Source organism: Bubalus bubalis, chromosome 22 (assembly GCF_019923935.1).
Source record: "Bubalus bubalis isolate 160015118507 breed Murrah chromosome 22, NDDB_SH_1, whole genome shotgun sequence".
NCBI lineage: Eukaryota > Metazoa > Chordata > Mammalia > Artiodactyla > Bovidae > Bubalus > Bubalus bubalis.
Window position 1 is genome coordinate 26,515,301 of NC_059178.1, and position 72,089 is coordinate 26,587,389.

Sequence of the window (72,089 nt, forward strand, 5' to 3'; positions counted from 1 at the left end):
GAATGGACTGGTTGGATCTCCTTGCAGTCCAAGGGACTCTCAAGAGCCTTCTCCAACACCACAGTTCAAAAGCATCAATTCTTTGGCACTCAGCCTTCTTCACAGTCCAACTCTCACATCCATACATGACCACTGGAAAAACCATAGCCTTGACTAGACAGACCTTTGTTGTCAAAGTAATGTCTCTGCTTTTGAATATGCTATCTAGTTTGGTCATAACTTTCCTTCCAAGGAGTAAGCGTCTTTTAATTCATGGCTGCAGTCACCATCTGCAGTGATTTTGGAGCCCAAAAAAATAAAATCTGACACTGTTTCCCCATCTATTTCCCATGAAGTGATGGGACCGGATGCCATGATCTTCATTTTCTGAATGTTGAGCTTTAAGCCAACTTTTTCACTCTCCACTTTCACTTTCATCAAGAGGCTTTTGAGTTCCTCTTCACTTTCTGCCATAAGGATGGTGTCATCTGCATATCTGAGGTTATTGATATTTCTCCTGGCTCTTGATTCCAGCTTGTGTTTCTTCCAGTCCAGCGTTTCTCATGATGTACTCTGCATATAAGTTAAATAAGCAGGGTGGCAATAAGCTGTATATTTTCACCCTCAGATCTGCCTAATCTGCTCAGCAAAAACAATGTTGCACTTTTTTTTTTTTCCCCTTTGATCTGTGCCTCTGGCTTGAGATCTCAGTTCCTCAACCAGGGTAGGAAGCTGCCATAGCAGTAAAAGCCTGGAATCCTAACCACTAGGCCACTAGGGAACTCCCAGCATTTGTGTCTTTACAGGGAACAAAACCTTTATAAAATAAATCTAATCCTGAAGACAGTTTACAAAATAGCTGGCCATTTGGGTTAATCAGAGGGAAAAACAAGCACTAAGATTAGACTAAGGGAGTGTTTCAGGGAACATTGCAGGAGCCTCAAAGTTGGAATATTCTTGCTTGTTTGGTTGTATGTTTGTTCACAAAGGGTAAACTGTAATGCACAGGGAGCAGCTGTTTTAAATAATTAAATCTATTAAATCTATTTAATCCATCACCTGCTAGGATGGCTTTTCCTCCATTAACCAGAGTCATTCTTCCCCTCCCCTCAGCGCCTTCCCCATCCCACCCTGCCACACCCATACCAGAGTATTAAAGTCATAGTAACCATAGTATTAAAGTCACCTGTAACTGCTTTGGGGCTGATGGTCCTGGGTTGTGCTGTTTGGATGGGGTGGATGTGGTTGTGCTGTCTCCAGATGTAGTGAGCTTTCTTTCTGATGGTCATTTGGGAAGAGAAGGCTCTGTTGAAAACTTGATCTCAGAAAACAGGCTTCAGACAGGGATGGGGACTCATGTTGTCTGCCTTAGCTTGAAAGCACCCCTGGTGTTAGAAGCTAAGATGAGGTGCAAAGGCACAGTTTTCCAGCAAGGGATGGTCCTTCATGTCAATTACTGCAGGACTGTTGATACTGGCCGGGGGCCAACTAAATGTAGGCATTCTCTCCACCCTACACTGACCCAAAATGTCTCCACACATTTCCAACCATGTGTAGGATCCCAGACAGGAAATCTCCCACATTGTCTGGTTGCAGTTACTCTTATGTGTTTACTTTCCTTTGTTATTTTGAGCTGTTTAGTTGCTCCTTGGAGAAGGGAATGGCAACCCACTCCAGTATTCTTGCCTGAAGAATCCCATGGACAGAGGAGCCTGGTATGGGGTCGCAAAGAGTTAAACACGACTGAGGGACTAACACTTTAGTTGCTAGACTGGAATATCATTTATACCACAGGGTGAATCTCAGGATACAAGCTTAGACTCCCAGGCCCGCAAGGAGGTTCCTCTTCCATTGTGTTGCTTGGAGGATCTTGGTTTGATGATAGAGAACCTGGTTTCTTTACTGGTGGCTGCTCCGTAAATGAGTGATCCTTTCATATAAGTGCATCATTCATTCATCCAACAGCATTTATAGCACAGTGCCTCCCAGGCATTACCAAGACAGACAAGGTTCCTGGCACAAGAACTGACACTCTAGCCCAGAGGAGCAATGGGAAGTCCCTGAACAAGACACCTGAAGAGAGTGACAGGTGCGATGAGGTTGTATAACCCGGTTCAGAAGGATTACTTTTGATCTCACCATTAGGAGAGGTCTCCTTGAGGAGGGTCACATTTTAGCTGAGACCTGAAAAGTGAAACGAAACCAGCAGGGGAAGATCTGGGGAGAGAAGAGTCCAACTTTGAATGCGTTATACCCTCAGTTTTACTCAGCACTTGCATCTATAAAAACACAAAACAAAGATGATAGGGATGCTGAATCCTATCTCATTCTTGGAAGAAATCGGTATCAGTTCAGTCGCTCAGTCGTGTCCAACTCTGCGACCCCATGAATTGGAAGAAATAATCATTATCAATAGATCCATTAACTTACTGGGAGGAAAAAAAGCTCTTTCTTCTCATTAAGAGATCTATTTCTGTTAAAATTTTCACTGTGTTTAATAGTCGTAGAAATGTGTAATGTTTATTTTGATCAATTATGTACATTATAAATTATATGTACATATAACCCAATCCAGAATGAATATATGATACCTAGATTTTTGTGTCTCAGGACTACCCAAAAAGCAAAAACTTTACGGTTATCATTTTATAGATAAAAACCACTGAGGTTTAGAGAGATTAAGGGTCTTGCCTAGTCAAACCCCTAGAAAATCTGGCAGCCAGGATTAAAATCCAGGTCAGCCTGCATGCAAAGGCTTTCTCTGACAGCTGCAGTGAGTCCAGTATTTCCCTTTCCTTTCTTCACTCTACAAATTGTTGATAAACATTGGCTATAAAATAGTCAGATTCCTTTTGTAACTTGCTTTTTTGGCACCTTTTTTGACAAATATGTCAAATATATGGTGGAATAGACTATTTGAGATTTAATGTGCATTAAGTTATCCAGAATTCTATCAATAGTATACTTTTTTTCTATAGCCTTCAGATATAAGAGCTTTACCTTCATTTGAAATTGACTATGTTTAATGGACTGCCTTTGAACTTTAAGTCTGCCTGACTAGCCTTCCTACCAAATAGCTCAAGACTGGGTGAAAAAAAATGTTTCAAAAGTTTTGTCCTCTCTTTAAATATATTGCTCTCTATAATTTGAAAGACTGACTATACATAATGTATAGAGTGACTGACTTTATATATCCCCAGTGTAATCCCTGGTGACACATACTGACAAATGAATTTCTTCTCATATTGCACCAAGGTCCAGATTCTGAGGTTAAGTAAGTGTCAGCCAAAAACATCTTGTGTTTTACATACAGTGTATGTATGGCCTCGTTAAAAGTCAGCACTGTTCTGTTAATTTTTAAAAGAATCTAAACAGTACACCCATATGCATGGCAGCACTCTTCACAATGGCCAAGAGATGGAAGCCACCCAAGAGTCCATCTCCGGATGAATGGATAAACAAAATGTGATACATGTGTACAACAGAGTAGTATTCAGCCTTAAAGAGGAAAGAAATTCCAGCACATGCTACCACATAGGTTGAACCTTGGAGACATTAACGCTAAGTGAAATCAGCTGGTTGCAAAGGGACACCTATTCTACTTCATGGAATCAAACCTAAAGTAGTCAGATTCATAGAGACAGAATGGCGGTTGTCAGGGTCTGGGAAATGGGAGTTAGTGTTTGATGGGGACAGAGTTTCAGTGTGGGAAGATGAAAAAGTCCAGGAAATACCTTTCCATCCTCAAATCCTATGACTGGGATCAGTCTACAACACTGTGATGTATTATTTTCAATGAGGTGCCTTTCTTAACTGTCCAAATGCTGCCTTGTTTGGCCCCTAAATAAAGTGTGTTAAAAGTTTGTAAAAAAAAAAGTTCAGGAAATGGATGATGGTGATGGCTGCACAACAGTATGAATTTCCTTAATGCCATTGAACCGTGCACTTAAAAACGATTCAAATAGTAAATTTTGTTATGCATATTTTACCATAAAAACCATAGAGAAGCTATAGATCTTTACTAAACAAAGGAATAAATTACAGATTTTTTTTCAATAAGTCAAATATTATATATTGTAAACTCAAAAGCAAATTGAAAGAAAAATTCTCTGTTAATTAGAAAGTGACATATTTGTAGTAGAAGTGATAGAACACAGACACCCTGGTGATTTAATATTTAATATACAAACTGTGAATATATCATAAAATACAGTGATATTTACATTTGATTTTCTAAAAAAGGAATGTTCACTTTTAATTCACTTTGAATAGCTATTAAGCTGCCATTCAACATAAGAAAATTAACAGGACTGTATAATATGTACGGGCTTCCCTGGTGGCTCAGATGGTAAAGAATCTGCATAAGTGACATATTTTCCTGCAACTACGTTTACTTAATTATCTTATGTATTTTGAGATTTTCAGGTCTCAGCTGAAGAGGTAATTCTGTTTGCTGTGTATAGGATGTATCAGTTTTTACCTTTACAAAAAGCATCAATAATCAAAATATTAATAAATTACTTACAGACAGAGGGCATTTTTTTCCTTTGAAATAAAGTCTAGGATGAGTAACAGAATAAATACTCTTGGCTTTTGAAAAAGTTAACACATAGCAAAATAACAGAAAACTCATCTGAATGGATGTTTTTAATAATCCTACTCAAAGGGATCTTCTCAGTTGCCCTGACTCATGAAACCTCTACAAAGGCCCTTGTCTCTGATGTGAAGATAAAGCACTCCTTCTGGAGTGCATTCTGCATGCACATAGTATTTGTTCAGTAAACTTCTACTGCTTATGGCACACTACTTTATTCAATGCGTTTCCTATGAGTGCCTTTCATTCTGATAATTACGGTAAGAACCAGTTCCCAAACGCTTATTAGATACTTGGGGCAACAAGGCATTCTGTTACAGCCTGTTACTGTGGATTCTGGCCACGGCCAGCGGCCGCGAAAGTTTGGAATAGAGAGATAAACACATCGCAAACCAATCAATAAAGTGAGGCACTTAGGATACTAGATGAGTAGATGAGAATTCCAGGAGAGGGTTTTTAATATATGTTCTAACCTATAAAATCGGTATTCATGTTTTAATGAGCTACATTCTTGGACTAAGGACCTCACAAGTATTCATAGATTTGAAAGGAAATGACAAGGGTGTTTCTTTTCCTCCATCTTTAGGGTTACTTTCCTTAGTATGTTGCTCTTTCAACTGATGGCAGGTTTGAGAACTTGATGTGTTGATCTAATCAGAACACTGACAAAAATCTACCCGCTGCCTTGACTAGGATGCACAAAAGAAATTCAACTAGTAAGCAAATTTTGAAAGATGTCTGTTCTCACAAATAATCTAAAACATAAATTTGTAATAGTAAAAAATTTCATTTATTAGTGAAGGTTTTACATCAAAACACTAGTTAGGATATGAGAAAGTATTAATAGGACTTTAGATATTGCTGCTATCAAATTTGGCAATATGTCTCAATCAAATGTGAACCTTTAAGCAAATAATTCTGTTTCCTGGAATCTATCTAAGAAGATAAGTAGTAAATGTGAATTAAAAATAAGCAAGCAGTTTTGTGAAGACTGGGGATTGTGGATATATTTTGTCTTTTAAACATTTGGAATTTGTGATTGTTACTTTTAGAATTAAAAAACTATTAAAAAAATAATACTGCCTTTGCAAAAGATCACTCCGTGAGCCTTATTAATAAATAATTTGTCCACTATCTCGATTTTTCAATGTATTTCCAGTTATCATTGTAGCCTCTTCATTCCAAAATCTGGGAAAAGAATTTTATTGGAAATATTTTTATTATTCAGTCAGAAATAAGTTGTCAATTCCATTCGAGCACAAACACGTTGTTTCGTTCCTCAAAATCCTGCAGTGTCACTGTGCCCTACAGGGTTGAAGCCCCAGGCATGGCTGCCCAGCCTCTCCACTCATTTTGTGAGACACCGGTATCCTTGCGGTCTTTTAATTGAGCTGGTCTTGGTTGCTTACAACTGAAGAAAGAACTCAAACTCATAAGGGGGAGGTTTCTGGACAGAGGGAGGTGGCAAAGAGCCCTCGTGGGAGACCAGTTTAATAGGACTTCTCAAGGTCCCCAGTATCTAGGCACTTTAGTCTTTCTGTCTCCATTTGCTCACATTTTTCCCTAATTAAGGAATCTTTAGGGGAATATTTTCACCTTTATGTATATTTTTTGTTTATTTATTTAATTTTTTGGCTGCACCACACCATAGCCAACCAGGGATCAAACTCGCACCTCTTGCACTGGAAGAGTGGTGTCTCAACCATTGGACCACCAGGATGTCTTTCATCTTTATATTATGATCACATGATCATATATATATCATATATTTGGGGGAGGGGAGGGAGAGAGAGAAACAGGAAAGAAGAGGAAAGGATGAGGGAGATAGAAGACAGACAGGAAAAGAAGAGAAAACAAGGAAATATGTCACCTGAGAAGTTTCTCCCCCATGGAAAGTAAAGACACTTTCCACTCCCAGAGGGCCCCTTTGGGCACTCACTAAATGCCACCTCGAATTACTGTTTTGTGCATCTTTTCTCTCCCAAACTCATTGTTTTCTTCTCCACAGTACCTGGGTCTTGTGCCTTCACTTAAAGTGAAAGTGAAAGTGTTAGCTGCTCAGTTGTGTCTGATTCCTTGTGACCCTATGGACTGTAGCCCACGAGGCTCCTCTGTCCATGGAAATCTCCAGGCAAGAATACTGGAGTGGGTAGCCATTCCCTTCTCCAGGGGATCTTCCCAACCCAGGGATCAAAACCGGGTCTCTTGCATTGCTGGCAGATTCTTTACCGTCTGAGCCACTAGTGAAGTCCCGTGCCTTCACTTAGAAGATGCTAAAAAGATATTGGTTGATTGATGTAACAACAACTTCTCCAACATTCAGAGATAAAGGGAGAGGCAGCGAATCTAGTAATACACAGCTTAATTATATATTGATAGGGACCTACTAACAAGGTCCCTTATGAGTAATAACTTAGAATTAACATTTAATGCTTCTTTAAGATTGACCATTTTACCAAAGGAGAATACTGTGTACAGTTCTAATTGTGCCATTAATTCAGAAGATTATCCTAACAGAGACGGTGACTAATGTATGTCTGAAAGGTCATTTAGTTGTTTTTCCTGTAGAACGAACAGATTTACATTTTGTCTTACTGTAGGATTACCATGGAATAGAAGTACTTATACTATATATAGAAAATTTTAAAAATATCAAAAGATGAAAAGGTTAAAAAAAAAAAAATCATCCATTTCCGATCGTAATTCCTGCCAACCCTTTTTATTTTTAATGCAGATTGTAGATTTTTTTTTGTTTTGATCATTACATTTATAGAGTTTTGTACTCATTTTTCACTTTTTTTTTTCAACCAAGTGTCCCAACAGGAACCAGTTTAATGTGGCAATTATGATTCAGAGAAAACTAAGTTAAAATTTGCCTCTACCCCCTACTGACTTGAGTAATTCATTTGGTTATTCAGATAGTAAAGCATCTACTTGCAATGCAGGAGACCTGGGTTCCATCCCTGGGTCGGGAAGATTTCCTGGAGAAGGAAATAGCAACCTGCTCCAGTATTCTTGTCTGAAGAATCCCATGGACAGAGGAGCCTGGTGGGCAACAGTCCAAGGGGTCTCAAAGAGTCAGACATGACTGAGCAACTAACACTGGGACCCTGAGTCTCAAGTTTCTTTTCTGGAAGATGGTAATAATAATATTTGCCTTATAGATAGGCTTAGAATAAACTCTTGTTCCAGCAGATGTCATGTCATGATTTAAATTTTATAAATATTTTTAATGGTTTTATAAGATATTTGGAGCATATTTAGCCACAACTTTTAACCATTTTCTGGTTTTTAGACATTCAGATGACATTCAGTTTTTAACAGTTTACTATTTTAAATAATTTGCAAATATTGATCTTGGGGTGGGAACTTCAATTCAATTTTAGATTTACTCCTTTGGATTGATTCCAGAAGTGGAATTATTATATTAAAAAGAAATTTGATGACTCTTGATATGTATAATTGAATAACTTTTCAAAAAGACAAAACCAGTTTATGTTTCTGGCAATCACATATGAGAATTCTCATTTCATTGCATTCTATCAGGATTTTTTTTTTTTAATTTGAGAATTCAGTAGGTAAAAACTGCTAACTTGTCTTAGTTTTCATGCCTTTGATTATTAATGAGGTTGAATATGTTTTCAAGGTATTCAAAAGCTAGTTTTGTCATTTTTCCCTTTTAAGAACCATCTATTCCTATCAGCAAACGTCCCTAATCAAATACTCTGCTTACCAAGATTTAAAATGTTCCTTAAAATGCTGTACAGCTTTGGCCAGCATGTAGCTAATGAAGTCAGAATTCTCAGCACTTTCTTCAAGAGGAATGGTGAGTGTGAAATTAGAGGAAGGCAGAATGCTTATGTCTATCATCTTTTCATCTTGTTTGGAGAAATTTCCTTCGTGAACACCTGGAACTACCTAAGAAGCAGGATCATACAATAAAAGGTTATTAACTTTTAGCACACATTCAGGATTAATTTAATACCATGTTAGTCAGGATAGGCTAAGTTGTGCCTGAGGTAACAAATTAGCCCAGCATTCCAGTGGCTTCATACAACATAATTTATCTCTCGCTTATGTTACATGTCCCAGCACAAGGACTCTGAACCACCAAGATGCTCAAGACCCTGGTTAAGAGAGGAAGATCATGTCAGTCTGTGGTAGCACGTGTAACAACATATGGCTTTCTTTGTACCCTCAGTAGGGAAAGAGAATGCATAACCACACACAGGCTCCTCTCTATCTCAGTCTACAAACGACTCTTCATTTTTGTTCGTCTCATTGGCCAGATCTTAACACATGGTATCACTTAACTGCAAGAGAAGCTAGACGGTCTGAGTGAGTGGATGGAGTATTTGGTGAGTGCTCCTTCCCAGGAGGCGCTAGTGGTAAGGAATCTGCCTGCCAATGCAGGAGATGCAAGAGACGTGGGTCTAATCCCTGGGTCATGAAGATTCCCTGGAGGAAGGCATGGCAACCAACTCCAATATTCTTGCCTGGAGAATCCCATGGACAGAGGAGGCTACAGCACATAGGATCACAAAGAGTTGGACACAACAGAAGTGACTTAGCACACACACACTGGCTGTGCCACAAATGGTAATGTGATACACCAAGTTTTGCCCTGAGTTTCTGTAGCAAATTTACACTTTATGGTTTTATGTGTAATTTTTGTAAGAACCAGTCATCCGAAATGCACATCATTTACTCTCTTAATGAGTTCTCAAGTGTATATACTTTGATTTAATTAAATGAAACTGTAATGACATGCAACTTGTAATCTAAAGAGAATTATATTGAAAATATTTTCAAATATACTCCTTATAAAAAAAAGCAAAATATTAAGAAGTCAAATAAAAATTGGTGATTTCTCGACTCTAGTTTACAAAGCTACCATAGCTTTCCTTTTTTTTCTATTGGTAATTAAATAAAACATATTGAATTAGACATAAAGCATCTGTGTCTATCTTAATAAATAATTATAATGCTAACACCCATGTAACTGCAACCTAAAGCACAGAGCTTTTTTCACCTGCTGGAATTTGTGTATTTTTTACAGAAGATTCCTCTTCACTATGTGCTATTTTATAGATTTATACTTTTGATTACATGATGAACTAAGAGTTGTCTTAAGAAAAATAACTTTTACAGGCAGTTCAGCCCAAGGATCCTGAAGAAAAATTGTTTGACCTTGGACCCCAGTTCTACCATTTACTAGCTGTGTGATCTCAGACACGTTGTGTAGCTTCTCTGTACCTTATCTGAAAATTTTGTAAAACAATTATACTTACCTTATAGGAACACTGAGGGTATTCAATTATATAATACATGGGGAAAGTTCTTAGAATATTGCCTGACAAATAGTAAGTGCTTTTTAGTGGTAATTATTATTAGAAAAATGTATCACCAAAAATGATGTGAAATTACTTTATTTGGAGCTTTTTGTACGGAAATGCCTTTGTTATGAATATCAACAAAATTCTGTAAAGAAATTACCTTCAATTAAAAAATAAATACATTTAAAAATATCAAAAATTTTAGTTAAATCAGTTAATGTTACTCAGAGACACTAGAACAGAAGCAAATTGAAGCATAGAATGGAAATCTTGATGATGATAAAAAGAATTAAATACTGCCTCTACTCTTGTAAAGATTGAATACACCATTAAAATTTTTCTTAAAATTTCATTTTTCCCCATTCCTTACAAGAATTTTTATCCTTAAACTAAAAGTCTATATTTGTGAGGATGAACACATATGTCAAAATATGTCAAATTATTTTATGATCTAAGGAATGATCTAGCTAATGAAGTAACAGGATTAGAGAGTCAGCAGGAATTGACAGTGGCTTTCAAAACCTTTTGACTATGGTCTGTGGTTACAAACAAGTTTGTTACCATGACTCAAAAACACATGTCTTAGAAAACAAACTTATGATAACAAAGGGGAAAAGGGGGAGGGATAAATTAGGAATTTATCTATATATAAAATAGATAAACAACAAGGACCTCCTAGAGCACAGGGAACTACGTTCAATACCTTGTAATAACCTATAATGAAAAACAGTCTGAAAAGAATATATTTATAAAACAATAACTTTGCTGTACATCTGAAACTAATGCAACATTGTACATTAACTACACTTCAATAAAAAGAAAAAAAGTCTTATGTATAATGTGTGTGTACGTGTGTGTGTGTTAAGTCGCTTCAGTCCTGTCTGACTCTTTGTGACCCTATGGACTCCTAGTAGCCCGCCAGGCTCCTCTGTCCATGGGATTCTCCAGGCAAGAATACTGGAGTGGGTTGCCATGCCCTCTTCCAGGGGATCTTCCTGACCCAGGGATCGAACCCACGTCTCTTGTGTCTCCTGCATTGGCAGGCAGGTTCTTTACCACTAGCTCCACCTGGGAAGCCCTGTATGATGTATCCACACATATAAATAGACATATGGAAATGAAAGTTTCATGACATACGCGTCTGACTTATTAAATACAATGCACTCTAATGTTTTTTTCTTCTAGTCTGTCCTATTCTGTTTTCTGTTTGTTTGTTTTGTTTTAATGTGCTAGTTGTGACTCTAAACTTCTTTCTCAACCATTGACCTCGTAGTTTGAGAGACAGTGATTCACTAGGATACATGATGTCTTAGGTCAGATTGCCAAGAAGCAGGGCCTCGGCGTCTGACACAGTGATTTACGAAGAGTGCTTCCAGGTAGAGCTTTTAAGGGGATGAGGCAAGCAAGACAGAGAAGAGGGAGAAGCTAATCCAGGAAGTGGCTTCAGGTGAGCTCCAGCCTCAGCCTGATCCTGAGGGATAAGTGGCTCCAAGGACAACCCTTTGGAGAAGGTTCAGGGTTGAGCAGTTAGCATCGGTCTGGGTAGGGCACTAACATTACATGCTGCACAAAATACTGCATCTCCGATAGCTCTGCCCAGTGATTCCTGTAGCCAGGTCTTTTTAGGAGCCCACCAACACCAGCCTCATCAGGAACCACTAGCCTGTGCGTCGTCTATTAACGTCATATGTGTGTGTGTGGAGAGGAGGAGCATTAGGAAAGAAATTCAACCACTGTTTTATGTTATGCAACAGGAGCTATTGATGAGAAGTGGGAGATATGGTACAAGTGCAACTTAAGATGGCAATCTGATTATTTGTGAATGTTAATATAAAAATGTGTTTAATTCTCAAAGTAAGTCAGCAGCTTATTGTGTCAAAAGCTGGTGAGAGCTATAATTTACAGAGCTCTTGTTTCGGATAAGGAATCTATACTCATCACTTTACAGGCACCCATATTAAAGTAGCTATTTTTGTTCCCATTTTCCAGGTGGAATTTTCCCAAACTCACTCAGCTGATAAGTTTCAGAGACAGCTTTTGAACTCAAGTTTCTTTACCTGAAAATCTTCTCTCTTAGAAACAATATTGGCCAGGTTTCTTCAAGGTTACCTGTTTCAGTTATTACACTATAGCTCTCTGTGAATTATAGCTATAATTCACACTATATATAGCTCTTGTTAGAATTAGCCATCACTGGGGGCTTCCCTGGTGGCTCCAGGGTAAAGAATCTGCCTGCCAATGCAGGAGACACAGTTTCGATCCCTGATTTGGGAAGATCCCACGTGCCGCGGGGCAACTCAGCGCATGCGCCACAATGACTGAGGCCACGTGCCCCAGAGCCTGTGCTCCTGAAGAAGAGAAGCCACTGCCATGAAAAGCCTGTACACTGCAACTAGAGAAAACCCCACACAGCAAAAGCCCCTGCATAGCCAAACAAAATAAATAAATAATACTGTAAAAAAAATAATAAAGTGCAGTATGATTAAAACAAAGAATCAGCCATCTCTGGATTAGAAAGTATTTTGTGTTTTAAGTTGGTTTTCTCTATAGAGTGTCTTGTTTTCTAAAGGCCATGCACAAGTCAGCCTGAGTACAATCACAGTGTATGAATATCCTGCTGCAGCTTGTTGTCAAATTCAGATGGAATTAATAAGAAACAGAAAAATCAATGTATGCACATGTAATCTCCATATCTGTTCTTGGCTCTCCATTACCTTTATGAAACTGAAGATGTTCTCGCTTCCTGGGGTCTGGCTGGCCAGCTCTGTTACCCAACCAAACTGCTCTCTCATCTTCTCCATCAGATACGTGGTGTCCTCCAAGTGATGCTGGGTCATCTGGAGTACCTGGGCATACTGCTGATTGGATATGTTGACCAACTCAAGGGCCTCATCCACCTTTGTGTATAGTTCAGGAACAGCAGGACAGTCTAGCAAAGAAGGAAGTAACAGGGTAAAGGAAAAGGTCCATGGGCTTTGGAGTTGGGTAGTGTAAATTTAGGGCCTTCCCAGGAGTTGGTGATGGACAAAGAGGCCTGGCGTGCTGTGATTTATGGGGTCGCAAAGAGTCGGACACGACTGAGCGACTGAACTGAAGTGAACTGGTGGCTCAGTGCTAAAGAACCCGCCTGCAATGCGGGAGACACAGGAGACACAGGGTTGATCCCTGTCTTGGGAAGATCTCCTGGAGGAGGGCATGGTAACCCACTCCAGTATTCTTGCCTGGAGAGTCCCATGGACAGAGGAGCCTAGTGGGCTACAGCCCATGGGATCCCAAAGAGACCTACATGACTGAAGCGGCTGAGCACACATGCATGAATGCTCAGCAGCAAAAAGGAAAAAAAAGATTGGGGATTTAAGTCCCAGTCCTTAAGCTTTCTGTTTTCAGCCTTTTTGACCATGAGTGAGTTTTCACTCGTTTTGTACCTGGTGAGTTTTCAACCAGGTTCAAAGGACATGAATGAAATAACACTGCAAAGTGCCTGATCACAGGGCCAACACACACTGAGGATTTAGCAAATGTGCCTTTTCCTTGTCTTGCTTTCCTTAGCGTCTCTGAAGGTCATTAGGACTGCTCCCTGATACTCAGGTCAGGACACATGGGAGTGTGCACTCCCCTGCCACCTGGACGTTGAGTGTGCCATCTTCAAAGTGATGTGTCTCGCTGTCCGAGGAAGCCTTTAAGAACGGTTTAGGGTTTATCATGCTCTCTCCCCTGACAGTGGAAGTAGTTTTGCTCCGTATGGTGGAGGCTCCATCCTGACACAGAGCTCTCACAAGCTGTAATTGACGAATCATAAATGGTATCACCAATTCAATGGGCATGAATTTGAATCTGAGCAAACCCCAGAAGATAGTGGAGGATGACGAGCTTGGCATGCTGCAGTCCATGGGGTCGCAAAGCATCAGACTCAAACAACTTAGCACGCATGCATGCACATGCATTTGAAAAGTAATTCAAGAAAATATTTTGAAAACAAAGGGAGTCACAGTTAACAAGATATAGTACACATTTGAAAGGAGATCCAGATATTCTTTTAAAATGTCTTCATTTGCAAGTTTAGAGTTGTTAACTTTTAAAATAGTGATGTAAATTTTCTTTAAATTATGCGGGAAGAAGGTGGTGACTTCCCTTATGATTTTAGGCAAGGAGAATTGTACAAGGGATTCTCATTTACTCTTTCAGAGAGTGGGAAAAGATTTCCCTAAAATAAAGGTGAAACTTGCTGTAAAACACAATCACGTGAGAAAGGAAAAAGTAGAACTATCTCTATTCACAGATGACATAGTCTTGTAAACAGAAAAATCTTAAGGAATGTATTTTGTTGTTGTTCAGTTGCTAAGTCATGTCCAACTCTTTGTGACCCCAAGAACTGCAGCACACCAGGCTTCCCTGTCCACTATCTCCTGGAGTTTGCTCCAATTGTGTCCATTGAGTCGGTGATGCTATCTAAACATCTCATCCTCTGCTGCCCTCTTCTCCTTTTGCCCTCAATCTTTCCCAGCATCAAGGTCTTTTCCAATGAGTCAACTCTTCACATCAGGTTGCCAAAGTATTGGAGCTTCAGCTTCAGCCCTTCCAATGAATATTCAGGGTCACACAGAAACTATTAAAAATAATAAATCAGAAAGGTTGTACTTACACATACTGTCAACTGATGACTGCTATAGGTTTAGTTAAAATCCATCATCTCATATGTTAATAGATAAAATGAAAAGAAAATAAAATTCTCCTGTGATGCGAATTCTCACGATTTACTCTTTTAATTTTCCCGTATATCACACAGCAGTGTTAGCTACAGTCGTCATGTTGCACATTACATCCCAGTACTTACTTATCTTGTAACTGGAACTTTGTACCTTTTGACCACCTTGCTCTAATCACCTCCCCAACACCCTCCCCCCATCTTCTCTATTATCTTGTGATAATCAGGGAGAGATTATTCTTCGAGTGTTTCACTAGATGTAAGGAAGTTAGTGATACATCAGTGGGATGTTTGAATTGGACAATTCTTATAAGAGGTCAGTAGAAGGGAATGGCACCCCACTCCAGCATTCTTGCCTGAAGAACTCCATGGACAGAGGAGCCTGGTGGGCTACAGTCCTTGGGGTCGAAAAGAATCGGACACGACTGACCAACTAACACTTCCACATTAGTGTATGCTTTTCTGTTATAAAAATTTCTGTGTCTGTGTGCAACCTTGTAACTCTGACTTGAAGCACAAACACTTGAATGATGAGAATGATAAATACTTCAGACATCTTACTTAATTCTTGAAATACCTGTGTGTAGTAGCTATGTTAATTTCATTTTCCCAATGATGAAACAGAGGTGTGGAGAGTCACCCAGTGAGCAATTCTGAAGAAATTAGACCCCCATCTGCTCTAATAAAAAGCTCGAGTTATATTTGATCTCTTGCTCCAATTCTTAGCCACATTTTTTAGAATTTCCTTCCCTTAAAGAAGCAGAAGTAGAGGAATCAAAAGTTCTTCTTGGCTTTAGTAAGAATATTTGTGTTGAGGCCCTAGTAGATGGGAAGTGACTTCAGCTGGGGAAGGGACTTGAGGGTCAGAGGAAAGTGAGAAGGGTCAGTGGAGATCATTTTTCTCCTGGGGAAAGAATGAAAGGTGGCTATTAGTCAGGTCTAGGATGTGACAGGCTGCTTGGGGCTTGTGAGAAGCCACTCAGTTCAGTTCAGTCACTCAGTCGTGTTGGACTCTGTGGTGACCCCATGGACTGCACACCAGGCTTTCCTGTCCATCACCAACACCTGGGTCTTGTTCAAATTCATGTCCATGGAGTTGGTGATGCCATCCAACCATCTCATCCTCTGTCATCCCCTTCTCCTCCCACCTTCAATCTTTCCCAGAATCAGGATCTTTTCTAATGAGTCAGTTCTTCGCATCAGGGAGCCAAAGTATTGGAGCTTCAGCTTCAGCATCAGTCCTTCTAATGAATATTTGGGACTGATTTCCTTTAGGATTGATCTCCTTGCAGTCCAAGGGACTCTCAGGAGTCTTCTCTAACACCACAGTTCAAAGGCATCAATTCTTTGGTGCTCAGCTTTCTTTATGGTCCAACTCTCACATTCATACATGACTACTGGAAAAACCATAGCTTTGACTAGACAGACCTTTGTTGGCAAAGTAATGTCTCTGCTTTTTAATATGCTGTCTAGGTTTGCCCTAGCTTTTCTTCCAAGTAACAAGCATCTTTTAATTTCATGGCTACAGTCACCATCTGCAGTGGTTTTGCAGCCCAAGAAAATAAAGTCTGTCACCGTTTCCATTGTTTCCACATCTATTTGCCATGAAGTGATGGGACAGGATGCCACAATCTTAGTTTTTTGGATGTTGAGTTTTAAGCCAGCTACCCATATTTAAAAATTAAGTTGGCCAAAAATTTCATTTGGGTCTTTCCATAAGATGTTACTTATGTATGAAATTTTTGGCCAGTCCAATAGTGAATCATTAAATACAGTTAGTAATTAACCCACCAACTGGAAGAAGTTAATGTCACTTAAAAAAACAAACAAAAAACTCACTTGGCCAAAAAGTTGCTTACACAATGTGAAAACTTTTTCCTGGATGTTTTGTTTTTTTTTTTTCTCTTTTCATTAAAAAGAAAATAATTGCCTTAATTTGCCCAGAGATCTCTTTTGCTCACTTGAGTGTTTGGTCCTTAACCATACATGTTTTTCACGGGAACAACAAGGGAGTTTCAAAAAGAGAAAAAAGTGAGTTGACCTACTTTTGAATAATAAAAGAGTCTATAAACCTGCCCTGAGCACCCCCAGATGTCACTGAGCTTGCGAAAAAGTGCTCAAAGGGAAGTAAATGAATCCACGATGCTTGTAAAAGTGAGATTTTGACCTCTGATCAGAAGGCAATCGAAATCCTGAGAAAATAATAATCACTTACCTGCCCATAGGTAATCCTGACATTTCTGACATCTTGCATGAAATTGGAAACATTCGGACGAGTTCTGGCCAGGTTCTCCACACAGCCCTCTGCCCCGCACAGGCCACGTCATGGAACTCGGTCCACCATGGGCAGAATCTGCAAGGAACACAGCAGTTTCACATCAGTGTCATTAGAGTCTGAACTTTAAAGGCATGGGTGCAATGACATTTCTCTTTCTAACCAGCACTTTCAAAATCTTTGTTCATATTCAATTGCAGGAGGGCATACTGGTGCAACCAGTTGCTAAGACAATTTGACATCTATTAAAAGTACACATAACCTTTAATCCAGTAATCACATTACTATTAAAATATAATATTAATATTATTACTCATCATTACTATTATTACGACTTGCCCCAATTCCAACCTCCCACACAGAGGTTCATGCAAATAATTTTATTTTCAGGCAGGAATCTTGAGGAATTATTAATAGTCACTATCTTTTGGAAGAGAGACTTAAAGGGGTGGGAGAAGGCAGCTTTCATTTATTTTGTTCCTTTGAATATTTGAATTCTTTTAAATTTAGTGTGTCTTAGTTTTATCATTATTATTTCTGATGTCACTGGTGTTAACTAAATAGGGAATTATAAGCCACTTTTCTTTTTGGGCTTCTGTTAAAATTTTTTCTAGTAATTATCCTTGGCAGAGGATAAGATGGTTGTATGGCATCACTGACTCAATGGATACGAACTTGAGCAAACTCCGGAAGATAGTGGAGGACAGGGAAGCCTGTTGTGCTGCAATCCATGGGGTGCAAAGGGTCAGACATGACTTGGCAACTGAACAACAACAAGTTTTAACTTTTTCGAGCTATAATTCAAATGTGTACTGGAGTTCCAGAGATATTAGAAATGTCTATTTCTTAAACTAGATGTAGGTATTTATGACTGGTGGTTTTTTTTTTTTTTTGCATTTCACATATATAATGTTATGAACAGTAGTTCAAAGAGTTAGGAAAACATCTAAAGCAGATCTAAACATCTAAAAGAACCTTTTTTTTGTTCTAGAAGAATTAATCGTCCATATAAAAATGATGATAAAAAAGGAGTGCATGCAACAGAAAATTGATAATTCCCAACTGTTTCACACTAGGAAAAACTTATTATTAATTGGTAACCTGATGATATTCTGTTACATTAAATCCTTGATGTTAAACAATGAAACATTCCATTTTGAGATAAGTTGTGAAGTTTATTGTTTAAAAGCCTACCAGGCATTTGCTAGATCTTCTGGCGGGTAAAGCAGCACTCCCTTTGTAGAATACTAGTCATTTTTCCCCACTCCCTATGGATTTAGTGGCATCTCCTCTGGCCCCACAGAACCCCCATGAGTTCTACAGCAGAACATTTCTGCCTAATGTGCTGGTTCATTTTTGTCTTCTCTGTTAGTCTCTGAGTCCCTCGAGAGGAGGAATTCGGTCCTATCATCATAATCTTGTCATTCTTCTATACCTTCTTCTTTCATCTCAGTTACAACAAGGTTGTGTAACTGTCCACTGATCTGTTTTCCTTTCTTTGATGCTTAGTGCTCAGTCATGTCCCGTTCTTTTGTGACCCCATGAACTGTAAGCCCACTAGGCTCCTCTGTACATGGGGATTCTCCAGGTAAGAATACTGGAGTGGGTTGCCAGGCCCTCCTCCAGGGCACCTTCCCAACCCAGGGATTGAACCCAGGTCTCCCACATTGTAGGTGGAGTCTTTATCGTCTGAGTCAGCAGGGAAGCCCTCCTTTCTTTAAACTGAACTCCTAAAAGTTGGGAGCTGTGTCATCTGCATCATAAGCTACCCTTGTCTTTTTTGCAGCATCTAGATTAATACCTGCTATATTCAGGGGTGGCGAATTCTAGGTCTTTATGACAGCCATTCCCCATTCTATTCCCATGGCAGTGACCCATCACCTCCCTTCAGCCATGCCAACACAGAGCCTCAGGACCCCTTCTAGGCAACCCCTTCATCATTTTTATATGGGTGATTAATTCTTCTAGAACAGAAAAAGGTTCTCTTTAGATGTTTAGGTCGGCTTTAGATGTTTTCCTAAATCGTTGAACTACTGTTCATAACATTATATATGTGAAATTCAAAAAAAGAACAGTCATAAAGTAAATACCTACATCTAGTTTAAGAAACAGACATTTCTAATATCTCTGGAACTCTCTGGCTGTGTGGAGAACCTGGCCAGAACTCGTCCAAATGTTTCCAATTTCATGCAACATGCCAGAAATGTCAGGATTACCTATGGGCAGGTAAGTGATTATTATTTTCTCAGGATTTCGATTGCCTTCTGATCAGAGGTCAAAATCTCACTTTTACAAGCATCGTGGATTCATTTACTTCCCTTCGAGCACTTCTAGTAATCATCTGTTCTCCCAGCTTGCCTGTTTCCTCCAGGGGAAAATTAAAGACAGCAACATTCTCCAGGGCAGGATTATAACCCAGATCACCTGGCACCCGGTGCTGTGCGAACCTACTATACTACACCATTTTATCGAATCTTGTTGTATAGTCTCTTAGTCGTGTTTGACTCTTCTGTGACCCCACAGACTGCAGTCTGCAAGGCTCCTCTGTCCATGGGATTCTCCAGGCAAGAATACCGGAGTGGGTTGCTATTTCCTCCTCCAGGGGATCTTCTGGACTCAGGGATCAAACCCACATCTCCTGCTTGTCCGGCAGATTCTTTACCACTGAGCCACTAGGGAAGCTCACTCAGAGAGTAATTATTGATGAGAGACATGTAATAGTTTGCTATTGCTGTTGTAACCGATTCCACACATTTAGTGGCTTGAAACAACATAGATTATTTTACAGTTCTGTAGGTCAGAAGTCTGAAATGGGACTCAGTGGGCTAAATGAGAGTGTTGGCAGGGCTGATCTTTTCTGGAGGCTCTGGGGGAGAATCTATCTCCATGTCTGTCTAGTTTCTGGAAGTCACCACCTTCTTTGGCTCCTAGTTTCCTTCCTCCATTTTCATATCCAGCAAAGTAGGGCCAAGTCCCTCTCACTCTGCCATCCCTATCAATGCTTTTCTGCCTCCTTCTTCTACTATTAAGAACTCTTGTGATCTCACTGGAGCCACCTGGACAACCCCAAATACTCTCTCTGTTTTTGTTTGTTTGTTTAAGTTTAATTTTTATTTATTTACTTGGCTTCACCAGGTCTTAGTTACAGTACACAGAATCTTCGTTGCTGAGTGCAGGATCTTCGTGCTGGCAGGAAGGATCCAGTTCCCTGATCAGAGACCAGGCTCAGGCCCTCTACACTGGGAGTGAGAAGTTTTAGCCACTGGAGCACCAAGGAAGTTGCACTCTCCCTATTTTAAGGTCGACTGATTGGTAGCCACAATTCCATCAGCAGCCTTACTTTCCCTCAGCCATGTAACTTAACATTTTCACAGGTTCTGGGGATTAGTGGAGAAAGCAATGGCAACCCACTCCAGTACTCTTGCCTGGAAAATCCCATGGACGGAGGAGCCTGGTAGGTTGCAGTCCATGGGGTCTCGAAGAGTCAGACACGACTGAGTGACTTCACTTTCACTTTTCACTTTCATGCATTGGAGAAAGAAATGGCAACCCACTCCAGTGTTCTTGCCTGGAGAATCCCAGGGATGGGGGAGCCTGGTGTGCTGCCATCTATGGGGCTGCACAGAGTCAGACACAACTGAAGCGACTTAGCAGCAGCAGCAGCAGCAGCTGGGGATTAGGATGTGAGTATCTTTGGAAAGGGACTTCTCTGGTGGCTCAGATGGTAAAGAATCTGCCTGCAATGCAGGAGACCGAGGTTCCATCCCTGGGTTGGAAAGATCCCCTGGAGAAGGAAAGGGCAACCCATTCCAGTATTCTTACCTGGGAAATCCTATGGACAAACAGCAGGATTTCTGGAAGGAGCTTGTTTTATTTTTCATCAAAGAACATACCTGTCCTTGACCTAATGGTCCACAGAGATAAGTTCAAGGAAACAGATTCTACCTGTGGCCCACATGACATCTCTCATTTCTGAGACACTGGGTCCCACCCACTCCACAGAAGCCCAAAGAAGGGACTTCCTTTTGTGTTACAACATAAAGCAGGGCCTTCCTTGGTGGTCCAGAGGCTAAGACTGCGCTCCCAATGCAGTGGGCCTGGGTTCAATCCCTGCTCAGGGAGCTAGATCCCACATGCTGCAACTAAGACCCAGTGCTGCCAAATTCATTTAAAAATATAAAGCAGGATTGTTTTTCCAATACAGAATATCAGGGGGCATGAGTGGTACTGGTAGAAGGCGATTCTTAAAAGTTACTGAAGTTTCTATTTCTGTAGTTTTGGGTTTGTCTATGAGCACTGAATCTGGTTTTGTGCGCAAATGTTGTGATTTAAGGAATTACAGTAGCAATGTGGAGGAGGCCGTGGAGGGCCCTAAATGTGACCTGGTTTTACAGGGCACTAAAGTGTCTTCCTTAACTGGGAGCTGAGGAGCCTGGACTGATTTTAAAGAAACCTCATGATGTTCAAGCAGAATAGAGCTGAGTGTCTGCCCGAGTTTTAATAAAGAAGGCTACCATCTTTTTAAAGTTCTCACCTTACCAGCATTTTCTTTGTCAGCTTTGAACATTTGCTTTAGAAAGAGAAAACAGCCCCACAAAGCTCTTGACAAAGAGGGCTGGTGTTTGGGAGACCTCAGAGTCTCTTCTAAGAGGCTATGAGACTGATTATCCATTAACCACCTCTCTTGGAAACATTGTATGATGAGTTAGAAACAGTTACCATTTCCAAAGCTAAATAAAACTTAACTTTAGTGTAGATATCTAAGTAAAAATAATCTTTTAATACTTGCCTTTGTCTTGTTTGGGTAAGTCCTCAAGGGCCTTCAGCATCTCTGTAACTGTTGTGCTGACACTTTGATAAACAGAGAGGCTGAAATTACAAAACAGCTGGAAGAAGCTGGGAATGTCCCAACCCTGCATAGGATGTGCTTTTTTTGCTGGCTCTTTGGAAAAAGCTGGAAAAAAGTAAGGCTCCACGGAGTCTGTGTCTGACATAAAGTATGACTGAAAAGCCAGGTCAAATTCTTGTTGCATCTGTTTGAAGACGTGAAAGCTCGTATTATAGAGAAATCCCACATCCACGGTCAGCTGGCTGAACACATTCTCTATCTGCATCAGCTGTACGTCTTCCTCAGTGAACTTCTCACCAACAGGGAGCTCTTTTTCATCGTCTTCATGGAAAGGAAAGAGAAACTGATATATCTTCCGGAAAACCCGTTCAATCTATGGGGTGGGGTGGGGGACAGAAATGAAATAAATGTATTTTCTTCCAGGACTATTTTTTATTGCAAACTTTTAAGTCATTTTACAGAAGTCATTCCAAATCAAGAACAATCCTGGGCAAACTAGGAAGAGGTGATCCACTTCAAAATCACTACTCATGTACCTGGCTTTGGGGCTGCCCCAGTGGCTCAGTGGTAAAGAATCCGTCTCAATCCAGGAGCCACAGGAGATGCGGGTTTGATCCCTGGGTCAGGAAGATCTCCTGGAGGAGGGCATGACAACCCACTCCAGTATTCTTGCCTGAAGAATCCCGAGGACAGGGGAGCCTGGGGGGCTACAGTCCATGGGGTCGCAAAATAAGCATGCGTGTATGCACCTGGCTTTGACTTTGATTATGGAAATAGGGTCTGAAATTCCTCCTGGTTTCTCTGCCTACTGAAAGACCTAAGAAGGCCAAGTTTTCAATACTGTTGACAAGCCACAGCCCTTATGTACTGGTGGTGGTTGGCATGCATGGTTTTAGACCATGTTGATTGTTTGAAAACTGTGAAGGCTCCCGTCTTTCATTTCTGCCTTAGTGTCTTAGGTTTCTTCCCCACCTAAGTGGGATGTTATTAGTGTCCTCCTACTCTCCTTGGGCTCATGTTTTTAAATTAGTCCATGGAAAGAGAATACATTTGCACTGAACTATGAATGCTTTTTGTTGTGGTGGTTGTTCAGTTGCTAAGCCGTGTCTGACTCTTTGCGATTGGCGCTTAATACATCTAAATAGGTTACTTAGGGATGTTACATATTACCAGTGATCAAAACCCTCCTTGGCTGCAGTCAAAGGAATGAAGCTCTAATTATAGAATTTCTTACTCAGAGGGAGATCTTCCAGGAATCACACCATGTTCTCCTTCAACTTTGTGACATGTAAGTCCATGCCAGAGTTGCCTTTGTATGAAAGTGATGTGACCATGTTGTGTGTTTTGGAATATAACAACCATCGACCATCACTGCTGGAACACCACCATCCACTCCCCTACCCTAGTTCTGTTCAAAGAGTTCTCCAGGAATCCTTAGAGGACTCATGCCTTTCTCAAAAAGTAAACTGGGTGGATCATCTGCCTCTCTCTTTGTCAGCTTCTGTTTACCTCAATCCAGACACAGAAACAAAAATTTAAAGGTCCAAGTAATTGTCCTAAGGTTACACAATTATCACAGATAGGAATGGTCCTCAAAGCTCCTGACTTCCACCCAGTGCTCATCCAATGTACTCTGCTGTATCTGAGACTGGCTACAAAAATAGAGCAGATGCAATTAACAGTGGAGGCAAATGAACTTGGCATATGAATTATCCTAGGGGTTTCTCCCTCTGTAATTGGGGATGGCACTGCCAAGCCAAGAACAGACTCTAATTAGTGCATGCTCTGACAGGGAGGAGAATTTCACTGTGTTTCTTACTCAGCCCACTTCTTCAAGGGGGAGGGCCAAAAGCAGAGGAGCCTTTTATGGGTCAGAGCTCATCCTATTCAGGTCACCACCCTCTGTGATTCTCTCTGCCCAGAAGAGAGCCCAAGGGAACAAGAAAAGAAAACATGCCAGTCCTACAGGACATAGATTGAGATAAAGGGGCCATGAATGTGGGCACATGTGTATGTGTGTGTGTGTGTGTGCGCGCGCGCGCACGCATGTGTGTGCTGCCACAAGAAGGCAAGCCCATTGAAGGAGAGATTCAGGAGGCAGAGAATGCCTTCAAAGGTTTGGTCTCCAGAGAAAACAAAATCAAAGCAGGTTGAAATCAGAAACTATAATACTATTACTCAGAATGTAATTTGGCAAACATTTATTGAACACCTACAATGCTTAAATGAAGGCAGATAAGATACGGTTCCTGCCCTCATAGAGCTTACAATCTAGCATGAATAGGTTCACAAATAACAAATAAAAGGCAGAAAGAGGGTATTTCTAAGAGATACAAACAGTGTCATGAGAAGGGGGACAGACACTGGGTGGCTGTTCTAACTCATAAATTACATACCCACCAGTGATTCATACAGAAATATGAATGCTAGATTCCAGGTTGCAAAAGGTCACTATCAGATCAGCCATCTCTATTCTAAATATTAACATAAATTACTTTTAAAAAGTAAGCTGAAGCAGGTACCTTAAGAACTTAGCAATCTTGAGTTCTGCTTTTCCCTTACCGTGGATTTCATAGAGGACCAACTGCTTTGGCAGGTTGTATAAAATCTCATGCAGTCACTTTCCAGGCAAGATTTGCATTCGTCCCAGGAATCCATCAGAGACACCTGGCATAGCCTTTCTTCCTCTTCTAGATGTTCTTGAACTTCATTCATAAGCTTCAGGGCCTCCTAATTAAAAAGTAGAAACACACACCCTATTTTCCATTTCATGACTTTGTGTGCTATATCTTAATTGATTTCTCACTTTACAAAATGTGCGTATTCTAAACTAAACCTCATTTCTGCTACAAATGAGCAGCTGATAGATTTACCCAGAATCTTTCAGTTCAGTTAAGAGAAGGGCACCTCTTGATCCCTACAGACAACTGGACATTTCTTATCCACCTATTTATTTATATATTCAACAGCTGTTTATTGAGAGCTTCTATGGGATGGGCATTCACTGCTCTTGAGTGAACCAGCCACAAAGACACAGCCCTTGCTCTGCAGAATGCCTAATTGATCTGCTTACTAGTCTGTCTTCACTTCTAGTCGTTGGAGGATGTGAAGATGGAATTTTAAGGCTGACAAAGTTGACACATTTATCTCCTTCATTTATGCTGCCTTTAATTTTTATATGCTCTTAAACACTGCCAGAAAGCACAACTCTGGTACATCACATCAAGCCTTCGCAGTGAGTTGCATTCTAATGGCAGAGATGCTGTGTTCTCAGCAGCTTTGTTTCTCGTCCATATTCTGAGCACGCCGCCTGGCGGTGCCTGCTATACTCGACCAGGTCCCACCCAGCAGAGGTGACACCGGTCCAGAAATGTCAACCCCGCCCCCAGAGCTCCCTGCCAGGCCAGCATCCCATAGACCTCCCAGGCCTGCCTGCAAGAGGGGACTTCTGCAAACCAGCTCTCTCAAGGCCTGAGAAGTAGCTCAGGGGAGTTAGGGAAGCTAAAAGACGCGTCCATAAGAGGAGAGCCTTAGAGCTGATGGCGACTCCCTTAAGTGGAAAAACACGAGTGAGCACAGTTTCTAAAACCAATTTAGTGCGTAATTTTACCTACTGGAAAAGAAAAAGATAAGCACCCCTTCCTGGCATATTAAGCCTCAAGAGACAACTGGGCAATGACTATCTCCCACATCACTGCTAAGCTTGGAATTTTCATCTCTTCTAGTGGCAGAATCCTGGGGTTGAGCCAGCTGTCCTTAGCTGCATGCCATATAGGGAAACCGGGCCAGTCCCCAGGCTACCAAACAAACCTTGTGATCTAGACAGGCTTAACCTATCTTTTGGGGCTTTGTGGAACAAATATGGAATCCTGCAACTTCTTAAGAAAGCTTGTTCCACCAGGGGAGGAAACAACACCACCCAAATTTTCTCAGTCTTTTTTAAATATTATGCTCATTGTCACTGTAAACCAAAATCCCAGTATTTCCAATTACAAACTACCCTCACTGTGGACCCTTGGGCAAATTATTTAATCATCTCTGAGCCCATTTCCTTTGTAGCGAACAGGAATACTCGTAGGATCTACTTCTTAAGTTTTCATATTGAGACAAGCAAGCAAGGCACCTAGCCTGTAATCATCTGATTTGCTTTCGCTTACCTCCAAGAGCATAATGAAAACCAATGGCCAAATCACATGGCCCAAGATCTGGTAGTGAACTGTTGCCCCGGAGGAAGTAGGTCTTTGGTTTAGGAATGTCCTGTCGGAGCTCTCTGCTTCGTCCAACTGTCCCACCCAGTGATAGATTTCATATTTAGAGTTGTCTTCCTGCAGTCAGTTTATCAAAGTCCCACCCAAACCTGGACGGGGGTGCGTGGTGTGGAATCACTTGAAGGGCTGCTTTAGGGTTTCCCACTTTAGTAAGAGAAAGCTTTAGATGCTCCCACTGATATAAAATGGGCTTCCCAGGTGGCACTAGTGATAAAGAACCTGCCTGCCAATGCAAGAGGCGTGGGTTCAATCTCTGGATCTGGAAGACCCCCTGAAGAAAGAAATGGCGGCCCACTCCAGTATTTTTGCCTGGAGAATCCCATGGTCAGAAGAGCCTGGTGGGCTATAGCCATAGGGTCACACAGAATCAGACACAACTGAAGCACACACGTATTAAACATAAACAGGGAGAAGCTGAGGAGGGGGACTGAGATCATGCCAGGTTACCTGAGGATGGATGGAATTTTTTTTTTCTGGGAGACTGGGGTTGTCCACCCCATATCTGCAAATTCATAATTTATGTAAAGTATCCTTTACTTTAGGTTTAAAATCATTTTAGGAAGGGAGACTTCGGGTTAAACAGATTTTTCCTTTTTAAAATGAATTTTTGGGACTTCCCTGGCAGTTCAGTGGTTAAGATTCCATGCATCCAATGCAGAGGGTGTGGGTTCTGTCCCTGGTGGGGGAACTAAGATCTCACATGCCATGTGGCATGGCCAAATAATGAGATAAATTTGAAAAAAAAAATAAAATGAATTTTTATGAGTGCCCATGCTTTAAGAGTATAATTCTAGGATTTTAAAAAAATGGAATAAATAAGTCTGAAGAAATAATAAAAATTCCACTAGCTCCTGAGATTCTACAGCATCCGAAATGGAACTAACACTTGCTGACCTCACACTGAGCTTTCTTTTCGTAGTTTGTGCTGCCTCCTTGGCTCACCAGGAGGCCAGGGAAAAGGAGAAAAACAGAAAGTCCCTAGGTCCCGCAGGCACAGCGCCAGCTCACTTTCTCCTGGGTCAGTCATGACAGGGTTGGGTTAACACATTAATTAACATCTCAAAACTCAGTTTCCTTAGCTGTAAAATGAAAACGATGGTTTACCCAGATGCTGGAAGGATGTGATAATGTGTTTTATAAGGGCCTGTAAATGATATCTAGTGTGGTTATTCCTGATGGTCAGACTCACGAGCCCACCAGGGAAGAACCTGGCTTAGAGGAGCTTCCCCATTGCTTCGTAAGGAGCAGGTTTTGATTTCTTCAAGGTCTTTTGCTGGCTGCTGAAAGGAAGGAGGGCTTGCAGCTGCTGCTCAAGCCGTCTCCTCACCAGGGACCCTGTGTGGCTGCACAATCAACCAGCTGGTGACAGGCTGACTCCAGCTCTGAGGTCACAGCCTGTGACATAGCCCTGCTCCAATGGCTCAGGGGACACCCAGTGGCCACAGTGAGTGCCAGGAACTCCCTGGAGCTGGTGTGAAAGTGTTAGTCGCTCAGTCATGTCCAACTCTTTGTGACCCCATGGACTATAGCCCACCAGGCTCCTCTGTCCATGGAATTCTCTCCAGGCAAAAAATACTGGAGTGGGTAGCCATTCCCTTCTCCAGGGGATCTTCACGATCCAGGGATTGAACCAGGGTCTCCTGCATTGAGGGTCGATTCTTTACCATCTGAGCCACCAGGGAAGTCCTGGAGCTTGGTGATTCCCACCTTTATAGATCTAGGTCTAGAGAGGAGATATTAGAACTTCTATTTATTTTTTAATTTAAAAATCAACTATGGGGAATTGTTTAATGGGTACAGAGTTTTGGTTTTGTAGGAGACATGGGTTCAATCCCTGGGTTTGGAATATGCCCTGGAGAAGGAAACAGCAACCTACTCCACTATTCTGGCTTGGGAAATCCCATGAACAGAGGAGCCTGGCGGGCTAGAGTCCAGGGGGTCTCAAAAAGAGTCGACATAACTTCATGACTAACAAACAAAAGAGTTACGGTTTTGCAAAATGGGAAGAATTCTGGAGCTTGGTTGCCCAACAATGTAAATGTATTTAATACTATTGAGCTGTATTCATAAAAGTGGTTAAGACGGCAAATTTTATGATATATATTTTACCACAATTAAACATTTTTTCATGAAAATAAAGTTTAAAAATGTGGAAGATCTGGGTTCAATCCCTTGGTTGGGAGGGATCCCTCCTGGAGGAGGGCATGGCAACTGATTCCAGTATTCTTGCCTGGAGAATCCCCATGGACAGAGGAGCCTGGCAGGCTGCAGTCCATGGGGTCGCAAAGAGTCAGACATGACTGAGCGTCTAAGCACAGTACACACTCCCAATTTTAAAATTTAAAATACTTTGCAAATTATTTTTGTTATAGTTTTGACACCCTCTTTGATTTAAGGGCATGTTGAAAATAAATTTTTAAAAATTTAACTATTCTGAGTGTGATGTTAATGGTTATTGCCATTAAACTATGAGCCACGCAATGTCTATAATTTAGAAATGTATTGACTTTATACTGTAACATATGAACAGTTTTTAATATGGCCCATGGATGTCTGAATATAATGTATATTCTCCATTGATAAGGTATATAGTTTAGACAGAAACTATTAAGTAAAGGTACATGCATTAAATTGATGAAGCTGATAGACTATTTCACAGGCACTGGTGCTCATGCCAGGCCATTGCATGTGGCCAGCTGTGCCTGAGGACCCTGGGGAAGAGGAATTCTGTACATTCCAGAAGCATCAACACTGGTTGCCTCTGTTCACTTGGAGCCAGTTGCAGTGAATTGTCATTTAAGAGGACTCAGGTAAGTGAGGGCTTCCCAGGTGGCACTAAAGGTAAAGAATCTGCCTGCCAATACAGGAGATGCTGCAAGAGATGTGGGTTCGATCCCTGGGTCTGGAAGAGCCCCCGGAGTAGGAAATGGCAACCCACTCCAGTATTCTTGCCTGGAAAATTCCATGGACAGAAGAGCCTGGCGATGTGACTGAACGACTGAGCACAGGTAAATGATGGTTTTTAACTACTTTAAACTAGCCCTCACTAAAAGGGCAGGAGACTTTAAAAGATTCTTGGGGAAAAAAATAACCAGCAGATTAAAAAATATGAATAACTCCTGCTCAGGTAGATAAGAAATAATGGCAGGGCTAACACTGTTTCATTGTGAGCTCTTTGTTGGCCTTGTGTCAGTAAAAATGATGATCTAAACAGATGTGGCAATAAGCTAAAATTTTTTCAAAATATGTAGAAGATTATTTGAAATATGGACTTGGTAGCAATTCATGTATCTAATTTATAAATAAATGAAAATGCATATATTCAGGAGTGGATGGTAACAATAATTACAGTAATAAGGATGGGAAAGAAAAAAATTTTGTAGAAACCACTGATCTGGTCCAAAACTTCCAAACATTTTTGACTTGTCATTCCAACTCAAAAGGCACCATGAAGCAGTTTTAAGAAAGTAGCATTTCCCAACTAGCATTGAATCCTCCAAACACCTGAGTATGGAGTCTTTCAAAGGCATAATCTACAAGAAATATGTTCTTTGAAGAAATTTGAAATTTTCTTCAAAGTCTTCCTCCAATAGGGTAGATTTCCAGAAAAACTATGTTTAGGGTAAATAAATAATTTCTCCACTGCATTCAGATGCACTATTTATGGTCCAGACATATTTCTGAACAGTTATACAGTTGTTGTTGTTGTTGTTTTTCAGGCTGCCCTGTTCAGCATGCAGGATCTTAGTTCCCTGACCAGGGATCGAACCCAAGGCCCCAGCATTGGGACTGAGGCATCTTTACCACCCGACGTCCCAGGACAGGTATGATTTTCAATGACTGTACCTGCTTTTCTTCTCTGCATTTCTTCAGGGTTCTCATTAGTTTGCTATGTTCCTCCTCTCTTCTTTCCATCAGGATTTTCATCTGCTTCATGCCAATCAAAGCCTTCTTCACCTCTTCATCTACGTCTATCTCCCCAGCCTTGGAAAAACCTAAAAGATTATGTTGCAGTTTTTTCCTTTAAGATCTGATCAGATTATAGTGTATCAGAATACAATGAATTCCAGCCATTAAAAAGAATGAAATAATGCCATTTGCAGCTACATGGATGGACCTAGAGAGTGTCACATTGAATGAAGTAAGTCAGACAGAGGAAAAATACCATATGGACATCCCTTACATGTGGAATCCAAAGAGAAATGATACAAGTGAACTTATAAAACAGAAAGAGGCTCACAGACTTAGAAAACGAACTCATGGTTGCCAGCAGAAGGGATAGTTAGGGAGTTTGGGAAGGTCAGGTACACACTGCTATATTTAAAATGGATAACCAACAAGGACCTACTGTACAGCACCCGGAACTCTGCTCAATGTTATGTGGCAGCCTGGATGGGTGGGGGGATTTGGGGGAGAATGGATACATGTATACGTATGGCTGAGTCTCTTTGCTGTTTACCTGAAACTACCACAGCATTGTTAATCAGTTACACCCCAATACAAAATAAAAAGTTGAAAGTTTTGTAATAATAATAATAGAAAGAATACAATGAGTTTACCAGTTTTTTGTGTCCCTCCAGCAGAGGCTTAATTGTTTTTTTATTGCATCAGACTCCAAAAGCAGATCACCATGCTTGGGCTATCAGCTACCACATGGAGGGGGCAACCCCTGCCCCCCCACCCCCACCCCAAGGGAAATACCTTCTGTTCTTCACTTCTGAGCTTCCAGCCAAGTCAGAGTTCATTTAACCCCATCTTATCATTCTCCTCAGAGCCTGTTTTCATTTATCTAATTTTTTCTTTCTTTCCCTTAAAACTCAAGTGTGTTTATATTAGAAGAAAACATTGAATTTTCTTCACAGACAATTTATATTAAATGCCCAACTGGGAACCTCAAACAGAGAGAACAATTTCCCTTTCTTTCAGCTTCAATTACCTTCCCAGGAGGCTTCAAACCTTGAAAGTATCTGGTATAATGCAAGATTCTTTAATAACCTCCTGGATGTCTCTAACACCCCTTTAATAAGCCTTTAGTGAGTATGAAATTCATCGTTTGTCATACTCTTTTCACAATAGCCAACGTGGCCGCCAAAGGAGCTTAACCTGGCCTCCAAATTTATTTACGGATCCCCAAAAGGAACATTTAAACTAATTTATTTTTCTAAGATAGGCACCCAAAGCGTATCTCGGCAAACAAAGACTCCAATTTAATGAGCACAGACCAACCAGATTCGATGTCGCTCTAACCCATCCTTTCACGGTCTCACAAATAACTGCATGGATGACTTTAATTGTTTAAATGTTTCAAATGCTAGCAAAGAATTTCACTGTTCGTTAAAACCGTGCTCAGAGGACACCGAACATCTGGATGAACCCAAGCCGTGCAGCCTAAGACGTTGGCAAGTTTTATCTCTGTGATGGCGAACATCTGGAACTGTGAACCGTTCTCAGAGACACAATTGGAATTTTCTATTTTTAATCCAGATGTTTGGCGTCTTGTCTACTTGGCTGAAGAGCCTGGAGAACGTCTCCCTGTGAAACTAGAGGGCGTTCTGAATGCGGTTATCTCTCAACTGTAAATCACAGTAAGCGCCAGCAGGACATGGAAACAGGCAGACGGGACACGGTGCAGATAAAGAGACCAGACATTACCCTTCGGGTCTTCACGGATGGAAGTTCGGTCCTTCCCAGTAGGCGCACACTGACAGTCTCTCAGCCGCAGCAGATACACGATAAACACCAAGAGTGGCGGCTTCATGTTTCCGCCGTGACTGCGAAGGAAGGATAAACCTGTATCAGATGCCTTCCGTTTAGTTTCTGTTGGCATCAGTTGAAAACACCTGGTGAGTCAAAGCATTTTTCTGTCGATTTTTCTTTATGACTTTAGACAATGTATGTTGATATGGTTGAGACATAAGGAAACTTGAAATCTAAATAAATTCTTTGAAAAGACAACCCAAGTCCCTCTTTGCTTGCATTCTTCATGGCAGTTAAATAAGGTCTTCATCTGAAGCATTTGAAATTTAAGGCAACCAAAAGTATGGATCCCAGCCCCACAGAATCCAAACTTCATTTTATTTCCTTGTCAACAGTAAACAACCCCAAACACAGAATTAGCTATGTCAGAGGGGATTGTTTTTTCTCCAAAATTCTCAGGCCATAAGTAATTTTTAACCTAGATGGTTTACTACTTATTTTTTTTTTATGAAAGCAAGAACCCCTCAGATTTTTCTCATATATCTTATAAAAGCCATCAGATAAATGAATCATACGCAAATTTTTTTCTTCTCAGATAATAAATTTCCTTTTATACAATTAGTTGTAAACATTGCCAATAAAAACATATGCTTTCACAGTTATATCTCTAGATTATCTTAACTCCTCCAAAAAAGGATATTTATATTTATATATATATATATATTTGTTATTTTGGAATAAAAACCCAACCCTATATTATTTAATCTACATTTGGAATGTCTTTTTAAAATACTGGTAGTTACAAAGCTATCACATTTTACGTCTAGAATTATCATTTGAGCTAATTCTCTTTCTGTTAAGACCCTTTCAGTTTCGTGTTGGTCGCTCATTTGTGTATGACTCTTTGTGACCCCGTGGACTGTAGCCCGCCAGGTTCCTCTGCCCAAGGGATTCTCCAGGCAGGAATACTGGAGTCAAGAGCCGTTCCCTTCTCCCGGGGATCAAGACCCTATTTACCAAATAAAATTTTAACATATTTACCACTAACTTTGCAGGCTCTCCCCAACAAGGTTGCCACCAGCTTCTGTAAGGATCTTCACTTTCCTCTGATTTAATGTTTGTCTGTGTCAGGGATTTAACCTTGTTCTATTAATTTGATGACACAGCTCTTAATCCTATTAACCTAACATTGTGAGATTAAGGGTATGGTTTAGAATGTGGTAGGGTCTCGAAATAAACACTAGAGGGCGGGCTGTCTACACGATCAGGAACAGTGACCTTGAGCTGCTTTATTTTACACAATTTTTAAAAAAAATATGGAATTCTTCATACATTTGCGTGTCATCCTTGTACAGGGGCCTCTGTATTGTTCCAGTGTTTGTATCTGTGTTGCCAAAACAAGCATACACAGATATGTTTGATAAGACTCATTAAAGCCTTAGAAATATTTTTTTAATTTGAAATTTTTTCTATATATCTTCTTACACAGGCTTCCCGGGTGGTTCAGTGGTAAAGAATCTGCCTGCCAATGCAGGAGACGCTGGTTCCATTCTTGGGTTAAGTCCTCTGGAGGAGGAAATGGCTATCCACTCCAGTATTCTTGCCTGGAAAATTCCATGGACAGTGGAGCCTGGCAGGCTACAGTCCTTGACGTTTCAAAGAATCAGACATGACTGAGCACACGTGTATGTGCACACACACACACACACATACCTCTTCGTATATAGGTCAAACAAATTTCTTTGTCGGAAATGTAAGGAACAATATGAAAAAGAGTAAGAAAATGCTTAGATAAAACATTTTGAGATAACTAATAAGGACCTACTGTATTGCACAGGGAACTCTACTCCATACTCTGTGATGACCTATATGGGAATAGAATCTAAAAAAGAGTGGGTATATGTATACATGTAACTGATTCTCTTTGCTGTACAGCAGAAACTAACACAACATTGTAAAACAACTATACTCCAATAAAAATTAATTTAAAAAACATTCTGAAGATTATTTACATAGTTGTTAGGCATTTTAAAAAGCATATGCAAACATTTTAACTAGATGAAATGATAACATCTAGCCTATAAAGAGTGTAATAGGTGAGCATTTCACTACAATATACTAATTGATTAGCTGAGCTAAAAATTCAGCAGATGATTCTTCTAAAAACAATTAGAGAGTCACCATGGCAGCTACTGTAGTCTGGGTCTGTGGCTACTGAAGTCTCAAGATTGTCTTGGGGTCCCTTTTCCAAGTTTGGAGGGATTCCACTTATTGATGCTTATTGATTGGACTTATTGATCACTACTTATTGATGCTCAGTACTTTTCAGCAGGTCACACTGACCGTTCTAAACTGACTCACCTGCCTTTTGGGGCCCTTAGAAGTTGATCCTTGTGTCTGAGCAACCTGCAGTCTGGAGTTTATCTCTGCTCTGCTTGGACACGGGGATGGGGAATTATAAGACACACCAGAAGTCTTGTCCACATCTCATGTAGCTGTCTTTTGTGTGTGCTAGGTCGCTTCAGTCATGTCCGACTCTTTGTGACCCTATGGACTGTAGCTTGCCAGGCTCCTCTGTCCATGGGGATTCTCCAGGCAAGAATACTGGAGTGGGTTGCCATTTCCTACATCAGGGATCTTCCCGACCAAGCAATTGAACCCAAGTCTCCTGCACTGGCAGGCAGGTTCTTTACCACTTGGGAAGCCCTTAGCTGTCTTAACTATCTGGCAATTCTCTGTATTAGTTGAAAACCTCTTAACTCTGCTAGAAAACAGATCAGCTCTAAGCAAAATCTGAACTATTATTATGTTAAGAAGCCTCATGTCACTTTTGAGCAAATCTAAACCACCCCTACAAACAGATGTGTATTATTCTAAGAGGTGATCATATGGCCAAAGGAAGAAGCAGCACTTGGGGTCTTTTTCTGAGGAAGACAAGAGTCCAGTTCTGGGAAAGTCAATCCTAGGAAATTGTGCAGCATCAGTGCCAACTCTGACCCTGAGAACCTTTCTTGTTACTTTTCTGTTGTCCAAATTTGGACTCACTTGAAGTCATGGCTGGACTCTACATGCTTTTTCCATTGTTTTTTTTTTTTTTTCTTGTTGTTTTGGCCTCATGGCATGTGGGATCTTAGCTCCTGGACCAGGGATCGAACTGGCACTCCCTGCATTTGAAAGTGAAGTCTTAACCACTCGACCACCAGGGAAGTCCCAACAAGCTCACATTTTGTTGAAAATGAAACTAATGTTTAGGAAGACTGGTGGCTCATTCTCTAGTGGCAGGTTTTTTTTCCTATGTATTCCATCAGTTCAGTTCAGTTCAGTCGCTCAGTCGTGTCCAACTGTGTGACCCCATGGACTGCAGCAAGCCAGGCTTCCCTTTCCATCACCAACTCGAGGAACTTGCTCAAACTCATGTCCATCGAGTTGATGATGCCATCCAACCATCTCATCCTCTGTCATCCCCTTCTCCTCCTGCCTTCAATCTTTCCCAGCATAAAGATCTTTTCCAATGAGTTCGCTCTTTGCATCGGATGGCCAAAAAGTATTGGAGCTTCAATTTCAGCATCAGTCTTTCCAATGAATATTTAGGACTGATTTCCTTTAGGACTGACTGGTTTGATCTCCTTGCAGTCCAAGAGACTCTCAAGAGTCTTCTCTAATACCACAGCTCAAAAGCATCGATTCTTCAGTGCTCAGCCTTCTTTATGGTCCAACTCTCACATCCATACATGACTACTGGAAAAACCATAGCTTTGACTAGATGAACATTTGTTGGCAAAGTAATGTCTCTGCTTTTTAATATGCTGTCTAGGTTGATCATAGCTTTTCTTCCAAGGAGCAAGCATCTTTTAATTTTATGGCTGCAGTCACCATGTTTCCCGTTTAAGTGTAATTTCCGAGAACAGAACTTTATTGCTTATTAGTACTAATTACTTTTAAAATATCCCGAAACTTCCAAACAGTTTCTTCCTCTAATTATTTCATCTGTTTTCACAGCTGTTATTTTGTTAAGATTAGACAACACTTCACGCAAATCTGGTTATTTTCATAATTATGACATCACTATGTTCAAGATTTAAGTGGGGCATAAAATATTATATTAATAACTAGTAGGTTGGTAACTTTCCCAGATGGCACTAGTGGTAAAGAATCTGCCTGCCAGGGCATGAAACATAAGAGGTGTGGGTTGGATCTCTGGGTTGGGAAGATCCCCTGGAGGAGGGCATGGCAATCCACTCCAGTATTCTTGCCTGGAGAATCCCATGGACAGAGGAGCCTGGCGGTCTACAGTCCACAGGGTTGTAAAGAGTCAGACACGACTGAAGCGACTCAGCACGCTGCGTGCAAATCTTGGTAACTAAGGATACCTAGAAGCAAGGTACTCTTAATCAAGGACAACAAAAAGATGCACAGGATATTCACTGAGAAATGGAACAGTCAGACAGATGGACTTGAATAGGTCAGGCTTGGACAGAGCATCTTCCATGTGTGGCTGTAATGAACCTGCTACTATGTTATCCCTGATTAGACTGGCCCACCCCCGCTGGCACAGCTGGACAACTTCTGGGCTTCCCCTTGGGTACCTGTTTGGCAGAGAGCAGGCCGAGAAGCCTGTGTCATCTGTGCTGATTCTTCTGTGGAGCCCAGATCCAGGATACAATGCCAGCGGTCCCTGGAGTCGTGCAGCCTGGCAGGGGTGGGTCCTGTGCATGAGCTGGGGCTTACTGTCTTGCACAGGAAGGAGGGTGAAGTCAGTGCATTCCCCAAACCTGGATTCTCTCATGAGTCAAACAACATACTCCTGCTTGGGAGGGAGTGTTACTCTGGTAGAACACACACAGACACACACACACACATCCCACACACCCCAAGAAGGGAATGCCTAAGAGAAAATAAAAGACAAAAACATAGAGAGTCAAATACATGATTTATGTAGATTGTAATGAAACCATGGAGCTTCCCAGGTGGCTCAGTGGTAAACGAACTGCCTGCCGATGCAGCAATGTGGGTTAGATCCCTGGGTCAGGAAGATCCTCTGGAGAAGGAAATGGCAACCCACTTCACGGACAGAAGAACCTGGCGGGCTACAGTCCATGGGGTTGCAAAGAGTTGGATATGACTTAGTGATTAAACAACAATGAAATCATGGGTAATCATTAGTTAAATCCACTTCACCTGCCTTCACTAATCAAGGTCTTTTTAAGACTTTCACGTCCTCCAAGCAGCATGCAGCCTAAGCAGTAAGATGTTTGCCCGAGTTGTTTCCCAGGGACATGGAGTCAGTTGTGTCCAGTTGGAGAGAGCTAGTTAAGACTAGTTAGGACCACCAATCCTCCAACTGGCATGCGTAGTGTCCAGTTGGCGACTTTTGATGGCAGAGGACCAAAAATTCCACCCTCGGGTCATGCTAAGCGCCTCCATTTTTGAATGTGCCAAGGCCTTCACAGAACAGTAATGATTCTCACACCTTTCCCCAAGTACCTTTTCTCGTGATCCCTAGGTTCCCCGCCCCTCAGACCATCCTGTTTCTTTATCCTTTATCCCCCAAGGACCCCAAGCCCATTGCACCCCAAAAGGGGGTTGATCTGGGAGTTCTTCTCCCATCTTCTCACTTGACTGCTTTGGCTTGTGTGAATGTCAGGAGAAATGAACTTGGTTCAGCAACAATAGTAATAATTAAATTCACTAGCTCTCTTTCCTTCCTCTCTTCTTTCCTTCCTTCCTCCCTTCTTTTCTTTCTTCTTTCTTTATCTTCCCTTATTCAGTCATTCATGTAATAAACAAAAATATAATTCACATTAAAAAGCAACAGTTTAGACGTAGAGTGTAAATAATTTTTTAAAAATTTGTCCTCTTCGTGGACAAATGTTGACTAGCTCACTAACAGAGAGGACAAGTGGTGAAGTACAAAGTTCACTAATTTAAGAACCAGGTTCCAGGGACTTCCATGGTGGTTCAGTGGTTAAGCAGTAAGATGTTTGCCTGAGTTTTTCTCCAGGGACATGGAGTCAGCTGTGTCCAGTTGGAGAGAGCTGGTTAAGACTAGTGAGGACCACCAACCCTCCAACTGGCATGCATAGTTAATCCACCTTCGAATGCAGGGGATACAGGTTCGATCCCTGGTCCAGGGAGATTCCACATGCCATGGAGCAACTAAGCCCAGGTGCCCCAAGTACTGAAGTGCTCTTGTCCTAGAGCCCAGGCTCCACAATGAGAGAAGCCGCTGCAGTGAGGAGCCCAGGCACCACAGCTAGAGAGTAGTCCCTGCTCGCCTCAACTACAGAAACCCTGCTTAGCAACAAAGACCCAGCACAGCCAAACATAAATAAATAAATAAGAGTTAGCCATTAAAAAAAAAAAAAGTGTTAAAAAAAAAAAGGAATTAGCTACCATCAAAATTCTCACCACTGTGGGCTCTGGATTTCATTGTATCCTCATCCAAAAATGAGAAATTATTGGAAGAAATATTCTCAACTGGTACTCCCAGGTCTTAGTTTCTGTGATTCTTATTTATTTATTCTCATCAAGCTTCAACATACTTTGAGTCAATCTGTAAAATAACACATCACAGCCACTTTATCGCCCATATAGAGTTGCTGAACAGATCAAATTAATTAATATGAATGCAAATGATTTATCAAGCTTTAGAGCACAATGTAATTGGAAGGCTTGACCAACAGCCTCTTTTAAAAATTCAGACTAAATCAAAAAGGTTATTTTAGGCTCATGTTACATAGGCAGCAAAAGTAGGCACTGAATCCTGATTTCAAAATCTTTCATGAAAAACAGTAACCTTGAATATAAGGTGAAGAAATTACATCCCATTTAACCTCATCATAAAATCAGAATTTATCTGTACAGACCAGCACCATATAGATTTAATTATGGTTTTTCCAGTAGTCATGTATGGGTATGAGAGTTGGACCATAAAGTCATGTATGGATGTGAGCACTGAAGAATTGGTGCTTTCCAGTTGCGGTGCTGGAAGACTCTTGAGAGTCCCAAGGACTGCAAAGAGATCAAACCAGTCAATCCTAAAGGAAATCAACCCTGAATATTCATTGCAAGGACTGATGCTAAAGCTGAAGCTTTAATGCTTGATGCGAAGAGCTGATGGCATTACTGACTCAATGGACATGAATTTGAGCAAACTCCGGGAGACAGTGGAAGACAGAGGAGCCTGGTGTGCTACAGCCCATAGAGTCGCAAAGAGTCGGACGCAACTTAGCAACTGAACAACACAAAGAATGGGCTGAGCCCAACCAACCCACTCTAGGCCCCCATGGCCGAGTTCTGTCTTCATCTCTTTCGCAGTATTTTCAGAGTGCCAGCTGTGCGCCAGGCACGTTATCAAACATTAGAAACCTGCCTGGTCTTTTTTCTGTTCCTCTCCCTCTGTCCTGGCCTTACATGTTTATATTTCCCAGGATTTTCTTCTTGTAGAAAATGTCAGGCCACTTTGTTTGGCTGATATGACCCGGAATCTCAAACACTCACAGCCAGACTTCTACTGGCTGCCTCTTGAATCGTGTGGCCCACTGGGATTTCAGACTCAACCATTCCTAATCCAGCTTTTTCTTCTCAAGCTCGCCTTACCGTGGGCTCCCTGTCACCAGATCCAGATGTTTGGGAATTATCCCAGACTTCGCTCTCTTCTTCCATCCAGGAGCCAACGCAAACAGACTGCCAGACTATGTATTGTATCTGCTATGCTATGCTATGCTAAGTCACTTCAGTCGTGTCCGACTCTGTGCGACCCCATAGACGGCAGCCCACCAGGCTCCCCCGTCCCTGGGATTCTCCAGGCAAGAACAATGGAGTGGGTTGCCATTTCCTTCTCCAATGCATGAAAGTGAAAAGTGAAAGTGAAGTCGCTCAGTCGTGTCCGACTCTTAGCGACCCCATGGACTGCAGCCTACCAGGCTTCTCCACCCATGGGATTTTCCAGGCAAGAGTACTGGAGTGGGGTGCCACTGCCTTCTCTGATATATTGTATCTGGGTTCATGGAATGTCAAAACTCATGTGAGTTCCTGGCTCGAGAGACTTTATTAGTGATAAATTAAAGCATGTAGAGGGTGGCAGAGGACGAGATGATTGGATGGCATCACTGATTCAATAGACATGAGTTTGAGCAAACTCTGGGTGATGGTGAAGGACAAGGCAGCCTGCAGTCCATGGGGTCACAAAGAGTCAGACAGGACTTAGCGACTGAACAACAAAACATGTAGAGATCAGCAGACCATCAGAGCAAATAAGCAAAATTATACGTAATTGAAAAGCAAGTTTTTATTTAAATTCTGACTGCATTATTATGACCCTTGCAAATAAGTTTTAATTTGGTTCTTGATCTCCATGGCAACAGGATGGGCAAAATATCATGCTATTTGGGGACAGCTGTAGCCTATGCTGGGCTTCCCCCATGACTTAGTGGGTAAAAATCCACTTGCAATGCAGGAGCCACAGGAGACACAGGTTTGATCCCCGGTTCGGAAAGATCCCCTGGAGGAGAGCATGGCAACTTACTCCAGTATTCTTACTTGGAAAATCTCATGGTGAGAGGAGCCTGGCAGGCTTCAGTCCATGGGGTCGCAAAGAGTTGGACACGACTGAGGCGACCTAGCATGCAGGCACGGATGTAGCCTATGCTAATGATCTGTGGAGGAATAAATCATTGTATGGATTTGAATAGTACATTTCAGCCTCATCTTCTGATCCATAATTGCCAAAGTAATCCCAAGTACAGTTTAAATAATAAAGTACAAACAGGAATATATAAGTAATACAATAAATCATTTGACTTGTTACCTGAGCAAATTCAACTTTTTCTATGTGGAAACAAAAAAGAACTCTTCCAGTGTACTGACTGTAAATTTTTGGAAGAAGAAGACAATACAACTAAAATATTAAAATTGGGCCAAGAGATTATACATGGATCTTATGGATAGATTGGGAGCCATTATGAATGCTCTTTGGGTTATTGCCAGATTTTCATCTGAAAGGAGGCAACAGACTTGCCAGGATGAATTATCCTTATTTGACTATTAAAGAAAAGTATGATGCTGGAAGGCAAAAAGACTAGGGAATATTTTGGGGTTATGTGTAAATTTATTTAAAAGTAGCCTTTTAAAAAAACAGAAGAAAAGTAAAAGAAACTATCCTGGAATTATTGTGAAGTAGGTGATGTAAAATATTATGCATGTTATCCTGAAATGTGTTCTTCATCACTTTTTATTTTTGAACTTTCTATGTGTAGAATGCTCTTTTCTTCAAATTAGAACTTATTTTAAAACTCTTTGGGGAGCACTGATACAATTGGGCTTCATAATAATAGCTACAGAAGAGGAGCTTGAAGGACTTCCCTGGTGGTCCAGTGGCTAAGACTCTGCTCCCAATGCAGGGGGCCCAGGGTTCAATTCCTGGTCAGGAATCTAGATTCTCACATCCCACAATTAAGAGTTCTCATGCTTTGTTTGCATGCCACAACTAAAACCCCATATCCTGCAACTAAGACTAAGCGCAAACTAAATAAATAAATAGTTAAGAAAAGAACAGGAGCTTGAACAACTAACGAAACAGAATTTGTAAAACATCAGAATTTTAAAAGTGCCAGACCACAACAAAGACCATTTAAAATTTATTTGAATATTTAAAATGATTCTACTGAGCACTGTTGGGTCTTTACAATATAAAGATGTTGTCAAGTTTTGCTTTAGAATTTTAAACTCATGGTTTGCTTATCTTAAATTGTTTTATTTTAAAGATACCATTTGATTATTAATAAAGTATATATAGGGGGCTTCCCTGATAGCTTAGTTGGTAAAGAATCTGCCTGCAATGCAGGAGACCTGGGTTCAATCCCTGGATTGGGAAGATCTTCTGGAGAAGGGATAGGCTACCTACTCCAGTATTCTGGCCTGGAGAATTCCATGGACTGTATAGTCCATGGGGTCGCAAAGAACTGGACACGACTGAGCGACTTTCACTTTCAAAGTATGTGTGTGTGTATATATATATATATACACACACACATATATGTATAATAACATACACACACATATATGTATAATAACATACATAGATGAAACAAAAGAAACCCTTTTTGTAGAGCTTGGTGGCTGCACATACACTGGGGCTCATTTTTCACTAACAATGCTCAGCTTCATCCCCTCCAGCTGATCACAGCATATCCATTCTCGCAAATTCGTTCACTCAAAAAGCATCTAGGTTGTACACAGTTGTTCATAGCAGCTTTGTTCATAATAACCCCAAACTGGAAACTATCCATGTGCCTTTCAGTGGGTTCAATGGGTTGAACAAACACTGGTACACCAATGACATGGAATACTACTGAGCAAAATAAAAAAAAAAAAGGAGTGGAATATTGATGCATGCAACTTGGATGAGCCATAAGTAAATAAATTATGCTGAATGGAAAAAAAGTCAGTCCCCAAAGGATCCACACCGCATGACTCCATTTATGTAACATTCACGAGATGCCACAGTTATAGGTGAAGAACAGACTAGTAGTTTTCAGGAGTTAGGGATGGCAGATGGAGGGGGCTCTCAGGAGGTAGCATGATGTTTTGAGTTTGTTTCATATGTGTGGCTACGTTACACATATGATAAAATTACATAGAGACACAGACATGCACATGAGTGTGTAAAACTGATGAGAACCGAAGACACTGAATTATATTAATGACAATTCCTTGGTTTTTATATTGTACTATAATAATTATCAGATGTAAACACTGGAGGAGGCTGACTGAGGGGTACATGGTACAAACTATACATTTTTTGGAAACTTCTGTGAATCTATAATTATTTCAAAACTAAAAATAAATAAAAAATTATTTAGGACTTATCTGCACTGTCTTGGGCATTGTCTTCCTTTTTAATTTTCTGTGTATTGAATGTTTGTCCCTCCTCTGCATCTCCACTGCTGCCCTGTTTTAGATCTCCTAAGAGCATGGACTGTTGTTTTATTTATTGTACCTACAACAGTGTTTGGCAGAGAGAGAGAAAGAGAGTGTGTGTGTGTGATGAACAGAATTGCTTGGCATCCTTACATTGCCTGACCCTGGTCTCTGTCTTTCCACATTATCTCCCTCTGCTTCCTTCCGTATGTGAGTGCTCCAACTGGCTAACAGTTGCCTGAATATATCCTGGTTAGTTTTCTCTCCATGCTAGACATTGCCCCTTCCAGGTCTTTCTCTCACTTATTACTTAACCTTTAGTGTTCAGACCAAGAATCATTTACTTATTCCCATTCTCTGGGCCCTCTTGAATGTGCCCTTCTGTATCACACCACTCTACTTGTGTGTATACCTCTATTGCCTCTCTTACCTTCCTTTATTTCAACGGTTTATTTACCTGTTGAATCAGTCAGGGTTTGCACAGAAAACAGAAGGCACACTCAGGTGAAATCATGAAACTAACTTTATGAAGAGACTAGTCACAGAAGTCGGTGGAGGTGAGGAAATCGGCGATTGGTTATGGGAGCCCTGTGAGCACTGGAAGCTTGCAGGACAGAGTTACCATCACAGAGAAATGGCCAGAGCTTCAGGCCAAAAGAGCACCTCCCACTGGCTGAACTCAATCAGAATCCACAGAGCCAGACAACCCCAGAGATGCAGCTAATAGAGAACAATCCTTGAATTGTGGAGCAAGGCAGAGAGAGGAAGAGAATGGATCGGGGGAGACGATGGCAAATCAAAAGCAACCAATGCATGCTTCCCTTTCCATTAGATGGAATGTTCCTGAGGGCAGAACTATTTCACATTCATTCTTATTCATTTATTTATTTTTGGTTGTGCTGGATCTTTGCTGGCGCACACAGGCTTTCTCTAGTTGTGGCAAGTGGGGGCTACTCTTCATTGCGGTGCACAGGCTTCTCTTGTTGGGGAGCACAGGCTCTAGGCGTGTAAGCTTCAGAAGTTGTGGGCTCCAGAGCTTGGTCTCAGTAGTTGTGGCTCAAAGGACTAGTTGCTCTGAGGCAGGTGGAATCTTCCCAGACCAGGGACAGAACCTGTGTCCCCTGCATTGGCAGATGGATTCTTATCCACTGCACCACCAGGGGAAGCCCTCTCATTCATTCTTGGAGTTCCAGCACCTAGCACAGGGCCTGGCCCAGGAAAATCATTCAATAAATCCTTGTGGAAGTGAATTACAACTTCAGGGTATGTACTACATTTAACTTAATATTTGTAGGAAGGTAGGCAGAAAGGCAGGCAAACTGTTTACAATCTACTTTCACACGGAACTGTTTTTATACATTTTTTGATATCATATCTGACTTAGATGATAACAGCACAACCAAGACAGAATCCACTGGAAAGGTTAATTTTGGTCATCTTGCTTTGCTGAGTTCAGTCTAATAGCTAAACGTCTAATGCAACATGAACCTGGATATAGAAGTATCCATGTAGGGCTATCAGCATGAGACACAAAGCATGAGAACCACAGCATATTTCAATTAGTGATGCTTGTCTAGTAATTATACAATATTATCTCCAGATCCTGGTGCCAAATAGGCAATTATGAATAAAAGCTTACAGAGTTAGGCAAGCCAGGTAGATTTTTGAGGCATGAAAAAATCCGGGTATTCTATCTAATGATATATATCAGACCATAGGGTAGGGTGACCAGTTGTCCTGGTTTGCCTGTGGCTGTACTGGATACAGCAAGCTCCAGGAGTTGATGATGGATGGGGAAGCCTAGCATGCTGCAGTCCATGGGGTCGAAAAGAGTCGGACACGACTGAGTGACTGAACTGAACTAAACTGTACTGGATACAGCACTGAAATCCGAGACATCTTCTGCCTCAGGTCACCTGGGACAGTTGATCACCTTACAATTAGGGTTAATTTTAAAATGTAGAATTTTGGATTTCTCTGTTGGTCCAGTGGCTGAGACTCCATACTCCCAATGCAGGGGGCCTGGGTTTGATCCTTGGTAAGGGAACCAGATCCCATATGCTGCAACTAAGAGTTCACATGCCTCAACTTAAAAAAAAAAAAATCCCACATGCCACAACTAAAGATCCCATGTGCTGCTACTAAGACCCAGCACAAATAAATAAACACATATTTTTAAAATTAAAAAATGTAGATTTTGATTCCTCAGGATACAGCTTCACTGAGGCTTTATTTAGAGATGATAAAGCTGTTCTAGCTCTTTGATAGTTATCTTGAGTTTTGTAAAACTTCAAATCTTCTTTGACTGGGATCTGGTAACTTTGCAGATGAATTAATTAAGAAGTCCTAAGAAAAACCCTTCACTGACAGTATTTTCTTAACCCCAAACCTTACAAACAAACTTAATCTAATTAGTTCCTCAGGTGTAAAATCAAAATGTACTCTAGTGTATTTATAGAAATAACAAGTCTGTCTTTCCACTAATTTGCTCAGGTTTCTGGATATATTTCTAAACTCCTGGCCAGCTTTCTCTGTAAACTGCAAGTCCCTTGCTCAAATATTCTACAGGAGGAATATGCACCCACAATGATTGTACCAGTGGCTATTTCTAACTTTTGTATTTATTTACCAAGTGAGAAAGTGGTTGAGAACTAGTCAGGACTTTTTGCAGCAAGTCTTTATCCTCAGACTTTTGGCTGAACCGTGGAAACTCAATATGCAATAAAACTGCCTGGTTCTGGAACCAGATAAACTCCTTTTATTAGTGAGAAACTTCATATAGATACTGATTTATGTGTCCTATATGGAAGTACAGAAAAGACTTAGCCAGTGTATAGTATTTATAATTTATGAGAGATTTTCAGGAAAAAAAAAAAAGACAAATGGATTGCCTTGAATCTTCATGGGAAAGGCTAGAGATACTGAAGCAAATTAAGAAAAAAAAAAAAAAATTCAACTGGGGATTTCCCTGGAGGTCTAGTGGTTAAGGTTTTGCCTTCCAATGCAGCTGATGCAGGTTCAATGCCTGGGTGGGGAGCTAAGACCCCACATACCTTGTGGCCATAAAACCAAAACATAAAACAGAAGCAATACTGTAACAAATTCAATAAAGACTTTAAAAATGATCCACATCAAAAAATCTTTTAAAAAATCCAACTACTGTACATACAGTAATAACATGTGAGTGATAACAGGCCCCTTCATAGTGTGCAAATAAGAGGAATAGATAAGCTAGTCACCAAAAGTAAGATTTGCCCATGTGATGTGACATTGGGGAAATAGTTTAATGAATGATTATACTTTAAATAATTATTCATTTTTATAACTGTGACATTATGCTAATTTTCTGATAGTGACAAAAATGTCACTGGTATTTTTGGTGCTAAAAATAAATTACTTAAATAATTTGGGGGGTATATTTTAAATGAAGGAATTGTGTGGTAAGTGAATTATATCTTTTTTCCTGTCAGTTTTACTGCGATATAATTGAATACAGCACTGTGTATGTTTTAAATATACAGCATAATGGTTTGACTTACATACATCATTATTACAAGAAGTAATGATTACCATAAGAGGTTTAGTTAAAATACATCATCTCATATAGACACAAAATTAAAGATATAGAAAAAAATTTTCCTCTTGATGAGAACTCTTAGGATTTACTCTCTTAATAGCTTTCATATATAACATAAAGCAGTGTTAATTATATTTATTATCTTGTACATTATATCCCTGTTTCCTAGGTGGCTCAGTGGTAAAGAACCCACCTGCAATGCAGGAGACAGGGTTTTGATCCCTGGGTTGGGAATATCCCCTGGAGAAGGAAATGGCAACCTACTCCAGTGTTCTTGCCTGGAAAATTCCATGGACAGAGGAGCCTGGTGGGCTATGACCATGGGGTCATAGAGTTGGACATGCCTGAGTAACTGAGCACACATACACATTACACTCCTCATACTTATTTATTTTATAATTGGAAGTTTGTGCCTTTTGATGGTCTTCATCCAATTCTTCCACCCCCAACTTCACCTCTGGTACCCACAAATCTGATCTCTTTTTCTTTGAGCTTGTTTGTAAAGTATATTTGACCTACAATGCTCTGTTACTTTGCAAATCACTGCATAGTGATTTGATCTTTCTATATATTACAAAATGATCATCACCACATCATTTAAATTACTTGAAAAAATCAACTATTTCTAAAGTTTAAAAAAATTGTTTAGGCAACTTAAGTCACTATCATTTGAAAAAACTACAAATAACGAGTTACCTTTTCTTTTTTTAATTTTTTTTTTTTTTTTTTTGGTGTGCTGCATGTGGGATCTTAGTTCCCTGATAGGGGATCAAACTCACATCCCTTGCCTTAGAAGCACGAAGTCTTAACCAATCCACTACCAGGGAAGTCCCAAGAGTTATCTTGTTTTAAAAAAAAATTTTAATTTTTAACTGTGCTGGGCCTTTGTTGCTGCATGCGGGCCTTCTCCGACTTTGGTGAGTGGGAGCCAATCTCTAGTTGTGGTGCTCGGGCTTCTCGTTGTGGTGACTTCTCTTGTTGAGGAGCACAAGCTCTAGAGCGTGGGCTCAGTGGTTGTGGCCTCCACAGCATATGGAATCTTCCTGGAGCAGGGATTGAACCCATGTCCCTGAGAGTTCCCTTAACTGAGCATCTTCCACTGTGTCAGCCACCCTATTAGACATTTTGCATAGAGTTTCATTTAATTCTTTCAACCCTATGATATGAGTATTATTACCAACTCCACTTTGTAGTTAAATAAAAAGGGTAATTTGCCCAGTATCACAGAACGGTGAAGGTAGAGAACGAAAATTCTGTCTTACCCAGATCTTTTTGTTCTTTCCACTATCACCCACCCAGCAATCCCACTCCTGGGCATGCGTGCCCAGTCGTGCCCAGCTCTTTGCGACCCCATGGACTGTACCTTGCCAGGCTCCTCCTCCTGGAATTTTTCAGGCAAGAATACTGGAGTGGGTTGCCATTTCCTTCTCCAGGGGATCTTTCCAACCCAGGAATCGAACCTGCATCTCCTGCGTTCCTTGCATTGGCAGGCAGATTATTCACCACTAGCGCCACTACATCACACAATTCCTTTAAAAACAAAACCAAAATCGCTGAAAGGTGTGTAAAAATACTATTCCAGTGACTTTATTATTTTCCATCTCTCTATATAATTTCATGGGATTTTGCTAATTAAGAATGAAGTTAGGTAAGAAACCTTATACAGCCTTATAAGATCCATGGAGATGCTTTTTCTGTATTGTAGACGTATTTGTACCATGAGTGCTTGCTAAATGGTACTTGCTAATTCTATTCATTTGCTAATTTGCTCATATAGCTCCATTTCTGAAAATGTTGCCAAGAGCTCTTAAAAGGGAACAATGGGCATATTTTTAAAGTTTAGTAAAATCAAAACAAGATGGGCACATGCGAAAGATTCACTGGGGATCATTTACATATATGGCATTCTAAAAAAAAAAAAAGGAGGAGGTGCTTTTTTTTTTAAGTGCAGAAAAAGGAATGCAACCTATTTCTTGTAAGGGCATAGGAGCGGGTCTCATATTCTCACACATGGCTTTGTTTTCAAATTCTTGAAAGTGCAGAAATTCTTTTAATTTAAAGGTGAGCCCATGGAAAATCTGGACCAGCTGTAGAAAGCTGTAGAGGAGCTCAGTGTCACGGTCACTTTTTCAATTCGTGACACCACCCCAGGAGACCTGACCCTCCCGCTCAGCGCTGTTCTAAATTATCAAAGATGCACGCCCCTCCCCATTGCTACAAGCGAGATGCTTCCACGGAACTGATAGTCTCATTAACTGCTCCTGCCTAATGGTTGTAAAGGGCAGGGAGGAACTCAGACAGCCCTTGAGATGCGAGGGAGACTCCGGGCTGTCCAAGGAGGAAGGCTCAGAGCCTGTGTGTCTAAACTCAGCCGACTAGATAGTAAGGAAACAGTTGTATCTCAACCCAGCATCCCAGGGACCTGGCAGAACGTCGCCGTGACTTTCTTCAAGGTCACACAAAGTTTAAGTGATTTTTACTATCCCACATTCCAAAATGTCCTTCTCTAGTGAGTCATTTCTCATGGTGGCTCATCATTCTTTATTTATGGCATCTTTATTAGGTACCAACATCTCAGCTCTCCTAGTAATTGTGTGGCTGACTATTTTTGGAAGTTTCCCACCTCCCTGTCAGGGACTAAGGGAGTTTCATCAATGTTGAAGGGGGAGTTTGAAAATCCTGTTCTCGAATGAGACAGGTTTAAAAAAATGGCCTTATTAGGATTCCTGGTTTCAATGTCCAGGGAAAAGTCCCAGGGAGAGAAAAACAGGTAACAGAGACTTGCGTCCTCCCCTGGTGAGATCTGCATATTGAAAGTAGGCTAAGCTAGGGTAATCGGCTTAATCTGGCCATAAATAGTGTGTGCAGCTCTTCATTTCATTAACATCATTAACCAGGGCCCAGCAGGAACATAGATTGAAATCACTGGGCCCCTTCCTTCAATGTTGAATTTACCCAGTTGTGCGTAACCCATTTACCCATAAACTGCCCAACACTGATACAGGCGTGTCAGAGTGACTCTTTGGCTGCCTGGTTTTTTCCCCAGTGGTTTTGTAGGGGAGGGTTGTCTCCTGCCACCTACCTCCACCTCCTGGCTGTTTTGATAAAGAGAAGAAATGTCCTGGAATAGCCCAGAAGGTGGCCTGAGTTTTGCTGGCAGCTTCTGAAGCAGCTCCCAGTGTTTCCATGTCCCTGGGCAAGAACAGAGGGTGGCTTTATTCTGCCCACGCCATAGAGACCACATGTCCACGGGGTTTCTCTGAATCTCCATCTAGACTCAGACAAATGTCCGCATCATAAAGGATGCTGTCCCTCACCTGCCACTCATATGCATGCACGTGCTGCCCCCTGGAGGCATTTATGCCACTAGCTGGAAATCAGACCTGTTGGCACAGAACTTTACCCTGCCCACCACCACCCTCCCACCCTCCCTTGGCCCCAGGCGTGGGAAACCTAACAGGCTCCCGGGGCCTGTGGAAAACCAGCCGCCTAGGTCTGCAGCGAGCAGAGCCTATCTGGCTCCGGCTAAAGTGTTGTCAGGAAGGAATATGGGCCTACTGTGGTGGAAAGAACATCCCATTTTCCGAAAGAAGCTAGAAATGCGGATTCTTGCATGAAATCTCTGACTATTCAAACTTGCCCACCTAACTCGGTTAAGAAAAGAAAAACAAACAAAAAACTACTCTGGTGGCAGGCCCCGTGAGTGACATATTCAACGCATTGTGCAAATTAAGAAAAAAAAAAAGGATAGATAAAGCCGACTGGGGAGAAAAGGAAAAAAGCAGCCAGTCTCCTGTGCCAAGTTAAAGGTACTTGTGGGCAGGTGCTCCCTGTGCCGGGCGCTGGGTTTAACGAGCAGGTCTTGGCTGGTGTTCAGCCCCCACTCGCCCGCTGGCTGCACTGGCTGGAGCTACACCCTGCACATTTGCCGGCGCTCCTAGTAGCCAGATTCTGCCCCTGGGCCTGGGGGGCCCAGGTTCACACGCTCCTGGTGATGCAGGAGGGAGTGATAGAACAGGGAAGCCGACAGACATGGCAAGCCTACCTGAGCTAAGGAGCCAAGAAACTGGAAAACATTTCCCCTACACTGGGTCCCAAACTTCCTCTCAGTGGTGCTGGGGGGTGAATCAAGAAGCGATAGGTGAGTTTATTTTATTTTATTTTTTTTATTTGGACTTCCCAAGTGGCACTAGTGGTAAAGAACCTGCTTGCCAATGCACAGGATGTAAGAGACACAGGTTTGATCCTTGAGTCAGGAAGATATCCCCTGGAGAAGGGCATGACAATGCACTCCAATATTCTTGTCTGGAGAATCCCATGGACAGAGGAGCCCGGGTGGGCTACACTCCATGATGGAGGGAGCAAGAGAGAGGGGAAGCCAACAGGAATGTCAAGCCTGCCCATGCTAAGGAGCCATAAAATTTAAAAATATTTCCCTACACTGGGTCCCAAACTTCCTCTCAGTGGTCCTGGGAAGGTGAACCAAGAATCAACAGGTGAGTTGATCTTTTTAAATTAAAAAATTTTTATTAATTAATTAATTTATTGGCCACACAGCATGGCATGTGGGATCTTAGTTCCCCCACCAGGGATCAAACCTGCACCCTCTGTGTTGGAAGTCAGAAATTTTAACTGCTTGGCCACCAAGGAAGCCCTGTGCTTATTTCTGACAGCGTCTTTTAGAGGTTATTCTGCTCTATATGTGAGGAAGATGTTCTCATTCATCTACTAACTCTTTTTGAGTACACTTGATTTATTATTATTTTTAACATGTTTCCTTTATTGGGTCAGAACCCTTTATAGAAATTATTTTTAACTCTGACAGCATCCTGATAAGATGTTTTACAGATTAAGATACTAAGGCTCAGAGAACTAATTTCCCTCCGCCCCCCCAACCCCCTACTGCCAAACCAGCTAGGAATTGGCTCTGTGCTGGACTTCAAACTTGATCTGTCTCACTAGGAAGCTATTGCTTCCTAAGACTGTGTACTTCGTTGGAGATGCCAAGGGCGTTACCCTTCCTCCCTAATGGCACCTAATCAAGCTCTGCTGTTATTCAAATACACGATGCATCAGAATCTCCTTCTTGGTGCCTTGTCCCTCCTCCTTTTTATTTCTTAACAAATGCAAGAACAGTTCTTCGACAAAGCAAAGGATATATCTGTGTAGTGTATAACTTTGAAAATAACAAATCACCAGATGTACATATCCCAGTGAGTGTTGTTCTTTCAAAACACTGGGTTGCCAAGGTGACTAGAGACCTATTCCAGTGATGCTATCCATCAGTCACCACCTTGTCTGTGCTTCTCTTTTGGAAGGACTTTCGAAGCCAGTTTACAAGCCATTCAGAGAAATTAGGCTCCTCATTTCAGTGGCACTGACAGTTTTAAACATCAAATGATAATATCCAGCTTTTCAACCACTCTGTCCATCCAGCTTTTCAACCACTCAACCACAGATTTAAGTACAAATAACTTGAGTTTATTTCCAAAGCTTAAGTCCAGTCTCAGAGGAGTTAGATTTGCCACCTGAGAATCTTCAGAAGAATATGCTGGGAGGAGACACATACATTGGACCAGACAGGTCCTAACAAGCTGATTAAATTAAGAAATTAGGGTGGTGGGCAGGGTATAAATTTTAAGTCTAGACTTAGGAGTCATAGAGACTGGATTCAAATCTTCGGTTTACCACTTACTAGCTGAGTAACCTTGTGGAGATTACTTAATCTCTTCCTGTCTCTATTTCTGCTTTTGTAAAATGGAGATAATAATTGAACACGTAGAAGCTCCTAGAACACTGGGTGGTACAGTGTAAGTGCTATTTAAGTGTTGGCCACTGTTAAAATCAAACCTATCACTTTTTAGCATCAACTTGAATTATAAATGTATCAGGCAAGATCCTAACAGGGCACACATTTTCTATAAGTATCATCATCTACTGAAGTCACAAAATATTCTTATGTAGGATACATAAATTTCTTTGGTTATTAAAATAAAGATACCCTTTGCCAAGTGTAAAGAGATCAAATTGCCAACATCCTCTAGATCATCGAAAAAGCAAGAGAGTTCCAGAAAAACATCTATTTCTGCTTTATTGACTATGTCAAAGGCTTTGACTATGTGGACAATAAACTGTGGAAAATTCTGAATGAGATGGGAATACCAGACCACCTAACCTGCCTCTCGAGAAACCTATATGCAGGTCAGGAAGCAACAGTTAGAACTGGACATGTAACAACAGACTGGTTCCAAATAGGAAAAGGAGTACATCAAGGCTGTATATTGTCACCCTGCTTATTTAACTTATATGCAGAGTACATCATGAGAAACGCTGGGCTGGAAGAAACACAAGCTGGAATCAAGATTGCCGGGAGAAATATCAATAACCTCAGATAAGCAGATGACACCACCCTTATGGCAGAAAGTGAAGAGGAACTCAAAAGCCTCTTGATGAAGGTGAAAGAGGAGAGTGAAAAAGTTGGCTTAAAACTCAACATTCAGAAAACTAAGATCCTGGCATCTGGTCCCATCACTTCCTGGGAAATAGATGGGGAAACAGTGGAGACATTGGCTGACTTTATTTTTGGGGGCTCCAAAATCACTGCAGATGGTGACTGCAGCCATGAAATTAAAAGACGCTTACTTCTTGGAAGGAAAGTTATGACCAACCTAGATAGCATATTCAAAAGCAGAGATATTACTTTGCCAACAAAGGTCTGTCTAGTCAAGGCTATGATTTTTCCAGTGGTCATGTATGGATGTGAGAGTTGGACTGTGAAGAAAGCTGAGCACCAAATATTGATGCTTTTGAACTGTGGTGTTGGAGAAGACTCTTGAGAGTCCCTTGGACTTCAAGGAGATCCAACCAGTCCTTTCTGAAGGAGATCAGCCCTGGGTGTTCATTGGAAGGACTGATGCTGAAGCTGAAACTCCAATACTTTGGCCACCTCATGCGAAGAGTTGACTCATTGGAAAGGACCCTGATGCTGTGAGTGATTGGGGGCAGGAGGAGAAGGGGACGACAGAGGATGAGATGGCTGGATGGCATCACCGACTCAATGCACATGAGTTTGGGTGAACTCCGGGAGTTGGTGATGGAAAGGGAGGCCTGGCTTGCTGTGATTCATGGGGTTGCAAAGAGTCGGACATGACTGAGTGACTGAACTGAACTCGAAGTTTCTTTATCTAAAAACATTCCATTTCAGATGTAATCTGGAAAAAAACCTGAACACTATGCTGTACTCCTGAAACTAACACAATATTGTAAATCAACTCTACTTCAATAAAAATGAATAGATACCTTCCATTTCACTTTACATCCAAGAAACCCATATGAAAATGGAGATGCCTGGGAAGGCATTGCAACATAGATAGCTTGAAATACATGTGGCATCCTGGCAAAACATCCTGGTAAAATATTCCTTCAACCCTAAGCTCCGCGCCTCTGCAACAGGAACATAATCTTTGTGCAGTGCAGTCCATTTTGTGCAGCTCTGATTGTTGAAAAGTCTTCCTGGTACTAAATTTAAATCTCTTTCCCTTACCATTCCCTCTCTCTGAAAGCCCTCAGAGCCCAGGGGGAAAAGTCCTATTTTCTTTGGAGGTCCTATTCTTTGAGAGTATTTTCTTTTCAGGAGCAACAGCCTTAGTTCTTTTATGCCATTTCTCTTAGGATGTGGTTTTGTATCCCCTCACCATATTTATCCCACTGATATCAATAGGCCTTGATTCCTTCAATTCCTTTTTTTTAAAAAAATGTAGTTGTTTGTTTATGCATATATTATCTCTTCTAAGAGAATTTTATTTGGCTACACCACTTAGTTGCAGCATGAGGTAACTTCTATGTGGATCTAGTTCCCTGACCAGGGATTGAACCCAGGCCCCCTGCATTGGGAGCTCGGAGTCTCAACCAATGGACCACCAGGGAAGTCCCCTCTTTGATTCCTTTTAAGATGTAATTCCCAGAAGTGAGCATAGTCCTCCAGACCGTAGAGATGTCTCCCTCCTCATCAGGTGAAATCACACCTTTATGAATGTAGCCTGGGAACACATTCATTTTTATCTTAGTTTAGTCCTTATTTTGATAGCACAGTGCCAAAAGAAAAGAACTGATGACCCAGAATCCTATATCCAGTGAAGGTATCCTTCAGGATGACGGGGGAAATGAAGTCATTCTCAGAGGGGGGGAAAAAAAAGAGAGAATTTGTCATTAGCAGATCTACACTAAAAGTATGGGCCTAAATAAACTGATTAAAAGATAGACATTGATAGGGTAGATTGAAAACCAGATGCAGTCTACAAGAAATTCAATCCAAATATAATGGTATAGGCACATTGAAAGTAAAAGGATAGAAAATGATATATATTGCAAACAGTAATCAAAGGAAGCAGAAGTGGTAAATTTATATCAGATAAAATAGACTTCAGAGCTCATAAAACTATTAGAGCCTGGGAGAAAGATTATATGATAGTAAAAGAGTCAATCCACTGAGAAGTCACAGCAATCATACATGTCTATGCACCAAACAACAGAGCAGCGAAATACATGAGGCAAAAACTAACAGAGCTGAAAGGAGAAATAGATCCACAATCATAATAGGAGACATCACTGTCCCAACAAACTGTCAGAATAACTGGACAGAAAATCATCAGGGTTGTAGAAAAACTCAACACCACCAACCACCAAATTAATGATCATTTAAATAATAGATATGCTAAGGGCACTAATGGAAAAAGTGGACATTATGAAAGAACAGACGTGTATGTGAGCAGGAAAATAGAAACCCTAGGAAAGAGTCAAAAGGAAATTCTAGAAATAAACATTGATACAGAAATGAAGAATGCCTTTTTTGGGGGCTCATTAATAACACTTACAGAGGCATGGGAAGAATCAGTAAGCTTGAAGATATTCAATAGAAACACCTAAAACTGAAATATAAAGAGGAGAAAGAACGAAAAAGATCAGAATGTGTAAGAACTGTGGGACAATTACGAAGGGAATAACGTATGTACGTATAAAGGGATTACCAAAAGGAAAAGAGAGAGCGAGAAAGGAAAGGAAGAAATATTGGAAGTGATAATGAATGAGAACTTCCCAAAATTAATGACAGAAACCACAGGTTCAGGAATCTCAAACAACACCAAAAATCTACATGTGATTATCAAGCTGTAGAAGTGGTGATCCTTTTGTAATATATAGAAATATCGAGTCACTATGCTGTACACCTGGAAAAAACAGCGTTGGGCTTCCCTGGTGGCTCAGTGGTAAAGAATCCACCTGTCAATGCAGGAGACATGGGTTCAATCCCTGTTGGGAAGATCCCACATGCTGTGGAGCAGCTAAGCCCCTGAGCCACAACTTCTGGGCCTGTGCTCTAGAACCTGAGAGGCACAACTACTGAAGCGTGTGTGCCCTGGAGCCCATGCTCCACAAGAAAAGTCACCGCAACGAGGAGCCCGCACATCGCAACTAGAGTAGCCCCCACTCCACACAACTAGAGAAAAGACCACACAGCAACGAAGACCCAGCACAGCCAAAAATAAACACATAAATAATTATTTTTTAATGTCATGTTGTAGGTCAATACACTTTAATGAATAAATATACAAGTGAATGAATAAATACACAAGTGAATGAATGAAGTACCATACTATGTTACTATAAATGATAAAATAGGATGTATTTGCAGACTCTATTTTTGAAACATGTAATCTCCTTTATACCTTTAAATATACATATCAGCTGAACACCATGGTACTTTAAATGCTTGCTATTTAGTTTAAAAATGTCCAAGTATTTCTTAATATCTAGTAAACTTAAGTTATGAACCTGTAAGGAAATGGCATGTGCCAATGACATTACAATTAAAGTCTTTCGTTATCAAATTTAAAAAAAAAAAAAACTGCAGAAAATCACCAACAAATTCCCCAAACAGGCCAGAGGTGGGTGGGCAAAAGACTTTATATGTAGGAAAACATAGATAAGAATTACACAGACTTCTCTTTAGAAACCATGCAAGCAAAAAGAAAGTGGAATGAAATATTTAAAGTGTTGAAAGTTAAAAACAAACAAACAAACAAAAAACCACCACTAACTTGGAATGGCGGTTTTGATAAAGTAATCCTTCAGAAAGTGAAAGTGTTAGTCGCTCAGTCTTACCCAACTCTTGAGACCCCATGGACTGTAGCCCATCAGGCTCCTCTGTTCATGGAATTCTCCAGGCAAGAATACTGGAGTGGGTTGCCATTCCCTTCTCCAAGGGATCTTCCCAACCCAGGGATGGAACCTGGGTCTCCTGCATTACAGGCAGATTCTTTACCAACTGAGCCATCAGGGAAGCTCTCAATCCTTCAGAAGTAGAGGAGAAATAAAGATTTTTCTCAGATAGGCAAAATATCACCAATAGGCCGGCTTTGTAGGAAAGAAGTTCTCCAAGAGAGAACAAAAATGATTTAAGTCATGCTGAGAGGGCAGAGGTCTAGGGGAGTTCTTACCACCATGAGTAACTACTCCTGGTCATCAGGAGGGTGCAGGGGGGTGGGCAGAACATGGGGACAGTATGCTTGGCACCCAGGTGACACACTTGAATGTCTTTTGGGGCCCCTGTGCTCAATTTTGAGGACAGGGAGATGTGTACAGCAGCCAGAGCCTGAAACGGGGGGCTCAGACTCCTCAGGGATGAGGAACTGGCTCCTCCCATTAGGCAACTCACCAGGTCACAGAGGTGCTGAGGGTGAGGGGAGTCGAGACTGGGTCATCAGGGAGAGTGATGACCACTGCTTGTGGCCTTGAGACCAGCCACTGTGATAGGGGCTGTAGTTCCTCCCTCCAGATTTCCTTTTTTAAGTTTCCCTCAGGAAGAGAAATCTAAGTGGTGGGAGGTGTGAGGCCCTGCCCACACCTCCCTCAGGCCTGTCCCTCAGAACTGAATTCATCCCCAAGGAGCTAGGAGTCTTGACAGCTAAGAGTTTGCAACTGACTTCTCTCTCCCAGGGACTGATTGCCCTTGGTTGAGGACAGCCACCTTGCTCGAGGTCATACCCCCTCTCCTAGGGACAGCTCAGGTCCAGTGACTGTCAATCAATAACAAGTTTTCAAGGCTCAACTTCCTTGTTGCAATTTGGATCATCTGCAGAGTCATCTTTGCTCCAGAGTTCTTCGGGAGATCAGCTGAGACCTTTGTTATAACCACATCATAACTCAATTTCTCCCTCTGCCGGGTCTTAGTTTCTTTTCCCCAGAGAACACACTAAAATAAACTCTTCCCTGGTGGCTCAGATGGTAAAGAATCCGCCTGCAGTGCGGGAGATGTGGGTTTGATCCCTGGGTCGGGAAGACCCCCTGAAGGAGGACATGGCAGCCCACTCCAGTATTCTTGCCTGAAGAATCCCCATGGACAGAGGATCCTGGCAGACTACAGTCCATTGGGTAGCAAAGAGTTGGACATGACTGGGCATCTAAGCACACACAAACCTCAGAGTCGGCTTCCTGTGGAAACCTGCCTGCAACAATTTAAAGAGTTGGACCAATCCCATCCTCAATCTTCTCATCTTAAACACAACTAGATGCCTTTAGGGGAAAAAAATTCCTTTACTGTCCTCTGCCCATCTGGGGCATTAGCTTTCATGACAGCAATACAAACTTGATACTCTCATATTTTCATCCTTGGCCCAAATGGTCTGCTTTTCACCTGTTACATTTAACTTTTGAAAGCAAGGACTTATCAATGAGCTGCCTACATAATTTCTTTAAAAAAAATATATATTTTATTTGGTATGAGGCAAAGTCTTAGTTCCAGCTCATGGGATCTTTAGATGGGGCATGTGGGATCTAGTTCCCTGACCAGGGATTGAACCCCTGCTCCCTGCATTGGGAGCACAGTCTTAGCCACTGGACCACAGGGAAGTCCCACCCATAGTGTTTAAACAAATATCAGGGCACCCTGAGACCTAAGCCAGTTAATACATAAAATTATCTATTATAAAGGATAAGGGTACTTTTACCACCACGGAAGTCCCCCTACACAGTCTCTTTGGTATACTTCCTGCTTCTTTCCTGGGATCATTTGTAACAACCCAGTGAAAACTACTTTCTTAGTTCTTCCCAACATTTATAGCTGTGTTTACTCATCTGCAAAAAGGTGTCTATAAATTTTCATTGAATTGGGTTCTGTTTGTATAAAGACTGGGATATGTCTGACCCAACCAGACATGTATGACTTACTTCTTTTAAAATTCAAATGTTGGGATTTCCTTGGTGATCCCGTGGGTAAGATTCCACACTTCCAATGCAGGGGGCCTGGGTTCCATCCCTGGTCAGGGAACTAGATCTCACATGCTGCAACTAAGACCCAGTGCGGCCAAAATAAGTAAATATTTAAAAAATTCAAATGTCAATGTAGTTGTCTCCCTATCTCAACTTTACCCTCCATCCCACAGAATATGAGCCTATTGAGAAGCAAGACTAATAATAGTCCATTGAGAGGTTCTTTCTTAGCAGTGAATGGGGCTCAGAAATATTCAGAAATAAGGAGCCGCCTTCCTGTGTGTGCTTCCCTCATGGCTCAGATGGTAAAGAATCTGCCTGCAATACAGGAGACCCGGGTTCGATTCCTGAGTTGGGAGGATCCCCTGAAGACGGGAATGGCTACCCACTCCAGTATTCTTGCCTGGAGAATTCCATGGACAGAGGAGCCTGGCGGGCTACAGTCCATGGGGTCGCAAAGAGTCAGACACGACACAGTGACTACGACTACTACTATTACTACTTCCTGTGTGTGGGATGGACTGTGTCCTTAAGCCGACCCTTGAAGTCCTAGGCTACAGCCTCCACAGTTGACCCCACGCTGTTCGAGCAGCCTGATTACTGGGCTTCAGCCCCAGTTCCTGGTTTTCACTTCTATCCTCTGCTGGGCCGGGAGCCAAGACTGAACCCAGTCCAGCTGGCTGAAACTCTGACCCTTTCTCCTAGTTTCTGCCAACTCTGTTTCTGGTTTTTCTACCTTGATCCATATGTACTTCTTTGGGCCAAGACTCTGGTCAGCGGGATGCCAGGAACTCTTTATTTCCCAGAATGCCACACTCCTCCCCTTACCCTCAGACCAGGCCCCTCCCACTGATGCTTGACCCAAGCTGAACCTGAATCCCCTCCAACTGCACCTGAATCCACACTAAGACCTTGAACCTGAACTGTTAGCATCTGCAGTCTGGGTGAGTTTCCCTGCCCTGTGCCAGCTACCTCAGCAAAATCCTTTCTCACAGTAAATGCCCACATACCCATCACTTCAGCCAGTCCTGCTGCTCTGACAAATTAGTCCCTGTTAATGAGAATTAAACCCAAAGTAGTAGTTTTCCTGATTACATTAATAGCCCTCTGAAGGGTAAAATTGCTGGCAAAGCATGTGAAAATTTTTCCAGAATTTCAGCATTTATTTTAATGGGACTTTGTATGAAGGTTTAATTTAGGTTGTCACCAAAATATCCTGCTTGTTTTGGTAGTTTCATTGCCTATTATCAAAACATTTGTCCTCCATCTCAGCAGATTATAGTATTTTCCCATGGTTATATTATTTAACTTCTCTCTAACTTCATATTTGCAGATGTTCAAAAGGGTAGGTATCTTATTTCAAAACAAGAAAGGTTTAATTTATAACAGAGGACAAGTAGTATTAACGCAAACACAAGTCACAATGAATAGTTTCTTGTGATCATAACATAAATACTTATATGCCAGACTTTAGGGAATCAACTATATACCACAAGAGAGGAGATTAAGTATCAGGAAACAAGATGTTCTAAGAATTAGAAGGTAGGCAGTGGCTTCTAATAAAGCGGTAATGAAATGACTAAGGTTATAGTACAGTTGGTCTAATAACTGAAACACATCTTTTCAAAGACAGATTAGTTCAACGTGTATTATAGTTTTTTAACTACTTCCTAAGCTCAGATCTTACATTTGCAAATATTTACACAAAGTCATTAGTTAGCTTAATCTCTTAAGCAATCATACTTTGCTTGGGCCAATAGTAAATTTTCTTTTTATTCTGTAGCCCAAGAATACGTTGTGGCCCCAGATAATCCACAGTAGGTAAGGTACACGCAAATCAAGAGTCTATGCCTGTGATGAAGCCAGAGGATAATTTAAGTTGCACCATTTACCACCAGCCAAAGACAAGTGTATCTTTTGGAGCAATACCTTTTCTGAGCCCATAAGTCGCTGCACTGTTTTCCTTCAAACCAATAATTCAGTTAAGTGAGAATCAATGGCTGGATGGCCTGTTGGTGACTTCACCTCATCTTGTGAGAACGACTTGAATGTAAACAATAATACAGGAAGCAAGATAATTTAAGAATACCAAAGAAACAACAAGGGAACCACAATGCTAATTGTCTCAAGAAGCCACCTCGCCTTCAGTTTCAAGGGTGTCCACCAATGCAAGGCAAATGGTGCCTGAAGAGAAGTTTCAGGACCCTTGATTCAACCCAGGTCCGCTCTTGGGAATGAAAACCAAAACTCAACGTTAAAAGCATTTGAAAATTCTATAATTGATCTAGAGATTTGGAAATAGAACTATCTAGACAAACTGGGGTTAAGAGGAGAGATGGCTGGAGGTTTCACAAATCGAGAAGCAGGGAAGCCAGCCAATTACTCAATTTCCCTACACATGCTTGCGGGAGGGAACTCAATAGAGGTTGGTCTTTTTCATGATGCGAAGAAACTCATCCTCGTTCACTTCGCCGTCTCCATCTCGGTCAGCTTCGTCAATCATTTCCTGGAGCTCTTCATCCGTGAGGTTTTCTCCCAACTCTTTGGCCACACGCTTTAGGTTTTTGAAAGAGATCTTCCCGGTCTCGTCATCATCAAAGAGCCTGAACGCCTTCAGGATTTCTTCCTTGGTGTCTTTCTCAGCCATCTTCTGAGTCATCACGGCCAAGAAGTCGTTAAAGCTGATCTTCCCCGTGCCTTCTTTGTCCACGTCGGCGATCATCCTCTTCATCTCCTCCTTCCTGGGTTCAAAGCCCAGCGCCCTCATGGCCACTTTGAGCTCCTTCACGTCGATGGTGCCGCTGCCGTCGGCATCGAAGAGGTCGAACGCTTCGCGAACTTCTTGCTTTTGCTCTTCAGTGAGTTCGGGCTTAGGCCCCACCTTTCTTTTCTGGCTGGTGGAGGCCACGGTGGGCTTCTTGAAGCCGGAAGCCATCCTGCGGCGACGGCGGCGGCGGCGGTTGTTCCTTAACGCTTGTGTTCAATGCGCTGGCGCTCGGGCGCCCCCACCAGGAACGCGGGCTCGGGGCCTCGGCTCAAGCCTTCCCAACTGCGTCCCTTGTGGTACCCAGGGAACCCTGCTTGCTAAGCCCGCCCCATCTGCCAGAGCTGACATACGTTACAGTCACAGTTCCCTCGGTTATTACCCACTTTCCTCGAGCTGAGACCTGAGCCGGCAAGAACTGCCTGTAACCACGTGGTCTCCTCAAACGTGCGGGCAGTTGCTCTTTCCAGGCCATTTGTCAGCGTTCATAGGACTAGGTTTGTAGGCTTATTTGTAGGTTTTCCCTCTCTCCTTTTCCATACAAATTAAAAAACAAACAAAATACACCAAAACAAACAAACAAAAAACCACCCGCTTGGTCTGAGGGTACATTTAGGATACTCAGGATTGAGTTTGATCCCTTGGCATAAAATGTGCGGCAAGAAAGAGAATATTAAAAGTCACACCGCGAATTTAAGTCGATGTAAATGGAAAACAGATAACATGGAAAAAGTTACGTAGAAAATTTGTAGGACTTTGTCTACTGACATTACACTCAACAATAATAAAAACATCACTAGCTTATTTGGCATATGCTGAAATATGAAATGCAATATCCGAATAGAAGACTTACTTTCAGTGTTTCAATTCTAAGGGCTCGGTATAATTGCGCTTGAATAACAGTCATTACTCTATTCAGGAGGCTTTGATTTGGAGAGAGGGGAGCAGCAAGCCTGCTTTCTGGTTTTTTGTTTTTTTTTTTAAGAAACTCTGGCAGCATATTACTCTCACTGTTGTCATCCAGTCGAGGCTGTGCTGAAACCCACACTCTGCTCGGGCACTGGACACAGGAGGAGGTCATGCAGAGTGTGTTGGGCCTCAACATTGCCTCCTGAGAACAAAGGGTGAGAGGAAAATGGATGCTTTGCAGGTGAAAAGAAAGAGCAAATTCATCAAGTAAGCCCGTAAGGGAACTGTGTTTAAAACCGTTCTGTAGGCCTAGGACTCAGTCATTTTTGTCTGATCCAAGTCTGGACATCTTCAGGGTTTCTCCATCACATAAATTTAAAAATGAGTGTTTCTTTCTAAATAATTAGAAACAATTCAAATAAACTATTACTGCTTTTGGTGGTTAAAAAAAGAATTGCTCTGTATTTCTTTAAATAGTTAAAAAAAACAGAAAACTGACAATTTTAGCATTCTTTTGATTTTAAAAAAAATCCCTCAGTTTATCACTATTTGATCAGTGATAAGAAAGGGCACTTTCAAGTGTTTTAATTGAAGAGTTTTTGTATCTCCAGCATGTAGAACAGTGCTTGACATATATTAAGTAGAGTAATAAATATTTGCTGAGTTAAATGAATGGCATTAATGTTGGGCTTAAAATATTTCTTTTTTAAAAAAAAATACTTCTGAATTGTCAAAATGAAACAAACAAAAAAACCGCAAAGATTAAATTATGCTAACAGAGTTTTACAAATTGTTTTTTAAATTACTGGTCAGATATTGTTTTACATGACATGTTTAACTAGCCAGATCTCACTACCTGCCCCAGTCGATATGTGACATGATGGACAGAGGGCCTGGGTACAGGGTTTCTAAAGGTCAAGGCAAAATACCTGGGATGTTCCTCCCAATACCCCCACCTCCAGCAGATGTTGTCACAGGTGGCATCAACTCAAAATAGACTTTGGCAGGGGTAGACACTGCCACTGCTCATCCTCCAACCCTGAAAATCCTCCTATTTTCTTTACCAGGTCTGAAAACCTGGGATCTTATCCCAAACCTTATTATTTCTGTGACCTTGAGAAAGCCACTTAACCTCCCAGCCTCAGCTGAGACATCCGCAAAACAGGCATAATTATAGAGCTTCCTACTAGGCACCTGAGAGTGTTGAATGAACTACTCCATGGACAGTTACTATAGGGAGCTACTCCAGGGGCCATCCCGGGCTGGGTGACTATTAGTTGAATGTGAATTCCTCCAAGACCTTGTGCATTTCTTTTGACACCCACTCTTCTGCCCAAATTCAAGCCAAGCTATGATGTGTTGGAAAAAACTGAGGGATAGAAGCTGCTTTATATAGAGCTACATTTGGGCCAAGCTGAGCTCAAAGCAAAACAGTTGTCATAGTTTCCAGATGTGTGGGATCAGCGGTCACAACCAAGGGCCACCAAGAGTTCCCTTCGCAGAAAACAGTGCACTTGGCCAAAGTCAGCTCTTGGTGGGGAGTTACTTTATGTTCGTTGTCAGCAATCTGGTTTTAAAAAAGAAGGGAAAAAAATAAAAAAGAAGGGAACCTTACACTGAGTGTGTGCCTAGCACTGGGCTTCCTCATCTCATCTGTTGTCTTATTAAATCCTTGAAATCATTTCTCATTTTGCAGAGGAAAAAAAAAGAGGCCTGGGAGGACTTGTCACATATCCAGTGGTGCAATGATGGCTGTGGGATTTAAACCTTGGCTGGTCTGAGTCTGATGCTGAGGCTTCGTTCACCAAACCATGCTGCTTTCTCCAAAAGTTGAAGTCATTACCAAAATGCAGGATCACTGGGAAGTTATATGATACTGAGTTTCTGCCCTAAGTCAAACAACGATTTAGCATCTTGCCTAGAAAGGTTAACAGGAGTTTGTGGGATCTCAGACAGGGTCCCTTTCCGCGTTGAGTCACTGAAAGAAAGAGCAATACGTCTGGAGTTTACCTCTGTTCTTCAATTCTGCTTCACCTTGTCCCCTTTGGGCACAAGTTAGTGGGAAGCAGTTTGGGTTGGCATTAGTCAGAGTCTACATAATGCTTGTGAAAATCAGCTTCAATGTTTTAAAGTCACTTTTCCAAAGTCAAAGAAGACCGACCTAAAGTGAATGAGATATTCTGAAAATCAATGATTAGGAGTGGTTTTGTTCTCTGCTCTCAACATTTTTTGTACCACAGTGTCCTAGATTATGCTCAGTTGTTGATTATTTAAGATGGGGAGAGGAGGCAAGGTGGTTGTTTAGATCTGGTCATGGAAGATTAGCAGCTAGAAGGTGGGGGGAAAGAGCCGCTGGAATTCCACAGCAGGGTTTGGAGTCAGTTGACAGCAAGAGAAAGGACCCACGCAGCTTGCTTATTCTAATTATTTGGTTTTCCATCTGACTTGCATGGCATGAATAAGGTGAGGCACAGGAGCCTTTTAAAATTTAAGTTGCGCTCAGCAAAGTCAGCAAATTCCAGGTGCCACCCAAGGCAGAAAATATGCATAATAAAATTGCTTTATTGCTGCCTATTTACTTTCCAACAAATGCAGAACAGAAAGAATGCCAATGCTTGATGAGTCTACATAAGCAGGATAACTGTGTGTGTAGGGGGGTGGCCCCCAAACCAACAATAACAGAATGAAACTATTTATTCGTGACTACATGGGGCTATTTACGAGAAAGACTCAGCAGCAAGTTTTACAATCCCGGTGGTCTCAGAGTGGGAATACAAAGTCCAGTCCAGTGACTCAACCCAGGCCTTTTTGGCAAGCCCAGGAACAGACTTAAAGTGTCCAGCCAAGGGCTACATAATTTCTCATTCCACGAACCCCAGAAATAAAGAACTACTCCTCTCAGATACAAAAGCAGACTGTGTTTTAGAAAAGAATTTACCAGAATCTCACACTGCTTCTCAAACTTTCACCCGGATACTCCTAATAGCAAAGGAAATCTAAAACACTCCCATGGGATCTAGGGGAACATTTGAAAGAAGCCTACACCAAGAAAGAAATATCTTTATAATCCTGTGTTTGGTTTTTTTAAAAAGTAAATTTTGCTTTCTGTTTCATTGCACACTTGCTGGTTTTAGTTTAGTTTTAAATGACTGATCATTGAGCAAATTTGATTCCTTTCAAGAAGAAATGCTCTATGCCTATTTGGTGACTTTAAGTATACCTCCAGGGACTAGAATATGGGCTTCTCAGATGGCTCAGTGGTAAAGAATCCACCTGCCAATGCAGGAGATGCAAGAGACTCAGGTTCAATCCCTGGGTTGGAAAGATCCCTTGGAGAAGGAAATGGCTACCCACTCCAGTAGTCTTATTAGGGGAAGCACACTGATTGAAACCGCCCACCCTGGCCAGGCACCATAGTAACCATTTGCATGAGTTGTTTTATGACAGGAGATCCTGATAAGGAATATGGAACTAATAAGCCACCGCCAACCGAAAGAGTTTGGGAAAGGTACAAAGGAGACACCGCGTGTCCGTCCACTTCCCAGAATCCCTCTCGCTAGCATCCATCTTGGCTGAGCGATGTGTGCGCCACCAGGAAAGACTCTGAATTAGAGTGATTGGCCAAAGACCACCTGGAAACTAATCCCATCACCATAAAACCTGAGACTGCAAGCCACATGGCAGAGCAGTTCTCCTGGGTTCTCTTACCCTACTGCTCTCCACCCGGGTGCCCTTTCCCAATAAAATCTCTTACTTTGTCAGCAGATTTGTCTCCTCGGACAGTTCATTTCCGAGTGTTAGACAAGAGCCCAGTTTCGGTCCCTAGAAGGGGTCCCCCTTCCTGCAACAGTCTTGCCTGGGAAATCCAATGGACAGAGGAACCTGGTGGGCTACAAGTCATGGGGTCACAAAGAGTTGGACATGACTGAGCAGTCACACACAGCATAGGGACTAGAATAACCTTGTATGTTTTAGCAAACTCAGATCTATTGTGGAGTTTGCAGTGAAAAACATAAAGATGGCCAATGTTCCCTACTCTTCCCAGCCAAGACCTGCTCCACTTATACATCATTTGGATTTGGGTGTTGAAGAAGGCAGGAAAAATGTGAGGAGGAGAAGAAGGAAGATCAATGAATCTCCAGAGCATGTGGAACTTGTGGGCTAAAATGAATTGCATCCATTGAAAGAGTGGCTGCCTTCTCTTCCCAGAGGCCACATCAGCCCTACTCAGACACTGTTCTGATGGTAACAAGCTGAGAAAGACACAATCTGTGTTGACATAAACAAAGCAGAACCTCAAAGGGTTATGATCCTGCAGTTGACCACCCTGTAAGGAGTCTCTGGAGGGCTCCTCCAAGTCCAGGCACACAACAGAAAATGCAGAACCAAGAGGAAGGAGAGTGGCTTAGTCGGATTTTTAAAATATCTCATAGACTAAGCTATTAGTTTCTTCTTTGATCCACCTTCTTTCATTACCCAAGGCCCCTGAGATTTCAGCGTCAAAAGCTGACTTTTGTGTTAACTAAGGAGAATTTTCTGCTTACCAGGCAGGGAAAGGTCAAAAGCCCACGGGGGTGTTAGTGACACAGAATGAGCCAAGTGGCCTGCATGGTTAAGGATGTATTTAGGGATTAGCAGTGACCTGGGGAGTTCATACCCTTTTAAAAGACCTTGAAATTAAAAAATAAAAAAACAACACCCAAAACAAAATAACCGCACAGGCCCAAGAAAACAGGTCTTGTGAAAAGCAAGTCAGGCAGAACCTGGTGTTTGTCCAGTCCTCATATCAATCACGGGAGTTCAACTAGTAAGGACACTACTCAGAGAAAAGGACAGACAGAGGGAAAATTGAAATCTGGCCTCAAGCCTGTTCATGCCTAGCTGCTTTAGCACAGTATCAGTTCAGTTCAGTTCAGTCACTCAGTCGTGTCCGACTCTTTGCGACCCCATGAATCGCAGCACGCCAGGCCTCCCTGTCCATCACAAACTCCCGGAGTTCACTCAGACTCACGTCCATCGAGTCAGTGATGCCATCCTGCCATCTCATCCTCTGTCATCCCCTTCTCCTCCCACCCCCAATCCCTCCCAGTATCAGAGTCCTTTCCAACTCTTCGCATAAGGTGGCCAAAGTACTGGAGTTTCAGCTTTAGCATCATTCCTTCCAAAGAAATCCCAGGGCTGATCTCCTTCAGAATGGACTGGTTGGATCTCCTTGAAGTCCAAGGGACTCTCAAGAGTCTTCTCCAACACCACAGTTCAAAAGCATCAATTCTTTGGTGCTCAGCTTTCTTCACAGTCCATCTCTCACATCCATACATGACTACTGGAAAAACCATAGCCTTGACTAGATGGACTTGTTGGCAAAGTAATGTCTCTGCTTTTCAAATATGCTGTCTAGGTTGGTCATAACTTTCCTTCCAAGGAGTAAGCGTCTTTTAATTTCATGGCTGCAATCACCATCTGCAGTGATTTTGGAGCCCAAAAAAATAAAGTCTGACACTGTCTCCACTATTTCCCGATCTATTTCCCATGAAGTGATGGGACCAGATGCCATGATCTTAGTTTTCTGAATGTTGAGCTTTAAGCCAACTTTTTCACTCTCCACTTTCACTTTCATCAAGAGGCTTTTTAGTTCTTCTTCACTTTCTGCCATAAGGGTGGTGTCATCTGCATATCTGAGGTTATTGATATTTCTCCCGGCAGTCTTGATTCCAGTTTGTGCTTCTTCCAGCCCAGCGTTTTTCATGATGTACTCTGCATATAAGTTAAATAAGCAGGGTGACAGTATACAGCCTTGACGTACTCCTTTTCCTATTTGGAACCAGTCTGTTGTTCCATGTCCAGTTCTAACTGTTGCTTCCTGACCTGCATATAGGTTCCTCAAGAGGCAGGTCAGGTGGTCTGGTATTCCCATCTTTTTCAGAATTTTCCACAGTTTATTGTGATCCACACAGTCAAAGGCTTTGACATAGTCAATAAAGCAGAAATAGATGTTTTTCTGGAACTCTCTTGCTTTTTCGATGATCCAGCGGATGTTGGCAATTTGATCTCTGGTTCCTCTGCCTTTTCTAAACCCAGCTTGAACATCTGGAAGTTCACGGTTCACGTATTGCTGGCTTGGAGAATTTTGAGCATTATTTTACTACACAGTATTAATATCTTTTTTTTTTTAATTGGAGGATAATTACAATGTTGTGTTTGTTTCTGCTGTACAACAGTGCAAATCAGCCACAAGTATACACATATCCCCTCCCTCTTAAGCCTCCATCCCACCCACCCCCTTTCCCACTCTTCCAGGTCATCACACTGCACTGAGCTGAGCTCCCTGTGCTATACAGCTGCTTCCTGCTAGCTAGTTATTTTACACACAGTATATCAGTGCTACTCTCCAACTCGTCCCACCCTCTCCTTGCCCTGCTGTGTCCAGAGTCCGTTCTCTATCTCTAACTCTGCCCTGCAAATAGGTTCGCATCACTATCTTTATCCAAGGATGGACCCTGCTCTGGGGCCCGCCCACAGGGACAGTAAACTGCAGATAGAGCAATCATCTGGGTGATTCTCTTCCCCTGAGCCTGCATGGAAGGAGAAGCGCTCAGTCTGCCTGTCACATCCCTGTGGCCTTTTCCACCACCACCCTCTTGGGAATAGAGGACTCGCCCCTGTGACTGGCAGTGAGGTCAATCCAGGTAGGGTCCTAGAGGTTATTCCTGGGCCCCAAGCTTGGACCCTGAGGAAGCGGAACAGCAGGGACTGTGCCCCTCCTCCACATAGGACAACTGCCCTGTTATCAGTTCCCCAGAACTCTGTTCCCAGACTTACTGAGAACTGGAGAAACCAAATGAAAGTGCCAGGAGATGGTACAGAATATGTAGGCCTTTTAGGAAGAAGGATTTGCATTAACAAAAAAATTTGAGAAGTGGATTTCGACCAAAAGTCACTTTCATGCCTGCAATATAGAGTTATTTATAGTTACTGCTTTATTGGCAAATTTATATTGCTAATAAAACAATATTGGCAACATAGATTATATTATAGTATTATATTTTATATTATATTGTATTATTCAGGCGTGGTGCTGAATATACCGCATCTTCTCCCTTATTTATTCATTTTTGGCCTCGCCAAGCAGCATTTGGGATCCTAACATCCCCACCAGTGATTGAACCCATGGCCCCCTGCAGTAGAAGCAGAGCCTTAACCACTGGACATCCAGGGAGTTTCCCACAATATACATTTAAAAAGAAGCTTCTGAACTGAATTATAGTGCCACTGCATCTCAAAGTTTAGCAGTTGTATCAGCAAACAAAACGTTCAAGGAAACCAATAGGTCTTGTGAGTCTCTTCTGAAGCAGCCACTAGAAATCCCTTCACCAACAAGTAATCATATTCCCACTCTCGCCTCTAAATAGGAAAGGCATGCAGTCAGAGCAGGAGGAGATGTTGTCCCCTCATCCTTTCTCCAGTTGGCAACTGACCGTCCCCATGGAGGTCTCTCATTTAGATGTTGGCGAAAACATCTATTGAAACTCAGTAGGCTCATCACCCGGAATGCTGGTCCCCCTCCTTTCCTTCAAGTTCTATATTTGCATCCACACAGTCCTTTCCAAATTCCTTTGGTTTCTGGATCATTCTTATCTGAAATCCATGTTCTCTTTTTTTTTTTTCCTTTGGCATAGGTCAGGGTTTCTTTTTCCCTGAGTGTGGTGCATGGGACAAAGCTTAGAATGGACATGCAGTGGTTTACTCATGGTATTGTTTTCACTTACATCTCATAAAAATGTTGGTCTGCCAGAATGATTTCAAGCTTCAGTGTATAGTGGGAGCCCATAGTTAGTTAATTTGAAAGCTCCACATACTCTAAGAATCTCATAGAGGCATTTTCAGTAAGATTTTAAGGATAACAGATGGGCATCAGGCAAGGGGAAAAAGTTGGCTCTCAGATGTAAACTTCCACTTCAAACTCATCCATCGAGTCAGGTTGAAAAAGGTGAGGAAGATACATAATTCACTGCAGACCTGTCTTTGTGACCTTATCAAGATTGTGAATATTTAGCAAATCTTAAGAAAGTAATAGACATTATTTAGCTATCTTTATAATTCAAAACTGTGAATATCCTAAATTCACAACATAGTCAAGTTTTAGAGACTAAGACATAAACTCATTTATGCTTACACATTGTTCAAAATAAAGGAAAGAACGCCTTAGAAACCCCGGTTCATCAGAATTAATTTAGAATGCACAAAACCAAATACATTTAGTGTGGGGGAACTCCCGGCATTTACAAGGCTGGGGTTCAGTTCAGTTCAGTTCAGTCGCTGGGTCGTGTCCGACTCTTTGCAACCCCATGAATCACAGCACGCCAGGCCTCCCTGTCCATCACCAACTCCCAGAGTTCACTCAGACTCATGTCCATTGAGTCAGTGATGCCATCCAGCCATCTCATCCTCTGTCGTCCCCTTCTCCTCCTGCCCCCAATCCCTCCCAGCATCAGAGTCTTTTCCAATGAGTCAACTCTTCACATGAGGTGGCCAAAGTACTGGAGTTTCAGCTTTAGCATCATTCCTTCCAAAGAAATCCCAGGGCTGATCTCCTTCGGAATGGACTGGTTGGATCTCCTTGCAGTCCAAGGGACTCTCAAGAGTCTTCTCCGACACCACAGGCTGGGGTTAATGGCTAGATAAATGGAATAGGATTAAGAACATATTCCAAAACTATTCTTCATCTTAGTGAACAGAGATGTCTTTCCTCTGTTGTCATTGTACTTCAGCGGGCGCAGCCCCAGCAGGAGAAGGCCAGGGTGCCAGCTCTAGGGTACTTTATAATCTGAAACAAGTTGTCTCAACTATGTCAGCGGTCTGTATATACTGGGCGATCCTGCGGCCCAGGTGCACAGGCGTCTGCGCGATGAGGAGCTTGAGCACGGCCCAGAGCCCTGGGTACCGCCTTCCAACGCAAGCCCCACTCACTATTAGTCACCTGACTGCAGGCCTGCTAAGTATCAAGTTCCTATAACACAGGATGGTTAACCTCACAGGGTTGTAGTGGTGATTACATGAGATAATGTGTGTCAAGTGTTTAACACAATGGTCCACCTAAATGCTCAGGAAATGTCGCGCGTTATGGTTTACAAAACATTTTTACATACAGTTGGAGAAGACTCTTGAGAGTCCCTTGGACTGCAAGGAGATCCAACCAGTCCATTCCGAAGGAGATCAGCCCTGGGATTTCTTTGGAAGGAATGATGCTAAAGCTGAAACTCCAGTACTTTGGCCACCTCATGTGAAGAGTTGACTCATTGGAAAAGACTCTGATGCTGGGAGGGATTGGGGGCAGGAGAAGGGGATGACAGAGGATGAGATGGCTGGATGGCATCACTGACTCAATGGACGTGAGTCTCAGTGAACTCCGGGAGTTTGTGATGGACAGGGAGGCCTGGCGTGCTGCGATTCATGGGGTCGCAAAGAGTCGGACACGACTGAGCGACTGATCTGATCTGATCTGATCTGATACTATCTCTGTTCACTTCTCAAAAAGCCGCCAAGGTATGTTTTATTGTTGCCATTTTCTCAGTGAATCACCTGAGGTTAGAGATTCTCAGCCATTTTCCAATTCACACAGAAGACTCAGTCCGTCTGCTCAGATAGTCTCTTAACATTTCTCCACCTCCATCCCCTCAACCCACCCCTCTACCCCACCTCATCCTACCCCATCCCCTCCCATTCTCATCCCATCTCATGCCCCACCCCTGTCTTTTGACCACAAGGCAGTTGAGCTACTTATTTTAGACCTTCTAAAAGTCCTAGACAACATCAAAGCTCACACTTTCCCTCAATCAAATCTAGCATAATGCATAAAGCATTTTTTTTGCATATGCAAAAAAAAACTCTGGGTTCTAATCCTAGCTCTGCCACTCCAGGTTGTGCTCCTCTGGTCAAGCTGTCCAGCTCGCTA

The 72,089-nt window shown here is 41.8% G+C and overlaps 2 protein-coding genes and 1 pseudogene across 2 annotated transcripts; all 3 read right to left on the bottom strand.

Annotated features, from left to right (window-relative positions):
- Positions 1-4,139: 4,139 nt before the first annotated feature.
- CLUL1 (clusterin like 1) lies at positions 4,140-32,814 on the bottom strand. The gene is made up of 8 exons (XM_006079208.4): positions 32,745-32,814; positions 31,659-31,846; positions 29,853-30,001; positions 24,301-24,468; positions 21,679-22,111; positions 16,830-16,967; positions 12,624-12,838; positions 4,140-8,491 (listed from the first exon to the last, which is right to left on the bottom strand). The coding sequence occupies exons 2-8, from the start codon at positions 31,831-31,833 to the stop codon at positions 8,303-8,305; spliced, it is 1,467 nt and encodes a 488-aa protein (XP_006079270.4). The 5' UTR covers positions 31,834-31,846; positions 32,745-32,814; the 3' UTR covers positions 4,140-8,302.
- A 199-nt stretch (positions 32,815-33,013) lies between these two features.
- Positions 33,014-33,104, bottom strand: LOC112581483 (annotated as a pseudogene).
- Positions 33,105-59,393: 26,289 nt separating this feature from the next.
- Positions 59,394-61,753, bottom strand: CETN1 (centrin 1). Its single transcript, XM_044934600.2, has one exon. It carries the CDS (start codon positions 61,397-61,399, stop codon positions 60,881-60,883), a length of 519 nt encoding a protein of 172 aa, XP_044790535.1. The 5' UTR covers positions 61,400-61,753; the 3' UTR covers positions 59,394-60,880.
- Between the last annotated feature and the right edge of the window lie 10,336 nt (positions 61,754-72,089).

Bases quoted from the DNA above. Each gene is read 5' to 3' on its own strand.
- CLUL1 (XM_006079208.4), bottom strand. From the start codon at position 31,833: ATGCCAACAGAAACTAAACGGAAGGCATCTGATACAGGTTTATCCTTC. The intron at 30,002-31,658 runs GTAATGTCTGGT...ATAATCTTTTAG, and splicing joins CATCCGTGAAGACCCGAAGG to GTTTTTCCAAGGCTGGGGAG. The intron at 12,839-16,829 runs GTAAGTGATTAT...CTTCTTTGCTAG, and splicing joins TCAGGATTACCTATGGGCAG to ACTGTCCTGCTGTTCCTGAA.
- CETN1 (XM_044934600.2), bottom strand. From the start codon at position 61,399: ATGGCTTCCGGCTTCAAGAAGCCCACCGTGGCCTCCACCAGCCAGAAA.